The sequence below is a fragment of the Mastigoproctus giganteus genome, chromosome 7 (assembly GCF_048544385.1).
Source record: "Mastigoproctus giganteus isolate SK-2022 chromosome 7, ASM4854438v1, whole genome shotgun sequence".
Taxonomy (NCBI): domain Eukaryota; kingdom Metazoa; phylum Arthropoda; class Arachnida; order Uropygi; family Thelyphonidae; genus Mastigoproctus; species Mastigoproctus giganteus.
The window spans coordinates 217,480,836-217,552,924 of NC_143581.1; the positions used below are offsets into that span (position 1 = coordinate 217,480,836).

Consider the following 72,089-nt stretch of genomic DNA (forward strand, 5'->3'; position numbering starts at 1 on the left):
AAAAAGTCAGTCCATTATGGCATATTTTCAGGGAAAAAAATGTTCCGGGAAGGAGTTAAGTTGCTATTTATAGAAGGGATTAACCATGGAAGCTGCTTTAGCAGTTTCCCCCCTTTTATTTTCAATATTACTGAGCCTTTGCTGAGCCAATTAAAACTTATGTTCCAGGGAAAATAATGGAGTCACTGGTTAAGAAGTAATGCAGGATCATCTAAACAAAGCTGCAATTATACTTCAGACATAGCACGGATTTTTTAAGAGGAAATCTTGTTTGTCCAATTTTATTGGTTACTACAATGCGGTCACAAAGGAACTTGATGCAAAAAAATTATTTCAATATCATATACTTGGATTTCAGATAAACTTTTAATACTGTTACACATAAAAGACTGCTGTACAAATTGGAGTAGTATGGCATTAAGGGCAAGTTGCTGCCCTTAATTCCTTAATGCTGCCCTCTGTCTTCTCCCAACATTAATGTTGGGAGAAGACAGAGAGTGGTAATCAATGTACACTGCTCTTTGTGGAGTAATATTACTAATGGAGTCCCCAGGGTTTGTTGTTGGGCCCATTGTTTTCTAAATTTATGAATGATACTTATGAAAGCATATCAAGCTTAATGTCCAAGTTTGCAGATGATACAAAGGTTGGCATGGTGGTTAATGATAGGAACGAAAGAATGCTACTGCAACAGGATTTAGAAATGTTAGGCAAGTGAGAAATGGCAATTGGAGTTTGACATTGACAACTGAAAAGTACTGCATATGGGTAGCAGTGACCCCCGGAGTAACATTCCAACTGTGTGGTACTACACTCATGGTAGTGGAAAATGAAAAATATCTGGGTGGGGAGGGGGGGGATTGTGCAGTCGGATATGAAGTTCTCTAAGCTATGCAGACAGGCTGCTGGGACAGTTAATGGAGTTTTGTAAATGATATACAGGAATTTTTCTAGCAGGGATAAGATGATTATCCCATTGTGTCAGGCCACATCTTGATTACTGCATAAAGGTCTGGAGGCCTCATTTTAGGAAGGATATAGAGTTTTTTTTTTTTTTTTGGATGGTCCTGTATAAGTTTTCTTTCTTGCGTAATTTGTCGCTACTAATACTAAAAAGATGAAAGACGTAAACATTTTATCACATGCTACAGTAGCTTCAGTGGTTAAACTCTTCTGTATTTAACAACTCACAAGTACAGAAAAACATATTTAATTATATACAGCCAAGGTAAATTGTTATCAATGTATTTTCTCTCTCAATCATAGCTGTTCTAAAGTAATGACAGACCTATGCCACTGAGTCATAAAAATACTGTATGACCAGCTTACATATCTGAAATTTGCAAGAACAGTACATGTCAAATTAGGAACAAACTTAGTGAGTAAGCAATAGTGTTCTTTTAACGTACAACTCATATAGATTAAGTTGCATGACTAACTAATATATTGGCAAGAACAAAAGTTAGTGATTTATTATTTGCAGAAATTGAATTTCTCCACAATATAATTGTTATCTTTCTCATGGTGACTAAATTAATGTGTAAATCAATCACAATTCGCAAACATTTACCACAGCAAAACTAAAAATTTCTTAGTATTTTAAATGAAAGTATACTAAAAATTCTTGCACTATAATAAGTCTCTGACTGAGCATTTTGATTAATTAATATTGACAAGTACATAAAGAATAGGAAAACCTTATATGACAGAACTTACCTCCTCCGTGTTTAAAACAGCTATGATGGAAATTGCTCCATGTTTAAAAGCATACTTGTGAATCAAGAACTCGTATAAGGTTTTCCTATTCTTTATGTCAGTTTACATTCAGAACTCAAGGTTGTCCATGCAAAATTACTTACTGAAAAGTTCTTATCATGTTTGAACCCATTTAAATCAAAATGAAGAACATATTTTGTTTGATCTTTGAATTAATAAGGATATATATATAATACTTTGTAATTGAAAATATCAATTATACATAATCGATATGTAAATCTATTCTCCTTTTTGAAGGTCAAACAGTGTATGGTAGAGTTTTATGGCACCCAGAACAAGATCTAGAGTCAGCCTATAAATTAAAGATTGAGAGACTCTATGCTTGTACAGGTAAAGATGGTTATGTACCCACATTTGATCCCATAGGAGAAGATTATGGTGAAGGTCCACAGTTTGGATGCATTCAACCTAATAAGAATTTGAAACATCGATTTGTTCTCCTGGTAAGTAAAAATTTGTATTACTAAATAGTATTGAATTTGGATATATAGTATGGGGTTGTTGGCTATAGTCAGAATGTAATTTAATTCTAACTTTCTTTTCAAAATCTGATTATAAGTGAGTGAAGATATTATTATCTCACTTATAAATTCAAATTAGTTATAATTAAAGAAAAAATTTGAAAAAGTCAGATTAAAAAATTTGTAACAAGTTAACGAGTTGAGAGTCAGTTTTAAATGTTTGACACTTCTCTGCATAAAGAATAATTGGATTTATATACCTTAGTTTACTGTATGTTGTGATCCCTCCTGGTTATATACTTCAATGGCAAGAACTTAGAATTCCAGAACTAAAATTTGATATAACTCCAAGAAGGGGAAAATAGAGCTGGCTGCATTTCTGAGAGTAATATGCTTGTATATAAATACAAAAAAAAAAGTCAAAGTAAAAAATTTGTAATAAATTTAGAATTAATTTCATATATTTAATGCCTCTTTTTTTACATTTCAGCATGATGCTGTTATTGATAACAAAAGTTTCAATAGAACTCAGAGACAAAGCATCGGAGCACTCAGTGGACTTCAGAATTATCACCAAGGCCCAAAAAGTTCTGTTTACAGAAGTACAGGAAAAAGACTGCTGATTATTTTTTTTGAGAAACAGAATGTGATTCACAAGGAATTTGTACCAGAAGGAAAGTGAGTCAATGCTGTGTCTACATACAATTGCCTCAAAAACTATTGAAGTGCATTTCCCAGGTGAGGCTGCAATTTCAAGAGAAAGAAAGTTGGTTCTTTTTGCATAACAGTGCCACTGCCCATTCTGCACTTATTGTGAAAACATTTCTGATGAAATATGACATTGTACAGAAAACCATCTACCCTACTCTCCCGATATAACACCAGTGAACTTCTTCCTCTTTTCCAAGGTGGAAACTGCCTTCAAAGGAAAGAAATTTCAGGATTTTGAAGACAAAGAAAAATGTAATTGCTAAACTGAAAATCACCTTTTGGGCACCTTTGTGAAGGAAGAAAAGTTTCTGAAACTTTTAGAATGATGTAATGAGTGCATTCAATCAGGTGGTGATTAATTTTAATAAAAATAAGACCATTTTTGAGCCCCTTCACTTTGTGTACTTTTTATTGCCCCTATCGGGGAACTTTATTTCCACATCTCGAACGAGATAGAGAGTGGAGATACTTTGTAAGACATGGGTTGTTAATTAATCTGACTGCCCTCTTTTGAATAGTCTACAAGTCTGAAAGAGGTTTGGATGCACCACCTCAGATGTGGAAACTATGTTCCATGGTAGAGCGGATTTGAGATTTATACAAAGTGTGTAGTTCTTTAGAAGAAAAGAAATGCCCAGTTTTTAGATGCAGAGGAAGCAATATTTGTGATGTGCTTATGCCAAGTGATATTAGAAGTCAAGGTAATCAATCCCTAAGAGAGATATTTGGTCTCATCTAGAGATCTGAGTGTCATCGAAGATAAGCATAGGAGCAGTAGACTTCTTTCTGTTAGATATAAGACAGGACTGAGCTCTAGAAGGATTAAAATTAACTAAGTTTTCTTTGTTCCATTGGTGAATTACCTGGAGATCAGCATTTAAGGAATTGTTGTTGGACATTCGAGATGTTTTTGCAGTAGAAAGTTTCTGAAACTGGAAGGTAAAATGCAATGTGCTATCATCTACAAAACTATTGATAGAATTTCTATCCAGTGGAAGAAGATCATTAATATACAAGAAGAAAATAGTACGAGACAGTACTTGAACCTTGGGGAACACTGGCATTAGTGGAAGAGTTAGAAAACAGAGCCATCTACCATTCCCCATGATGAGCAATCAGAAAAACTTGGAAACCCAATTGCAAAAAAACAGTAGCAATCCATAAGATGGAAGTCTTATGGATTGCCATTTTTTTTTTACCAAACAAAATCAAAGCCTTAGAAGCTGACTGAGCTACTTGGGAGGTGCATTATGGCCACAGAAGCCATGTGTCAACAACTACCAAAAAAAAAAAAAAAAAAAAAAAAAAGTCTTAAAAATAAAAACTTTGGTGATACTCAAGCAACTGCTTCAGTTTCACCAAGCTTTTGCATTAAATTTTTCCATGAATGGATAACATAAGTCAATCACCAGTAGATTGAGTGTGACAGAATCAACATGGGTGATTATTGATCAGATGGAAAGTTTCAAGACAGTTTGGAGTTGTCAGTTAATGGATTTCTCTATTACTTTGGAAAGAATAGAGGTAAGTGCAGTGGAGCAATAATTGGACAGGAGGTATTTGTCCACATTTTAGGAACTTTTTTTTTTTTTTTTTTTATGAAAACCCCAAACACGAGAGGTATTAGAACCTATAGTACTTAATACCATGCTTGGGTTGGGGGTTGAAAAGACGAGAGAAGACATTAGACTTGAACTTCTGCAGACTGTAATTTTCAGGAAAGACATATGAAGGAAGGTTCTTCCAGAAAATATCAATCCAGTGAATAATTGAGGAAGATGAAAAGTTGGTTCTGTGAGTTTGAAGTTGGACAGTAAATGGAGATGTTGGCTGGTGCCGGCACATGTTCGGACTTTTTTGAAAGAGAGAGCGGGAATTATAGAAGCCAATTCAGAAGAACAGTGCCCATGGAAGTATATGTAAAAAAGGCATGCAGCAGAAACAGTATGTCTATGAGACAGAGAGTGGAGAGACTGTTAGAGATGAGTCATCGATTAATCTAACTGCTTTCTTCTGAATGGAATATAGAAGCCTGAGAGAGGTTTTGAGGGCACCGCCCCAGATGTGGGAACAATATTCCATGGTAGGGCAATTTGTACAGAGTGAACAGCTGTTTGTAAGAAAAGTAACATCAAGAGCGAAAGAGAAAACCAAGTTATTTTAGATGCAGAGAAAGCAATATTTGTAATGTGCTTGTGCCAAGAGAGATTAGAAGTCAGGGTAATCCCCAAAGAGATATATCATTTTGCTAGAAATCGGAGAGTCACCAAAGATAATCATAGGAGCAGTAGAATCCTTTTTGATGGCGCCTCTGTAGCCAGGTGGGAAGGAGCAGCAGTGCATAGCACGCGCTTCTTGATTAGACCAGGATTCAAATCCGTCACCACCAAATACGGGGGATGCGGAAAGGTCAGGAAATGACCACCGCATATCCCGGAGCAATATGGCCTTAGTTGCTAATGCTCCTAAAAACCAAATAACAACAACAACAATCCTTTTTGCGAGATATAAGACAAGACTGAGTTTTAGAAAGATTGAAATCAACTAAGTTGTCTTTGTCCCACTGGAGAATTACCTGGAGATTGGCATTTAAGGAATTGGTAGCAGATATTTGAGAAGTTGAAGCTAATTGAACAGGGCAAGGTTTCTCAAAATGAAAGTGTAATGCAATGTGTTATCATCAGCAAAACTATGAATAGGATTTCCAGTCAATGCAAGAAGGTCATTAATATACAAGAGGAAAAGAGTGAGGGAAAGAACTGAACCTTGGAGGACACCAGGATTAGCGGAGAACTTAGAAGACAAAGAGCCATCTACCATCACCCTCATTCGGCAAACCATAAAATGGAAGCTTGTTTAGAAGACCTTTATGCCAAACACGATCGAAAGCTTTGAGATGTCGAGAGCAACTACTTGTGTTTCACCAAACCTTTCCATTGAATTTGTCCATAAATGGGTAACATAAGCCAGAATATCACCAGTGGATCGACACTGACGGAATCCCATACTGGCGATCGTTGATCAGACGGAAGGTTTCTAGGTAGTTTCAGAGTTGGCAGTTAATTGATTTCTCCATTACTTTAGAAAGAGTAGAAGTAATTGCAATGGGACGATAATTGGATGGGAGGGATATGTCACCCTTTTTAAGAACTGGCTGGATATGAGCAAATTTCCAAGCAGAAGGAAAAACACCTTTGGAATATGAAAGTGAAAAAAGGTGGCAAAGAACAGGAGTAAGTTCAGGAGCACAGGTTTTAAGAACAAGTGGAGAAATACCATCGGACCTGGAGCTTTCTTAGCATCAAGATTCATCAAAATCCTTCTGACAACCTTTTGACGGAAGACCACAGGAGGCATTGAATGGAGCGTGTTGGGAATGGTGGGGGGTGTTTTACTAAGATCATTAATACAGAAGTTGGAAGAAAAATGGGATGCTAACAGGTCAGCTTTATCATTGGCCGAAGTGACAACAGAACCATCTGGTTTTGACAGATATGGAAGAAGAGATGGGCAAAAGTTGTGGCCAATAGCTTTGGCAAGAGACCAGAATGGTCGGCTGCCATTAGGGCAAGTAGCAAGTTTTCTACTCTTAGCCTGTTCAAAAGCTAGTTTGGACTGATTAATATCTGCTTTACAATTGTTGCAAACTTTGGTGTAGGCAGGAAATGAAACTGAAGAATTGGAAACAAGCCAGTTATGATATGCACATTTATTGGAAAACCAAGGTTTAGATAAAGGAGGATATTGTAAAGTGAAGTGTGGATAAAGGATTCCATTCCTACATGGATAATTTCACTGACACGATCCGAGCAGACGTTGACATCAGAAGTTTTGAAACAGTAATCCAACCAAAGAAAAGAAATCTCGTGGGTGATTTGTGCAAGGTCATTAGTAATTGCAAAAGCCTCAACATCTCGACCAGCTGGGTCAGTGTGACTAGAAAACGGAAGCCAGCTGGAGTTGTGAACATTAAAATCGCCAAGGAAAATTACCTAACTGTTAGGAAAGTTGGACTGGAGAAAGTCTAGTTGTAAAGAGAGGAAGTCAAAAGCTCCAACGATAGAGACAACAGTTGAATTTGACAGACAGAATGAGGTAGAGAGATTTTAAGCCAGAGAAGATCAAAAAGAGGAGATTCTAAAATTACCAAGTCTCTGACAGGGACATATATCGAACAGACATATTGCACAAGTACCACCTTTGAGGCGAAAGGAATCATACAGTGAATAGTTTGGGCAACTGAGATGAACAGTAGTTGAATCAACTGATAACAGATTCTGTCAGAAAAAGTACATGGTGTTTTGCAGACTGCAATTGGAAATGGACATCGTTGAGATTAGAATTGAGACCACGTATATTTGTGAAATGAACTAGGAAGTGTCTGGGAGGTTTAGATCTTTTCGCAGATAAGCTTGCTCTATTAGTTTGATAATTCATGGTGTATTCAATAGTAAGAAAAAGTGTGTGTGTGGGGGGGGGACATACTGTATGAAGTAATGAAATTTTTGGATATGGCGTACTCATGGTAAGATTAGCATTAGCATTAGCATTAGTAGAGGCATATGATGCAAGAAAGCAAGCTTATACAGCATCAGCCAAAAAAAAAAAAAAAAAAAAAAACACACACCACTCCCATTTCACCCCTCCGTTCTTTCGAAATACCTGTTCAGTTGAGCTTTAAATTTGTTTAGGCTATCAACTTCAACAACAAGTGATGGAAGTCAGTTCCACCAACCAACCAACCACCCGCTGGCCAAAGGCAAATTTCCGCACATCTATCCGACATCCGTCCTTCCTCAATTTGAATTTATGCCCTCTGAGGTGATTATTCTGAGCAAGATGAGGAATCCCATTGGCATTGAGCATGCTCAAACCATTCAAAGCCTTATACACCTCTATCAGATCACCTTGCCAGTGCCTAGTCTCCAGACTCTGTAATTTGCAAAATTAAGCCTTTCTTCGTAAGAGCAACCCTTTGTTCCATTCACTAATCTTGTTGCCCTTCTCTGTACCCGTTCCAGCAGCTCTACATCCTTCTTGAAATGAGGCCTCCAGACCTGTATACAGTACTCAAGATGTGGCCTAACCGTTGCCTTATACAAGGGAATAATCACCTCCTTATCCCTGCTAGAAAAATTCCTGTATATCATTGACAAGACACCATGAGCTACTCTTGCAGCTCGTCTGCACTGCTCAGAGAACTTCATATCTGCCTGCACAATTACCCCCAGGTCCTTTTCATTCTCCACCACTGTCAGTGTAGTACCGCAGAGTTGATACGTTGCTCTGGGGTTACTGTTTCCCATATGTAGTACTTTACATTTGTCAATGTTAAACTTCATTTGCCACCTCTCAGCCCATCTGTTCAACCTTTCCAGATCCTGTTGCAGCAGCATAGCGTCAGTAGTGTCCTTAACAACCCTGCCAACCTTTGTATCATCTGCAAACTTGGACATTAAACTTGATATCCCATCATCAATATCATTCATAAACACCGAAAACAACAACGGACCCAACACTGAACCCTGAGGAACTCCACTAATAACATTAGTCCACGTTGAGCAGTGTCCATTGATTACCACTCTCTGTCTTCTGCCACTCAACCATCCCCTTATCCATAGCAGCAATTTGCCTCCAATGCCACACTGCTCCAATTTGTGCAGCAGTCTTCCATGTGCAACAGTATCAAAAGCTTTTCTGAGATCCAAATATATATATCAAAGTTATTCCTTGCATCCAGTTCTTTTGTGACTACATCATAGTATCCAATCAAATTGGTCAGGCAAGACCTGCCCTTAACAAAACCATGCTGCATCTGAGCTATAACTGAATTCTTGTCTAGATGATCCTGCAGTGCTTCTTTAACCAGTGCCTCCATTAATTTACCTTGAACAGAAGTTAAACTAACAGGTCTATAATTACTTGTGTCAGCCTTTGATCCTCCTTTGTGAATTGGGGTTACATTTGCACATCTCCAGTCTATGGGTACCTCCCCTGAGTCCAAAGAAACTCTCATAATTATGGCTAGGGGTTTGCTTACTTCCTTTGCTGCCTCCTTTAATATAACTGGATAGATCCCATCCACCCCAGGTGCCTTTTTTATGTTTATCCTCAACAATCTCTCCTCCACTTTCCTCTCAGTTATTACAAAATCATCCAGCTCACTGCCAATGTTTACTTTACCTACATCATTCTCCTTCCTTAATAACTCCTCATGCGTGAATGTAGATGCAAAATACTCGTTTAAATTGTTAGCCACCTGAGCAGGATCCTCAAACTGTTGAACCACCAATATCCAGTGGACCAATCTGATTCATCCCTTTCCGTCTTGAGTTTAAATATGTAAAGAACTCTTTTCTGTTTTTCTTTGCATCCTTTGCCAAGGATTTTTCGTAGTCTGCCTTTGCCTGCCTAATCTCCTTTGTGACTTGGTTACAGACCAACTTATATCTATCATAGGCTTCCATGTCACCCATTAATTTGTATATATCCCATGCCTTTTTCTTCTCTGCCACATGTCTCATTAGTTCATCTGACAACCATTTAGGCCTAAACCTTGAACAATATTTCTTAGTTGGTATGTAAAGCCTAGTACCTTCCAAGATTAATTCTTTGAATGCTTCCCATTTTGAATTTGGTGTTGTTAACATCATCAGTTGGTCCCACCATATAGAATTAAATACTGTCTCAGACCTCTGTAGTTGCCTTTATGAAAGCAAAAACCCTTCCCTTTACCCTTGATGGTAGTTACCTCTGAGTAAATCCCACTTCAGCACACTGTGATCACTGCCACCTAGTGGTTCATTTATCTGCAGATTCTTAATGCATGAAGAATCACTACTGATAATCAGATCAAGAGTATTGTTCCCTCTTGTTGCCTCACGAACATGCTGATGTAGAAAACAATCATCCAATAAATCCACAAAAGCCTTGCTAGTATGCAAGTGACCAACCCACAAATTCCAGTCAATATCTGGGAAATTAAAATCCCCCATTATAAGACTCTCTGATTTACTGGCCCACTCTATTTCCCTGTACAGTTCCTTATTATACTCATCAGAGTCATTAGGCCTATAGCATACTCCTACTCTCAATTTTGATTTCCCTATGCTTATGTCACACCAAACTGACTCGACACTGCCCTGTCCATCGATGTCGACTGGCTTCACTTCCTTGGACTTTGTGTTTCTTAACTAATAACATAACCCCTCCTCCCCTCCTGGCCTGTCTATCCTTTCTATACACATTGTATTCCCCAAATTCCAGTTCCGCATTACTTATATCTGTGTGACACCACGTCTCTGATATCCCAACAATATCTGCCTTTGATGTTTTGAGCAATACCTCAAATTCATCAAATTTATTTACCAAACTCCTAGCATTGGTGTACACGCAGGTATACATGCCCTTGTTTCTATTCCTAGCTACCCTAACACAACCCATGTGTTTACTTGTACTGCAATGACTCCCAGCAGTCTCTGAAATATCCTGCATCTTGTTTTTCAGGCTTCTGCTCATTTCAATAGAAGCAGTGCAAGAATCACTTCCACCTCTGCCCATGGCTACTGTTAATCTATTAGTCCTTGTATCCCCCCCAACTAGCAGTTTTCCGACCCACCTAACACTGCCTCGACAGCATCAGCAAAAATTCTTGCACCCTTTCTATTTAAGTGTATCCCATCCCTGTAGAAGTAATCTCTCCTGTTAACAAGTACAGTCCAGGCTGATAAAAATTCCTTGAGCCTTGCACAATCCCTCCAGGGCCAAATTGATCGACAAGGCTCTCATCATATACTCCCTCCTATCGTGTCTGGGCAGAATTGCAGACACTTTCAAATTCAACCCTAAAATTATACCCAGTATAATTTCAAATTATACCCAGATCCTTGACATAACATGGCCTCGACAATGCCCCCCACATACACACTACTCAGACTCCCTCCAGTCACTGTCTGGCAGAGTAGAGGTAGCAAGATTATACACTAGCTGATCCGGAAGCCTCCTAAAGAGTTACCAATAGGTTCAGTCCGGTGTATTAACTAATGGCCAGCCTGCAAAGACCGTTTTAGAGCTGTACCCTCGAATGTAAGGAAGATTGGATTTCGCCATGATGTCCATCATAACCTCAAAAGTCATCAGTCATACTGCATGATGGAAGAGATGGGGTAAGGTTGACTGGAACTTAGCTCTGGAGACTAACCATGGGTTCCACCACTTCAAGCCTCCAATAAGCAAAGTGGTGGTATTGCACCAGCTGATGAGAATCATCTACCCCCTAGTATTGCCTGGTAACACAGAGTGGTGGCATTCCTCCATATGGTGTGGGCACCACACCTCGACCCCTGCTTACATTGGTCACACCTGGGTGGTCACCCACAGTGTGCTTGTGCATGGAGTTATGTCCAGGATTACTAACAGTCTCACCATCGTGAAGGTGCAAGCAGAGGATTTGGCTGTCACAGACCATCCAGACTTCGTCTTAGACTCCCAGCATTTTAGACTCCCAGGTAGCAAGTACAGCTTGTCTGGCATATCTGGGAGAATGTCTGTGACAGCCTCAAGGACCAAACTGGCTGGATATGAGCAAATTTCCAAGCAGAACGGGAAATATCTGTTAAGTAAGAAAGTGAAAAAGGCAACACAGAACAGGAGTAAGCTCAGAAGCACAGGTTTTCAGAATAAGTGAAGAAATATCATCAGGACTTTCCTGGCATCAAGATTGTTCAAAATTCTTCTGACATTCTTTCAATGGAAGATCACAGGAGGCATTGATTAGAATATACTGAAAATAAATATGATCTTTATTGTAAGGTAGGGGCTTGTTTATCATGATCATCAATGCACGAGTTAGATGAAAAGTAAGATGCTAGTAATATCCCATCATCAATATCATTCATAAACACCGAAAACAACAACGGATCCAACACTGAACCTTGAGGAACTCCACTAATAACATTAGTCCACGTTGAGCAGTGTCCATTGATTACCACTCTCAAAAGACAGAGAGTGGTAATCAATGGACACTGCTCAACGTGGACTAATGTTATTAGTGGAGTTCCTCAAGGTTCAGTGTTGGATCCGTTGTTGTTTTCGGTGTTTATGAATGATATTGATGATGGGATATCAAGTTTAATGTCCAAGTTTGCAGATGATACAAAGGTTGGCAGGGTCGTTAAGGACACTACTGACGCTATGCTGCTGCAACAGGATCTGGAAAGGTTGAACAGATGGGCTGAGAGGTGGCAAATGAGGTTTAACATCGACAAATGTAAAGTACTACATATGGGAAACAGTAACCCCAGAGCAACGTATCAACTCTGCGGTACTACACTGACAGTGGTGGAGAATGAAAAGGACCTGGGGGTAATTGTGCAGGCAGATATGAAGTTCTCTGAGCAGTGCAGACGAGCTGCAAGAGTAGCTCATGGTGTCTTGTCAATGATATACAGGAATTTTTCTTGCAGGGATAAGGAGGTGATTATTCCCTTGTATAAGGCAATGGTTAGGCCACATCTTGAGTACTGTATACAGGTCTGGAGGCCTCATTTCAAGAAGGATGTAGAGCTGCTGGAACGGGTACAGAGAAGGGCAACAAGATTAGTGAATGGAACAAAGGGTTGCTCTTACGAAGAAAGGCTTAAGTTTTGCAAATTACAGAGTCTGGAGACTAGGCACCGGCGAGGTGATCTGATAGAGGTGTATAAGTCTTTGAATGGTTTGAGCATGCTCAATGCCAATGGGATTCTTCATCTTGCTCAGAATAATCACCTCAGAGGGCATAAATTCAAATTGAGGAAGGACGGATGTCGGATAGATGTGCGGAAATTTGCCTTTGGCCAGCGGGTGGTTGGTTGGTGGAACCGACTTCCATCACTTGTTGTTGAAGTTGATAGCCTAAACAAATTTAAAGCTCAACTGGACAGGTATTTCGAACGAACGGAGGGGTGAAATGGGAGTGGAGTTTTTGTTTTTTTGTTTTTTTTTGGCTGATGCTGAATAAGCTTGCTTTCTTGCATCATATGCCTCTACTAATGCTAATGCTAATGTAAGTTGGCTTTATGTTTAGCTGAGGGGACAGCGGACCATTTTTAACAGAGGTGGAAGTACAGATGGGCAAAAGTTGCAGCCATTAGCTTCTCAAAGAGGCCAGAATGCTCGACTACCATTTCGACAAGAAGTATGTTTTATGCTCTTTACCTGTTCAAAATCTAGTTTGGATTGATTAATAACTGCTTTACAATTGTTGTTTGCTTAAATGGAGGCAGAAACGAATCTGAAGATTTGGATGCCAGCCAAATGTGATATGCAATGTAAGGTGAAGTGTGGAATAAGGGATTTCTCATCTGTACAAGAATAATTTCACCAATGCTATCTGGGCAAACACTGATATCGGAACATTTCAAGCAGTAATCCAACCAAGAAAGAAGAATAGGAATCTTGCAGCTCATCTCATTTCGCATTCTTGTAATGCCAAACAACACAAGGCTGAGAATGGCCACAAGGTAAAGACTTCATTGGAGAAGAGATCATTACAAAGTTTTGATGTGCTTAGAGGATCACTCACCTCAGCTTTGAAGGGTTGTTCATGAGAAAAAGGTCAAGAGTGTTTGGCATAATTGTAATTGGACATTAGTAATTGCAAAAGCCTCAGCATCTTGACAAGCTGAGCCTGTCTGACTAGAAAACTGAAGCCATCTGTAGTTGTGAATGTTAAATTCACCAAGGATAATTATCTCCCTGTTAGAAAAGTTACACTGAAGAAAATTGAGTTTCAGAGAAAGGAAATTAAAGAGTTCCAAGTGATTGGTGGTGTTAGGAGAACAATAGAGGCAGCAAATGAATTTTTAACTGAATTGGGTAGAAGATGTTAATCCTGAGAAGATCAAAAAGAGGCAATTCCAAATTACTGTCTCTGGCAGAGAATTGTACAGCGAACAATTAGGACAACTCAGATGAGCAGTGGTTGAATCAACCGATAATTAGGATTCTGTCAGAAAAATTAAGCAGTGCTTGGCAGACTGTAAGGGGAAATGGACATTATTAAGATTGGAACTGAGACCACATATATTTGTGTAATGAATGAGGAAGTGTTCAGGAGGTTTAGATCTTTTCTCAGATAAATTTGTTCTATTAGATTGCCTATTCAATCAGTAGATAAAGTAAAAGTGGAGGAGGGACACATATCAAGTTATGAAATTTTTGGATGAGGGTATACACAGTAAGAATATTTGCAGCTCCTTGACACAGCATGGCCTCGACAATGCTCCCTACATACATGCTACTCGGACTCCCTTTAGTCATTATCTGGCAAAATAGAAACAGTGAGATTATACAATAGCTGATCCAGATGCTTTCTAGAAAGTTACCAATAGGTTCCATCCTGTGGACTATCTAGTAGCAGGCCTGCAAACACTGTTTTAGAGCCATTTCTTTTAAATGTTAGGAAGACTGGATCATACCGTGATCATAATCTCAAAAGACATCAATCATACTGCATGATGGAAAAGATGGAGATTGCTAGAGGGGTTTCACTACATTGAGCCCCCAATAAGCAAAGTGATGGTATTGCACTAGTTGATGAGTGTCATCTATCACCTAGTATTTTCTGGTGACACAGGAACAGAGTTCTTCTCTAGTATGCTAGTTGCAGTGTTTCAGAACTTGCACATGGAGGTGGGATGGAGGGGTATCCCCGAAATTATTAGTCCCACCGTCGTGAAGATTCAAGCAGAGGATTTTTAGCCGATGCTGGTTATCACAGAATGACTGGACTTCACTGAAATTTAGTGCACTTGACTTACAAGTATCACCTGAATATCAGTTCCATCAGCATTTTTAGACTCCCAAAGCAAGTCCTGGCCTGAAAGAATGTCTGTGACATGCCTCAAGGACTGGCAACAAGGAGGTAATTGTCCTGTTGTGTAAGGCAGCGATTAGGCTGCATCTTGAGTGCTGCATACAAGTGTGGAAGCCTCATTTCAGGGAGGATGTTGATCTGTTGGAATAGATGCAGAGAATAGCAACAAGATTAGTTAGAGGCATAAAATGGTACTCTTATCAAGAAAGCCTTCAGTTCATCAAATTGCTGCATGTTGAAACTAGGCACTTGTGAGACCTGATTGAGTTGTTTAAGGCTTTGAATGAATTGAGTAAATTAAATGCTGATGACATCCTTACTCTTGCTCAGACAACACACACGTATGAGGGGGCATATATTTAAATTGAGTGTAGATGGCTGCTGGATAGATTGGTGATAATTAGCTTTCACCCAGAAACTAATTGGTTGTTGGAACTAGCTTCCAATTGGTGTTGTGGAAATTTATAGTTAGAATAAAAAGGAAGGATTGGACAAAATATTGGATCGGATGGACAGGTGATGTGGATAGTGTGTTTTTATTTATTTATTTTGGCTTATGCTATATAAGCTTGATTTCTTGCATCATTTGCCACTGCTAATACTAATATGCTAATATGCAAAAATCTAGAATATATCAAGATTCTTAATGACAAGCTTGATAAAATTTTGATATATCTCAATATTTTGATGTATTTATCGCTAGGATACTTATTAAACTTGTTGTGGTCAATAATTCTAGGATCGAATTCATCCAGAGGCAGTTGATTTTGCTTTCCACGATATACCTTTTGATGCAAAATTTGCTAGTGATGAGGAATCTCTGAATAATATTGATCAAATGCCTGGTATTGATGGGTTTCTGTTGAAAGTAGATGCCCTGTATAAGGTTTGTATAATGTATATTTTAATATTATTTTAGAAAAAATTTTATTCAATATTAAAAATGTTTGTTTGTTGAAAAGCAATAAAATAAATTGATGTTAATGCATGTCCATTTTGTTAAAATGTTTGATTTTTGAAAAGAGAAAAACAGTGCAGAAAAAAACTTGCAATTTTTTTCTGTTTAATTTGATGCATACATCATACTGTAATCACAACTAAGTTAATTAGATACATACATCATATTGTAATCATAACTAATTTCATAGATAATGTATGTTGCATAAAACTTTATTACATGCTTTAGTGTTACATTGTAACACTAAATTACATTGAAATAGGTATGGTATGAACAGAATTCATTGTCACATTTGACTCTGCACAGAATCTAATAAAATCTATTTTGTTAACTGTATCCCGAGTACAGGCAGTTCTGCTATAATGTGGTATTTGTGTTCCTAAAACTCTCCACATTATGGTATTTCATGCATTAAAAACAACAGAGCTTATGGGAAAAATAGTGATAAGGGCAGAGCACTCAAAAAAAAAAATGGTCAGTCTGGTAAGTAAAACACTAAAAAAAAGTTAAAACCCAATAAAATTGCTAACACAGGTTTAAACATCTTAAATTTCTAATAAATAAATAAATATTACATTACTGCAGGCAAAGAGCACAAAAAATGTTTACATCTTGTTGTCAGTGTCATAACTGATCATGCTGCTTTACCTAATCATTATTCTGGCACTTCCAACATTTTATTCTGTACGTCATAAGAAGTATTTGTTGTATTTATTTATTTTTGCTAATAGTAAGAGTATACCTAATTCTTACTGTTAGCCTCTAACTAATCTTGTTACTATTACCTATATCCATTCCAAAAGAACAACATCTTCCCTGAAACGAGGCTTCCAGACATGTATGCAGTACAGTCTGATCTGCTATAATGCGTATTTTTGCAAAGTGAATTTTCTCCAACACGACTGATATATTAGGGAACAATGCGAGCACAACATGATTTTTGTGTTCGCTTATGGGCGAATTTGTCTGCGAGGAACACCAGGAAAACGCAAAACCTGGCACCAAGCTGAACGTCGCGACCTGCACAGCAATACATATGAGTTTATGAAGCTTAAAAAATGTCAAATGTGTGAGAACTATATTTTCCATTTACTGTAGTTGTATTGGTCAGAGACTGTATTCACTTGTCATTTGCTGTATTCACAAGACAACAGGTGATATTGTAGGCCGACTCACATTTTCAGGAGCTCACATTTTTCTGTTCGAATAGAAATTTTGTGAGGCGTGAAAGCATTAGCAGAGGAGCACATTTCTAGAGGTCAGTACCATAAAACAATAAAAAAAATTTGCAGTTCCCAGTTTATTGGGCTTTTCTATTAATTCAATTATGGTGAAATATGATTTCCATTCCGGGAAATCTTCAAACATATAAAACACTTAAATAAATTTTCAGAATCTTCTCTTCATTCCTATCTTGTAAGCTTCATAAACTTGTTACTCTGTTTCTCACTTGTGCAATTTATGCATGCCGTATTCATTGTTATTGATTGCCTATTTTTTTTACTGTTTTGAATTTTACAATCCAAAAAAAAGTCAGTAAACAGAAATATCAATTAGTATGCATATATTATAGTATTAATTAAGCTATGTACGTAAGTAAGTGTATATAGTCTCTGACTAATACAAGGTAACTTTTCAAGGTAAAGTGCATAAATATAGCACTTTTTTTTATATACTTACTTCTTTTACTTATTTATATAAAAAAAATTTGAATGGCTTTAGACAGAAAATGTTAAAATAAAACATAATAATGTGAATTGCATTCCTTTATACTGGTTAAAATGCCTGAAATCTTCAAATATTTTTTAATGTATCTGTGTTATTGCAACTCTTTGGTATATAAAATAACATAAGAATATACTCCAGAACTCTATAAATATTAAATATTTAATACTATATTTGCAGGTTGATTCAGGACATCAGTGGTTTCTACAAGTGATGTATACTATCAGTGGTCTTACCGACAATGGCTACCGTGGAAAGCGATCTGTTACAAACAACAAATATAATCAAACACTATATGGCTCATATATGAAGTTGATAGAAAATGGTAAAAATGGCACAAACATACATGCTTTGCAACTCAATTCATCAGTATTTAATGATCCCAGTGCTCAAACTGAAGACATTGCACACTGGCTTATTCCAGTATGTGTATTTTTTATAGGTGTAATTGTGATAGCTGGTGTAATGTGGTATCGCAAATACAAGCCTGTAGAGTCATACCAGTGTGATATTGATAATAAAAACAATATGAAAACTGCTTTAAGGAGGAAATGTGCTCTACAGGATAATAGGACTGCTGATAAACTTCTGACTCCACTCAACAGCCAAGTTTCAACATGTGGAAAAGTTCGAGTAAAAGCAATAAATGTTACAATTCGCAATAACTTAGAGAAATGTTTGCCTGCTGTAACAGGGACGGAAGTGTAATATACTTAAAAGAACTGTGATCTTAGATGATTAGAATAGGAAAAAACTTACTATGACTGCTGCACAACTTGGACTTTTTAAGTGCCTCATTACTCTCCTGGAGGTACACTACAACACTGCCATAATCAGAGATTCAACATCGCTCTTTTTTCCTTTTTTTTTTTTTTTTTTTCTAAGAAACCGTTGTAAATAAAGAGGTGAAATGTAATATTAAAAAAAAAACAAAAAAACATTTTGCGCTGTATGTCTATTCTTAATTTTATGGTTTTCAGTTGCTTTCCCCATCCCTATTGGTACAATAATTATAACAGATTCATAATGTCAAATAAAACTAATAATGTGGAACTAAAAGTGGAAAGTAACAACTTTTAGTTCAATTTTTTTTTTTATTGTTTAGCATTCAAGTTTTCCAAAACAGTTAAGCTTTCTCACAAATTATTCCAAAAAAAATAATATTTCTCAAAGCTTTTTCTTCTGATCTTCTTTTTAGAAATTTCTTTATAACAACATCTGAACAAATCATTTTTAATTGTAAAAAATGTTTTTGTTTTTTTTTTTGGGGAGGGGGGGGAGTTGGGGTTGAAATGAGTGCAATGCACCTTGGCCCCTGATTTAAAAGGGCCTCAACTCAAAATGGGAGGAACCCTCTACCAATACGGAGAAAAAAGTAGCCCCAACATTAATTTTTGCATGTGGGCCCTCTGTATTTTATTAAAAATTATTTTTTTATTGTTAACTTTGATAAGCCTTTTAAAGAGCTTTTCTTATATAGGATTGGGAACAACAGTAGCTCCATGCGGGCAAAGTTTTTATGGCTCCAGCTAATAGAGAAGTTTTTCTTAAATTTTTGCCGTTTTATTGACTTTAATTGGCATATTAATTACGTCACATTTTAGGGCAAAAGCCTCAAGTTGCGTAGTGAATTAACATGCTTAGAAGTTAGTGCAAATGCATCAGATCTGCTTACTATTAAATATTTATAAGATTGGCATCATTATGTATATCTCATATTGTGAATACCTTCACAACGAGTTACCGTGATATTGCACTACCTTGAATAAGTAACTCTTCACCATAGGAGAAGACTATTGTTACTTATTCTCAGTGGATGCTGCCACCCAGATGGTACCGTTTTGGAGCCGATTGGCTCCTCTTCGGTGGGTGGGCAGGCACCCTGGTGTTGCAAAGATGGCAAGGCAGTAGTTAGCTGAGAGCAGATCATATGCATTTGCACTAACTTGTAAGCATGTTGGCATATTAATTTATTTTCTAGAAGTAGCTTTATATTCCTAGTTATGATGCTTAGTTTATTTTGAATATAGATAAAGATTGTGTGGGTTATTACTTAGTATCAGTAAAACTTGTACCGTTTGAAACTTGCTGCCATTGTTGTAGATCGATACGGAATGTGTAACATATATTTCGAACTTGATAGCTTAAGGTATAACGTAAAACTAGATAGCATAATACATAGCACTGTATTAAGAATATGTTAGCTTAGTATAGTATTGGCAATTAATCAATTAAATTTTATTTAAATGAAAATCATGCTCCAGTCTAGAGTAGCAAACCAATGTGCACGAGTAGCAAAAGTGCTGTGGTTACGAGGAGAACCGAAGGGGGCAATTCTCCAACGCATCACAGTCTTAAAAATGTGCAAAATATAACATGTTTCCAGAACCTTTCTCGAACAGAACATGATCTAATCGTGGAGGGTGTGTGCGCGCGCGTGTGCTAGGTGTTCTGATGGGCATCTGTGAGAGCTTGAAGAGTTGGGTAGATGCCCTCAAAGGAATTAAAATGGAGAGCCCATCAAGCTCACACGAGTGAGCTCTGGCATTGAGCTGCCAGAGCTCACTCGTGTGCAGGACAGAATGTGCTGGTCCCACAGGAGCTAGTTATTGTTGGTGACTCAATTGTCAGGGAAACAGGAAATCTATTGTGCAAAAAGGATAGATGAAATAGGACCGGGGTATGTCTGCCAGGGGCAAAATTGATGACGTAGAGCAGATATCATCTTTTGAGGCCATAAAGGGTGATATCGTTGTACACATTGACGCTAATGACATTAAGCATAGGAGATCTGCAAATTTACTTAACAAGTACAGATCAATGTTGGAAAAAAGTCATGAGTTAGGGTTAAATATGAAAGTGTCTGCAATCCTGCCCAAATACAATAGGAGGGAGTATATGATGAGAGCCTTGTCAATCAATTCGGCCATGGAGGGATTGTGCAAGGCTCATGGGGTAGAATCTTTTTCAGCATGGTCTGTGCTTGTTAACAGGAGAGATTGTTTCTACAGGGATGGGATACACTTAAATAGAAAGGGCGCAAGAATATTTGCTGATGCTATTGAGGCAATGTTTCTCGGAAACCAAGGATGAATTTCAGATTAGTTTAGCTCCAGATTTGGTTAGAATAATATTGGTTCGAAAGTGTGTGATTAATTATTTTTCTCAATTTTTAACGGTAAAATGTGAACGAAAAGAAAACAGGTAGTTTTGAATTGCAATGAAAAACAGAAATTATTAATAGAATTAGAAAAGGTGAAAATTTAGGAAATCTCTCCAAAGAGTTTAATGTGGGGACTTCAACAATTTACAACATCAAAAAAGATTCCAATGCTACAACACGATTTGTGTCGATTATGAATAGTGAAGGAGAATGTAGCAGGAAAAAAACAATGCCGAAACCTGAAAATGCTGATTTAGAGAGTGAACTCACTTTATTTTTTTGTTTTCTTCAGAGTGAAGTTTAGGTGAACCAGTGTCTGGCTCAATGTTGTGTGAAAAAGCATTGAATTTTAATCTAAAATTAATGGGTAATGAAGATTTTAAGGCAAGCACAGGTTGACTAAAAAACTTTAAAATGAGACACTGTATAAGTGAACTAGATATTCAAGGCGAGAAACTTTCTGAAGTCGAATCGGCAGTGGTGTCCTTTTGAAAGTATGTTTGCTTCGGTTATAGCAAATCATAAGAAAGAAAATGTTTATAATGTCAATGAGATGGGCTTATTATGGAAAGCATTACTCAGAAAAACTAGCCACTAAAATAGAAATGCCTGCACCAAGTTTTAAGATGAGAAAAGAGAGTTACAATTGCTATGTGTGCAAATGCTACTATGCTCATTATTGGTAAGTCCATTATCCTGAAAATTTGGCTATCCAGAAGAGGTCCGAGATCAATTATTCCAAATAACTGACACTCTACTGTACTGGATTTCAGGAAAGCTTTTGATACTGTTGCACATAGAAGACTGCTGTACAAATTGGAGTGGTATGGCATTAAGGGAAAGTTGCTGCAATAGATAAAGGGATAGTTGGGTGGGAGACGGCAGAGGGTGATAATCAATGGACAATGCTCTTCACGAACTAATGTTATTATTGGTGTCCCGCAGGGTTCAGTGTTGGGTTGATATTGAAGGTACATCAAGCTCAATGTCAAAGTTTGCATGTGATACAAAGGTTGACAGCATTGTTAATAACAGTAATGACAGTATGCTGCTGCAACGGGATCGGGAAAAGTTGGGCATTCATCTCTAACTGTTTCCGATCAATCTGTATGTCCCACATGATGCTTTAAAACGACCATCAGTGACACTCTGCTAAAAAAAACTCCCTTCACACAACACTAGCTCCAAAAATATTGGCATGAGCACAAAGAGTCTGCTCAGTAGAGATCAGAAAGAATGCCTCTAGCGGTAGTTATGGAAAGTTTGCAAAGTAAACATAAAACCTTGAATCGGTCCAGGGATTTAATTATCATCCCTTGTATATTGATCCTTCATAACCTTAGTTGCTTTGGCATTTAGCACACCCTACATTAAAAAAAATCTAATTGGACAGATGGTAACTGCTATGGATTCACAAGGGATAATAAATACAAACTTTTACTCGTGCACTTTTTTTTTTTGTATGGTGACCAGACAAACTTGTACTCATCTGTAATATTTTATATTAAGAGTATTTCTTATAACCAGACAGTTTCGTCAATTGGTCTTAGGTAAAATAACAGCCAGGAGGCTGTTATTTTACCTAAGAGCAGCCCTCGACCTGCAGATCTGATTAGCTGTCAAGAAATGGATACATTTATCCAAGGATGTGGTGACCACCTATTTCTATGTGGATGTTTCTGTTGGGGATTCCATCTCTCTATTGAGTTGGCCCAATCCTTAAGCATAAAAGTCTGCAGAAGCTCCAGTACTCCTCCCCTGATGATGAAAGTAGAGCTGTCAAGAATCTGAAACAAGATAGGAGTGTGCTGATTGAAACTAAGAATAAGTTCAAGGATGGATGATGGTTCCTCCACAGTTCCATTGATGGGCGTAGGCTAAAGGAGTTAGCCAGTCCCTTCCCAGCATCAGTAGGTCAGAGACGAGACCAGCTCCTCTCAGGACATACTTTTGTTGACCTGGTCAGGACCCGTATTAATGCCCTCCTTATCCTCTCCAGAACATCTTGAGGACAATCTTCGGATCAATACTATAGGGTAGGGTGTTTTGCCATCGAGTCTCTGGCTCATCTAGCTCTCCGGTGTCATAAGCCGATAGTATTAGGGTGAAAAGACATGATGCTGTGGTGAACTTGGTCAACAACAGGCTGAGTCAAAAAGATTGGCTGACTCTTCTAGAACCATGATATAGTACTCTAGAAGATCTTAGGAAGCCAGATCTTCTTTGTGTGAAGGGGAATCAGTGTACTTGCTGAATGCTCAGGTTGTCGGGATGGGATATACTTTAGAAACTTCCCGCCATATTAAACGAAGGCATTATGACTCTAATACTAACTTAAAGGATTTAGTTCAGCAAAAGTTTGGTTTATTTCCCACTGTTTCAACAATAACCTTGAACTACAGGGGTGTTAGACATCAGCATCCCCGTTACGTTGATGGGTCTAACAAGATTGGACCTTAGAATTAAATCTCTTCGAGTTTTGCAAGGAACCTTTGGCTGCTGGAAGGTTCATCAGCAAATGACTACCATGAAAACAGTATGAACCTGCCAAGTCAACATAGTCAAGCCGAATTTTATACGGTCACCATGGGAATTAAACATGAGAATTAAATTAAAATATAAAAAGAAGCAGATGAGTAGAAGTTTGTAATATTTTATATTAATTTCACCCCTCATATATTAATCCTTCATAATCTTAGTTGCTTTGGCATTTAACACACCCTACATAAAAAAAAAAAAAAATCTAATTGGACAGATGGTAATCACTTGGGTTCACAAGGAATGATAATTATAAAACAACTTCTACTTGTCCACTTCTTTTACGTTGTTCAAAGTTTTACTCCTCTTGAATCCCATGAGAACTGTGAACGAATGCTGCTGAAAAGTAACGCAACATGGTATTTATGAAAATTCATTTAATTACAGAACAATGGAATGATATATAAATGAAGGCACATTAGCGCTTTACTTTTCAAAATAGTCATCCATCACGTTCAGGCATTTGTCACTGTACTATCATGAATGTAGAGTGCTTCTGTGATAAAATTCAGGGATATTCCCATTCTTTACTTACCTGTCACCAAGATTGATCTGTGCAATATATACAATGTTGTGGTCAGTAGTGCTTGTTGAGGATCTTTCACTCTTGGGTTCATCTACAAAGCTTGTTGGACCTTGTCTTAACTTTTTTAACCAAAACAGTCCTGTTCTATAGACATGACTGTTGGCCATAGATTTCAGATGTTGATGAATTTCTGTGGACCTAGTGCCTTTAGCAGGCAGAAATTATATAACTACACTTTATTTGTCAGCATTTTAGATGTGCAGAAATTAGCCTTTAGCCATCGAGTGGTTGATTGCTGGAACAAACTTCCATTTGTCGTGGAAGTTGATAGTCTAAATAAATTCAAGGAAGAACTGGACAAACTTAGAGCAAACAGATGGGTGAAATAGGAAGAGTTTTTTTTTTTGGCTGATGCTGTATTAGCTTCTTTCTTGCATCATATACCACTACTGCTAATGCTAAGTAGAACAGCTTTCTGGTTTCTTCACATAATGCAGTGGTTACTAAACTATGGGGCATACTCCCAGGGGTGGATGAGAGGTGTCCTCAGGATAGGTGCCAAAAAGTTTATTTAATTTTGTGGGATAACTGATTCTTGAACAAATAGTTCAAAACAAATAAATAAGAAAAAATGTGTACTGAATTTGCAGTTTACGAAAACATGGGTTCAATCCAGTTCGCTGGATTGAACCCATGTTTTGGAGATCAGCACCTTAACCACATTGCCAGAAACGGGATCTTCCTAGATACTGTTTCTGTCAATGTGTCGTGTCATCAGCCTGCACTGTGCACAAGTAATTCGAGGAACACTGTGAAGATATCACCCATCTTGTCTAGCCTCCAAATTCGCCTGACCCCAATCCAGTGGAACACCTGTGGGATTTTTTGGAAGAGAAAGTAAGGTGTATCTGTCATCTATGCAGTGTAAAAAGCCTTGCCATCAGCATGGCTACAGATCCCCACGGACATCTTCAGACATCTAATGAAGTCAATGCTTAAGCGTATAGTGTTGGTTATCTGTGTGAACAGTGGCCCGACAGTGTATTAGGTAGTGGCGATATTTCAGTGAGCCCACAGTGTATATTTTCTGTGTATTATTGTTATCCATATGGTGCAAGGAAGCCTGAGGCTTTTGCTGCACCAGCCAAAAAAAAAAAAAAAAAAAATTCTGAGTTACCCTGAGAGAGAGAGTCCAAAGTAGAAAGGAATCACCAAGGAAGAGAAGAATGATGATATCCAGCTGTGTTGAATAGAGAGCGTTTGCACAGGGTACATGTATATTTTATTATTATTTAATATTTACAACATATTTATATTTATGTATAAATGTAAATTTAAAATATACATGAATATAAATTTATATATATATGCATAAATATAAATATACAGCAGATTATGCATATTTATGAATGTTATAATAAGAGAATATGTCAAAACAAAATTGGAAACAAAAGGAAATATTTATTATTTAACATCCAAATACTAATAGTCACTTCACAAAAACCACAGTACTAACAATAATTGCTTCAGGTCTGGCGGATTAAAATATGTAATAGCGGATTTTTTAGCGGAAAATCACAATTTAATAATATGAAAATCACCGATTAAAATTTGCAAAAAAAAAAAAAAAAAATTATACAAATTATAATTAAACATGCAAGTACTGTATTGTAATAATCTTATTCTTCTTTCTTTGCATGTGTATCAATCACTTCGTTTATTAATTTTTCCGATAAGTTATTCAGGTTCTCTAAGCTTATCTGCATGCAATCTTTCAGTACAGATGCATATATAATAAAAAGGATATAAAATGTATTGTTTATATGGCTGCGACCAAACCTTGCTGTGAAAAAAACGAATAAGGGGAATGTGAAAACCTTAAAGCGAAACTGCCAACGATTGAATTAGTGGCTACAGTAGACTCCAATGACAGCCGCGGAACACTATAATTACAATAGCATCTGTCAGGAAGTGTTGCCAATTTAGCGGTTTTCCTGCTAGTTTTAGCGGAATTGGTTCAGGTTTGGCGGATTAAAATGTGTAATAGCGGATTTTTTAGCGGAAAGAGTATAAATGTAAACATTTTAAATAGTTTAGCATTTTATATATTTTGGCAATGTAACATTTAAATTAATAAATATTTATTTAACAATATAAATATTTCATAATTGAAATGTTTTATTGATATACATCATAAACATAGTAGGTATATCTTATTTCATAGTTTTTTTTTTTTTATAAAGCGAAGAATCGGTTTTAGGGATTCCCCTGAGGGCAACCCCAACAATTTCAATACGCAGCCACACTCGTGTATTTTGAAAGTTTCAATTGAAACTTTCAAAATACAAAAAAAAATTTACCTTTCTAATTTATTTATTTCTAAAATAAGGTGATTAAATAATTTTTCTATAGAAAATTTTCGTCTAAATAGAAACTCATATATACAGGGTGTTTCAGTTAAACGTTTAAGAACTTCTAAGAGGGGTAGGGTACATCCTGACAACTCGAAATCATATAGCAATATGGGGTCGGAAATGCTTTCCTGAAGCGGTGTTGTACACAGAAGCACCATAAAAAGAAAAGAGACCGTAAGTGAGAAATCGTTTTAATAATACATGAAAAGAAGCAAAAGGTACATGGATTAAAGTAAGTGTTCGAAGTTTCTTCAACCTTGTATTGCTTTCGCACAGTGGTACCTTGGAAAATGTGCTACAAATCCCCTTTTTCCTGCTGAAGTGTTGTTTTCCGACGAGGCATCCTTCACAAGGGAAGGAATTTTCAACACGCATAACGACCATATCTGGGCGGTCGAGAACCCGCATGCAATACGACGTCGTGCAGCACAGATTCGATTTTCGGTCAATGTATGGGCCGGTATTATGGGAGATCACCTCATCGGACCTTACCTGTTACCGTGTCGTCTAACCGGACCTATCTACTTGATCTTTCTGCAGCAAGTATTGGAACAACTTTTGAGAGATGAACAGATTTCTGCATCAACGCAACAGACAATGTGGTTCCAACACGATGGAGCCCCTGCCCTTTATAGCGGAGATGTTCGTAACTACCTGGATGTCACATTTGGTCAACAGTGGATCGGACGTGGTGGTCCCGTGCGTTGGCCTGCTCGGTCACCCGACCTATCATGTCTTGATTTTTATTTCTGGGGTCATATGAAATCGCTAGTTTATGACACCCCTGTTGACAATGCTGAGGAGCTGGTTGCAAGAATCGCAGTAGCTGCCGAAGAAATTCGAAATTCGCCTGGAGTATTCCAGAATGTTCGGATGTCCATGCGTCGGAGATGTGAGGCGTGCATTGTAGCCCGTGGAAGAAACTTCGAACACTTACTTTAATCCATGTACCTTTTGCTTCTTTTCATGTATTATTAAAACGTTTCTCACTTACGGTCTCTTTTCTTTTTATGGTGCTTCTGTGTACAACACCGCTTCAGGAAAGCATTTCCGACCCCACATTGCTATATGATTTCGAGTTGTCAGGATGTACCCTACTCCTCTTAGAAGTTCTGAAACATTTAACTGAAACACCCTGTATAACCTTCTAGTAGACTATCGTGTGTTCCAAATTGGTATTTTAATTTTCTTTTGGCATGTAACCAAGTGTTTTCAATATTTTTAATATGAGCACTTGAATCATCTGGAGAAACAAAATTATAGCGATGAATAACCTCATCATAGGTATTATTATTATTATTATTATTATTATCATTATTATTATTATTATTATTATCAGCCATGTGGTGCAAGGAAGCCTGAGGCTTATGCTGCACCAGCCAAAAAAAAAAAAAATTGAGTACCCTGAGAGAGAAAGGTAGTAGGGAATCACCAAAAGAGAGAAGAATGATGATATCCAGCTCAGGACTGAGGATGTGCCAAGCCCCCCCCCCCATACTCACCAGATGTGAGCCCCTTGAGTTATATAATTAATGTCTCGGTAGAGATCTTTATATGCAGGCCATCCATCACTGATGATTCTTGTACCTGGCAATATTCTCTCTCTTATAATTGATAATAGAGTTGTTTTATCTCAATTTTCTACCAGAACTAAAATCGTTTGGTAATTTTATCAAATGCACCAAAAACCCATTGTGTTCCTATCAGTCGTCCTCTATTATACACTGGTGTGCAAAACTTAAGGACAAACACTATTTCTAAAGGTTACAACCACAAAATCTTTACTGATGACAGTAGATTCGGTCTCAGCAGCAATTCTCAACGTCAGCTAATCTGGCGAGAGGTTGGCACACAGTATCACCCCACAAACATCACTGAAAGGGATGGATATGGCGATCGAGGTGTTCTCGTTTGGAGAGACGTTATCTTGGATGGACGTACACAACTCCAGATACTGGAAGGCGGTATTGTACCTGGTGCACGCTACTGTACTGAGGTAATCCTTCCCCCTTGTGCGTCTGTTCCGAGGTGCCATTGGCCCCGAGTTCGTGTTCATGGATGATAACGCCACATCCCATCGGACTGCACTATGATATGGAAAGTGAGGACATTGTTCGTATAGATTAGCCTGCCTGTTCTACCGATCTAAATCCCATTGAACACATATGGGACGCTCTAGGGAGACGACTAGCGTCACGTCCACACCAACCAGAAAATGTTCACCAGCTGAAGATGGTGCTGACAGAGGAATGGACTATGCTACCGCAATAACTTATCAACAACATTGTTCTAAGTATGGATAGGCGGTGCAAAGCATCTACATTATCTCCTACTAAGGACCACCTCTTCCCTTTTTTTCCAACTTTGGTAGTGATGCATCTGTATCATGGCAGCTAGTGCTATGTTGTCATTTTTTAATAAAGTCCCTCTGTACCGCTTTGTTTCCGTTCTTGTGTCGGTGTTGTTTCCTTCATCATTTCTGTACCTCACGAGATTCCTTTTGGTATGCTTTTCCTATATCCAGGCCACTCCTATGAGAAGCTACAGGTGAAAACCTGACTGGTCCTTAAATTTTTCACACCAGTGTATTTTCTTTTGAAAAATGCTGATACATCAATTTCAACTTCGATAGGTTTTACATTTTCTGAAATCCCTCCTCCCCTTGTTAACTATCTGAATCAATTATTGATATCATGCAGATCTCCTTCAGATCTTTGGATTTTTCAAGATGAGGCGAACGAGACTCTTGCCTCACGTGAATAGCTGAAAGGAGCGCCAAAAGAAAGAACTCTTAATTACCAACGTTGCCATCATTAACAGTAGGGCGCAATTTTTCATTCTTACCTCAGTTACTAAAATGGCTCGGCACGGCCCTGGTATATGCTTTAAATTATTACGTTCTGGACAGCACCCACAGTTAATTTCCTTTAAAAGAAATAGGCTGATTTGTAGTTATGACGCTTGAATGGAGTTAACAAATTGGTTAAAGACTTCATTAATTCATTCTTAAAAAATTATTAGTGTTAGATTATTGTTTAATGAACATCGGATAGTAATGACTGACCTTTAGGGTCTACGACCTAGCCATTTTTTAGCTATCATTCATGTAAAAGCGAAACAACTAAAGAGAATTCTTTAACAACAAATATTACGCTAAAAGATTTCTTTATCGTGTAAGATATGACTAATTCTTGCTTTATCTCCATGGAGAAACCAAGTTTGTTTTTGTAAGCATCAAAGTCATTTGCTACCGCACGCAATGTACCGGTCTCATAGTAACAAAATGTTTGTGCACAGAGTTTCTCCTCTGAGAATTATCTTCAGCGAAGGAGAATAAGTTGGACAATATCCGACGACAATTGAAGCTAAAGAATGCCCTCTAAAAAGGAGAAGTCTCTCGGTAATAGAGCGGCTTGGCCTAAAGATGACGATGAATTGATTGGCAACGATCCTTACACTAAAGCCGACGAAACAGATATTGTACCAGAGCCTGAGAGAAGAGGATGCTGGCACAGTTGTATGAGGAGTATTATAGGTAAGTAACATCTGAAATTAATGTTGTTGTTATAAGGTTTTATGAGCTTGAATGACTAAGGCCATACTGCCCCGTGCATACTGTCTGTAAATTGCTGCGTTCTGTGGTGGATTTTCTGTTTGCGGTGAGAAACTCGAGTTTCCGGGAGAAAAAACCATGCTACCCTCGCTTAAGACCAGTGGTGTATTCGGGCCGGAACAACGTTCCGGTACATTTTTCTAAATGTCATAAAAGAAATCATTAAATTTATACACCTAATATTATGAAACAATGGCATAATGAAAGGGGAGGGAGAAATATCTATTTTACCCATTGCTACTAAAAATATATATTAATAGTAATCTTTAAAATTAATAGATTTATTTAAAAACAAAAATATAAATTTCGCAATGAAACTTGAACATTTCTTACTAAAGTACAATATGTTAGAAAAATAGATCCAACGAATGAGATATACTGTGATGCGTGCAAACTGCATTTTGATTCACCCTCAGCTGAACGCTAGAACTGGTTGTTCTATGAACCGTGAGTCTGAAGTCTGATTCAGTTACTGTACAGTCGATGTGGCGTTATCATATAGTCTTCTATACAACGAGCGTTCCGGTACTATTTTTTTTTTTTTTTTGAAAATACACCTCTGCCTGAGACCGACTAACTCAGACACGTTGTGAAAAAAAATCCGATAAAAATTCCTCACGTCATCAACGGGATTCGAACTCGGGTCTTTTACAGTCGGTGTGGGGAGAATGGTAATTCTACCAAATGTGCTTCCCGCAAGGACTGAAATTAATGTGCCAAGCTAAGTTCAAAACTATAGAAATAATCCCATGAAACAGTGAGTCAAATTTTAATGAGAATTCTTTTCTAAATTTTTATTGGCATTAAGTAATACAAACATTGTTATTTCTCCAGATAATTTCCCTCATTATCTAAATATTTTGGGCATCTTTTGCTAAACTAGTCTTGCCATGCCCACTAGCTATATAGCTAATGGTTATCTCTATACCGGGTGAATGTTGCCATAATTGCTTCGTGTCTCTATCTTTCTTAATAAATCTGTAATAAAAGAATTTTCTTTTCAATCGGCAGCATTTTATTTTAATTTTTCATTTGAATACCGTTTGCTAAAAAATATCGACTGGTTTTAAAATATCTGAGTCAGAACCATGTAACCACGGCTCAATTTAAAACAGTGGGTATTACGAGGGGGGAGGGTCAAAAAGATTTGTATTCACTCAGAAGTAGGCGTAATAGAAGGTTGAAACAAACACCATGCATTTATTCTTTATCAACATAGTCACCAGACAAAATGACACATTTCTGCCCCTTCTTCAATCTGTTTAAGTTAATAGCTTAAACAGATTCAAAGCAGAACTAGACGAGCATTTGAGCCAGTGGATGGGTGAAATGAGAAGGGGGGGTTTGGCTGATGCTATATAATCTTGATTTCTTGCATCATGTGCCCTTACTAATGCTAATGCTGAATTCTCAATATACTTCTACAGGCCAGTTTTGTAAAGGTCCTGTGACTGTCCTTCAAACCATGATTGGCAACAGGAATCACCTCATCATCATCAGCAGCAATGTGTTTTCCACGAAGAAAGGACTTCAGGACATGAAAGAGGAAGATATCCCAGGGTGCGTGGTAGGGGAAATAAGTAGGATGTGGAAATATCTCAAACCCACATTTGTGATTACACCTCACTGCAGCATGCTTGGAATATGCAGGGGCATTATTGTGGAGGAGCAGGCGTACACCTTTTGACAGCTTTCCCTCTTCTTTTTTCTTTTATTGCAGCACGTAGCTTTATGAGAAGGTTAGAATAATAAATACTTCGCCGTCATAGTATAGCCCTTTTGAAGGTAATCTGTTAGTAACACACCATGCTGATCCAAAAAAAACTGATAGCATCAGTTGCCAGCACTTGGTTGCACTTTTGCCCTTTTTGTGTGGGGGGGGAGGTATTATGCATGCTTGCGTTATTTTGACATTTGATTAGTTTCGGAATCTTAGTGATGGATCCAAGTTGCATCCATGGTAACTAACCGTGAAAAAACTCCTCTTGCTTTTAGTGGCACATCGGCAACATTTCATGTGCACATTGTGCCTTTGATTCTTCTGGTAAGTGGTCAAAAGTCTGGGAACCTATCTAGCCGACACTTTAGCGATATGCAACTATTGACGGATGATGTTCTCCACAGACCCTACATTAATTTGGAGCTCTTCAACTAGTTCTTTAACGCTAATATGGTGGTCTTCCAGGATTAATTCCTCAAATTTTGCAACACTGTTCTGTTACAGCAGTTGCTAGGCATCTTGGGATTTCTTCATCATGCACTGAGGTTCTTCCACATTTGAATTGTTTATATCAAAGTGCAATAACACTGTAACCTGGGCAGTACTATAGAGATTTCAAGATATCAAACAAACAAAAAAAAATTCATCTTCCTATCATAACTACTTCTGGGAGAATAGAATACAAATCTTATTTTATCTCCCCCACTCCATACATCCAGGCCTCCAGCTGCCAGAAACTGCAAAAGAATAGTTTTACACTGCCGTTTTGATGTAATGAGCGGCAGAATTTTTTATTTCCATCCAGGTGTTGTGATGTCCTGATGCGGTCCTGCCTGCAATCTCAATTTTGCAGTGGTGATACTACAATACTAGTCGGAAAACTAGTCACTACTAGTCACTACAATACGGGTCGGAAAACTGCTAGCTTGGGGGGAGACAAAGACCAATAGATTGACAGTAGCCACTGGCAGAGGTGAAAGAGATTCTTTCACTGCTTCTATTAGAATGAGCAGAAGCCTGGAAAACAAGATGCATGGTATTTCAGAGACTGCTGGGAGCCATTGCGGTACAAGTAAACACATTGGTTGTGTTAGGGTAGCTAAGAATAGAAACAAGTGCAGGTATACTTGCGTGTACACCAATGCTAGGAGTTTAGTAAATAAATTTGATGAATTTGAGGTATTGCTCAAAACATCAAAGGCAGATATTGTTGGGATATCAGAGATGTGGTGTCACACAGATATAAGGGATGCAGAACTGCAATTTGGGGAGTACAACGTCTACAGAAATGATAGACAGGATAGGAAGGGGGGAGGGGTAATGCTATTAGTTAAGAAACACATAAAAACCAAGGAAGTGAAGCCAGTTGACATCGCTGGACAGTGCAGTGTGGAGTCAGTTTGGTGTGACATAAACATTGGGAGATCAAAATTGAGAGTAGGAGTGTGCTATAGGCCTAATGACTCTGATGAGTATAATAAGAAACTGTACAGGGAAATAGAGTGGGCCAGTAAATCAGAGAGTCTTATAATGGGGGATTTTAATTTCCCAGATATTGACTGGAATTTGTGGGTTGGTCACTCACACACTAACAAGGCTTTTGTGGATTTATTGGATGATTGTTTTCTACATCAGCATGTTCGGGAGGCAACTAGAGGGAGTAATACTCTTGATTTGATTATCAGCAGTGATTCTTCATGCATTAAGAATCTGCAGATAAACGAACCACTAGGTGGCAGTGATCACAGTGTGCTGAAGTGGGATTTACTCAAAGAGGTAACTACCATTAGGGGTAAAGGGAAGGGTTATTGCTTCCGTAAAGGCGACTACGATGGACTGGGACAGTATTTAAATTCTATACAGTGGGACCAACTGATGATGTTACCAACAGCAAATTCAAAATGGGAAGCATTCAAAGAACTTATCTTGGAAGCTACTAGGCTTTACATACCAACTAAGAAATATTGTTCAAGGTTTAGGCCAAAATGGATGTCAGATGAACTAATGAGGCATATGGCAGAGAAGAAAAATGCATGGGATTCTTACAAATTAACACATGACACAGAAGCCTATGATAGATACAAGTTGATATGCAACCAAGTTACAAAGGAGGTTAGGCAGGCAAAGGCAGATTACGAGAAATCCTTGGCAAGGGATGCAAAGAAAAACAGCAAAGAGTTCTTTACTTATGTTAACTCTAGAAGGAAGGGGATGAATCAGATTGGTCCACTTAATATTGATGGGTCAACTGTTGATGATCCTGCTCAGGTAGCTAACAAACTAAATGAATATTTTGCATCGACATTCACACATGAGGAGTTATTCAGCAAGGGGAATGCCAGAGGTGTATTCAACTCTAGCAGTAAGCTACAGAATCTTGAAATAACTGGGAGTAAAGTGGAGGAGAAACTGTTGAAGATAAACACAAGAAAGGCACCCGGGGTGGATGGGATCTATCCAGTTATATTAAAGGAGGCAGCAAAGGAAGTAAGCAAACCCTTAGCCATAATTATGAGAGCTTCCTTGGACTCAGGGGAGGTACCCATAGACTGGAAATGTGCAAATGTGACCCCAATTCACAAAGGAGGATCAAAGGCTGACACAAGTAATTATAGACATGTGAGCTTAACTTCTGTTCCAGGAAAATTAATGGAGGCACTGGTTAAAGAAGCACTGCAGGATCATTTAGACAAGACTTCAGTTATAGCTCAGACACAGCATGGTTTTGTTAAGGGGAAGTCTTGCCTGACCAACTTGATTGGATATTATGATGCAGTCACAAAAGAACTGGATGCAGGGAATAACTTTGATATTATATACTTGGATCTTAGAAAGGCTTTTGATACTGTTGCACATGGAAGACTGCTACACAAATTGGAGCAGTGTGACATTGGAGGCAAATTGCTGCTATGGATAAAGGGGTGGTTGAGGGGGAGAAGACAGAGAGTGGTAATCAATGGACACTGCTCATCGTGGACTAATGTTATTAGTGGAGTCCCTCAGGGCTCAGTTTTGGGTTCATTATTGTTTTCTGTATTTATAAATGACATTGATGATGGTATATCAAGCTTAATGTCCAAGTTTGCAGATGATACAAAGATTGGCAGGGTTGTCAAGGACACTACTGACACTATGTTGCTGCAACAGGATCTGGAAAGGTTGAGCAGATGGGCTGAGAGGTGGCAAATGAAGTTTAACATTGACAAATGTAAAGTACTACACATGGGAAACAGCAACCCCAGAGCAACGTATCAACTCTGTGGTACTACACTGACAGTGGTAGAGAATGAAAGGGACTTGGGGGTGGTTGTGCAGGCAGATATGAAGTTCTCTGAGCAGTGCAGACGGGCTGCAAGAGTAGCTCATGGAGTATTGTCAATGATATACAGGAATTTTTCCAGCAGGGATAAGGAGGTGATTATTCCATTGTATACTGCAATGGTCAGGCCACACCTAGAGTACTGTATACAGGTCTGGAGGCCTCATTTCAAGAAGGATGTAGAGCTGCTGGAACGAGTACAGAGAAGGGCAACAAGATTAGTGAATGGAACAAAGGGGTGCTCTTACGAAGAAAGGCTTAAGTTTTGCAAATTACAGTGTCTGGAGACTAGGCACCAGCGAGGTTATCTGATAGAGGTGTATAAAGCCTTGAATGGTTTAAGCATACTCAATGCTGATGGGATTCTTCCTCTAGCTCAGAAAAATCACCTGAGAGGGCATAAATTCAAATTGAGGAAAGACAGATGTAGGATAGACGTGAGGAAATTTGCCTTTAGCCAGCGGGTGGTTGGTTGGTGGAACAGACTTCCATCCCTTGTGGTGGAGGTTGATAGCCTAAATAAGTTTAAGGCTCAGCTGGACAGGTATTTTGAACGAACAGAGGGGTGAAGTGGAAGTGGGTTTTTTTTTTTTTTTTTTTGGCTGATGCTGCATAAGCTTGCTTTCTTGCATCAAATGCCTCTACTAATGCTAATGCTAATGCTAATACCTATCTGAATTTGAGTATCTGAATTTGTAATTTCGCTTCTGCAGTTTTTTCTTTATTTTAAGGAAGCTTTTATACCACCACACCCCCATCAAGGCGATGTTTTTGTTAAATACAACACGATGCTAATAAACAGTGCATGAGAGTGGAATATACAGTTTTTATTCATGTTTTATTACAATTCGACATTTTTAGAATGTAAAATGTAAGCGTGTTGCTATTTATCACAATAATATTAAATTCTTTATTTTCACATTATTCACTATAAAGGTGAATATTAAGATTTCTATTTCTAAATAAATGTATATATTTATTTATTATTTATTTATTTATTGCAGGGGTATGGGCCACAAGGCAATTAGCCCCAGGAGAAAGAAACGAAGAGGAAAGTCGACGTGAATGGGTTGTCAAAACTACACTGAAAGAGTTATTTATATATCTCATTTTCCTTATTGTTCTGAGTATATGTAAGTATTGATATCGAATTTCCTACTGTGTTTAAATAACAATTATTGGTAATAGTGCTGCACTTTGGTGAGGTTATTAGATCATAAATACGTAGTTGATAGGTTGGAAAAGATATGAAAGATACAACGTGGTTAAAACTCCTTCCCTGCTTTTAAAAATTAATAAATGTAATAAATCAGTATATGTGGGAATTTTAGAACAATAAAAATTTGTTAGGAATTTGACCACCAGGGCGCGCGTAAAGTGATTCATTTAAAAAATGTAACACAAAGATAACTTTTTCACAAATCTTTGTCAATCAAGATTTACGTATCCTCCATTATTTTAAAATAAGCAATCAACAGAGCGTTGTGTTCGCAACTGCCTTCAAAGTGATCGATGCAATGTTCACTGCCCTCCAGATCGATTGCCAACTTTAAATCTGAAAGTTTGGTTGGTTGTTGTTGCGCCTCATTAATTCTTTGAATTACTTCTTGTGGTGCTGACGGACAACCGCCTTTAGTCTTCAGAAGACTATATGTGACGGAAGACAGCGTTCTTCAAAACGCCTGAATATTTAATATGTTCTTCGGACTTTCGCATGTACTGATTACAAGGCAAGTAGGCATCGAGAGACAATTCTCTCTCTCTCTCTCTTTCTCTTTGATGCGCTCTGAAGGCTGCCATTGGTTGGATGATTGTTGTAGAGTTTTAGGCACATCAGAAACTTGGACCATATTGTAAGATATCTATAAATAAATAGATATCTTACAATATCTGACGTAAAACCCAAGTTTCCGGGAGGGAAAACCATACTATTCTCTCCTAAGACCGACCAACTCAGCCACATTATGAAAAAAAACCATGAAAAATCCTCCCGCCATTAACGGGATTAGAACTCAGATCTCTTCCGTACAGTGTGGAGAGGACCGTGATTATTCCAACTGTGCTACCCACAAGGGTGGGGGCTGCACTAACGCTATCGTAATTCTTGTGATAAAGTTCGATTAAATTGCTTTATCTTTAGGAAACATTTTAAATCAAATTTGAATGGACTTTATTACTTAAGTGAAACCTTAAGCTTCAAGATAAAAAATAAAGGGAGAATTTATTAAATTTTTTCATTATATATAACTTGATGACGAAGAATAACACCAGGACAAGCAAATACAGTACTCGAAAAGTGGGAAAGGACTTTATAACTACCCTCTATATCTAAGCAGGTGCCTTATCTTTCAGTTAGGTGTGTGCGTTAAGACTCAAAGTAACTGCGGCTCTGAGGTGTCAGTATGTTGTGTTCGTAGTTGCGTGTATTCTTCAGTCAAAAAACCAGAGTTTCCAACCATGAAACCCATCCGAGCAAGAAACCCATGCAACTCTCGCTTAGGACCAACTCACTCAGTCATGTTGTGGAAAATATGCCTATAAAAATTCCCCTTGTCATTGACAGGATTCGAATTCTGGCTTTTCCATTGAATGTAATTATAACCACTGTGAGTCCCGCGAAGGCTCCATTGAGTCAAATGCAATAATTTTTGTTCTTGTTGTGATATAAGGTAAATGGAAAATAGTAAATAAAGCTGCTGGTTTTACTAAAAACTTCTGCTTAATGTTTTCAAAGAGCTCCAGTCCATTATCGGCATAAATATTTTCGAAACAGTTATTTCCACGAACAAGTAATTGACAATTACTACTCCGGCCTTTTTGAATATTGGTATTCTTGACTGCCATACGCTTCCAATCTTAAATTTCTGCAAGTATTTTTTATAGGACCATGGAAGGACAAGTTTTGCTGTCTTATGTAAGTCGTCCATGCTCATTTAAAATGTAAAACTTGAAACACACGTTATCAGAGAATATTGCTACAGATGTCTTCATTGGGACTCATTCATTTAAGTGAAATTATCGACATTGAAGGAGCATATATTGAACAAGTTTTCTGTTCAAGATTTCTAATTTTCTCTGAGGCTAGAAAATCACCCTTCATTTTGGTGAGGATATAAAACGACCCTTCAATTTGGTGTGGCTATAAATACCCTTCATTCTTATTGAAAAAAAATAGATAGTCAATGGAGTTTTTCCTCATAATTCTGAAAACTAAGGAAAGATACGCCTTGCGGACATTCTCAACACATTACTAAAATAAATGATTATTACCTTTTCGCAGACTGCCTGGAAAAGAAAGAATTAAATTATTTTTAAACAAAATTTAAACATTTTAAATTTCATTTAAAATAATTAAAAAGCTAATGTTTTGTGATAATCATTTTGTTATAAATTGTTTTTCTTTCCTTATTTTTAGTGACTTTTGGTATGATGAACTCCAACATGTACTACCTGACTAAAGTACTCAGTGAATTATTCTTAGAATCTCCTTATGAGGATACAAGAAATAATGTTAGAGGTTCCACGCAGATTATTGATTTTTGGAGAGTAAGTAAAGACAACAGATACCATTTTTAAAATAGATAAATAATACTTAGAAATTTTCAGAATATGCGATCTTCTGGAAATATTTTAATAAACAACTTCATTTTTTATTTATTTATTTATATATGATTTGAGGTAAGCATATTACGAGAATATTCGAAAAGTATACCAATACTTTTCGAATACTCTCATAATAAGAACAAAACTAAAACCACCGAAACTAATAATTTTAACAAAAGAAAAGAGCTGTGCATTAGTGAAAGGATCGTTCAGTTAACAAACCCATGGATATGATAGTAATGGATTAGCTGAAGAATAGTTTTATCAGATTAACTGAGGTCTAGATGACCAGTGACTGTGTCAACCACCATCTGTGGTGATTAAAAATCCGGTCATGAAAAACTGATGCTTTTCATGACCTGATTTTTAAATATAGTCGGATTAAGTTAAAATACATAGCAAAGAGTATTAGTCAAATGGTGACCATAGATGAAATTTGTATTCATTACCATGATCCAGATCTCAAACGACAGGCCATGGAGAGGCGTCATGAAGGATCACCTCTCCACAAAAAATTTTGAGGACCATCAACTACCAATGACATCAGTCTTTGAGACAAGAAGGGGATGGTAATCATTTATAACCTTCAAAAGGGTAAATTCATTGCACTGTGGGTGAATGTTCTTCTTTGCCATTAAAATTTCACAAGAAATTAAAGGATTAACATCGTGAGAAACTCTTCAGGGGATCCTCTTCCTGTATACCAACTCTCCTAGACACAAGAAGACAATTAACCATTTAGGTTGGTTAGGAATTTTTGCCACTTTACTTGTTTTTTAATGTAAAAAATCATTTGAAAGCACATGTCCACCGCTTAATATTCATCCACCATGTTTTGTAATTATTTATAATCAACAGAGTGTGAAATGTAGCACTCGTTTCAGACTCTGTGATTTAATAAATTTCAGAGTCTGAAGCATCGTAGTATACATTCAACACTTTCGCGTAATGCAATTTACTTATTTCTTCCTGGATTATAATAAAAAAATTAAATATAACACGTATTTAACGTTTCTGCTGTGATAACGTTTCTACTATAATATGCAAGTAGTAATAATTCATGATTTATGTATTTAGTAAACTGATAACAGAAGACCAAGAAAATGTGAAAACTTTTATGGGCAAACAGAGAACATTTCGTTTCTGCACATCCATTCATTTCTCTAATAAGTGAAAACAATATATCCTGTGCTTCAGAAAAACAAAGAATATCCAGTGCTTCAGCAAAACAAAAAATATCGAGTGCTTCAGCAAAACAAACAGCATCCAGTGCTTCAGTAAAACAAACAAGTTCTAGTGTTTCAGCAAAACGAGCAATATCCAATATACTTGGGGAAGGATGTTACGTGGTGTTTTTCCATAGAAATATTTTAGAAATGACCACTCTTATACCACGTGATATTAAGATAGTTTATTCAGTTAATAACTAAATTCCTATACATTAAGGTGACGTCTAATTAGGGTACCTTGCCAAAAATCATCATCATCATCATGTAATAGTGGTACTATTACATCATCAGTAATAGTGGTACTATTACTATCAGATCATTAACCGTTGTCAGCCCCTGCTTACCGAATGTCTCGATCCCTACTGGGGATCGAGTATTTCATACTAGAATTACTTCTTTAATACTAGAGGAAAGCAGGGAGCTGACAACAGCTAATATATGGTCTGATAATGGGTTCCCGAAATGTCACCTTAATGTATAGGAATTCAGTTATTAAATGAATAAACTATCTTAATATTCACGTGGTATAAGAGTTGCCATTACTAAAAGTATAATTCTAAATATATCCAGTTCTTCGGCTACAATACACAATATATAGATAGCCTATATATTAAAGTCAAGACATCTTTCTAAAAGAGAAATATACAAGATTTCATGAAAGTCCATCTACTAGAAGTCGTGTTATTACATGTGGACGGACAGCAGACGGATATGGTGAGCACAAGATCCAGATTGTGTTTCCTTTCTTCGAAAGGCCAGAAAATTTTCAAATACCTCTAGCATTCTCAAAAACTTCCCCACACCATCAAGACTAAACAATTGTAAACATCCCTCCCAATTGGTGAACACTGAGGTGACAAATGTGGTAATAAATTAAAACAATGTCATAATAAAATGAAATCTTCGACTGTTTGTTTGGCCAATAAAATTTCATAAAACATTCAAAATTAAATTTTTAATTAATTGCAGTTTTAAATAAATAATGCATTTTGTGATCAGCCAATCTGATCACAGAATGGAAACTTTTATTATTATTATTATTATTATTATTAGCCATATGGTGCAAAGAAGCCTGAGGCTTATGCTGCACCAGCCAAAAAAAAAAAAAAAAAAAAATTCCCGAGTTACCCTGAGAGAGAAAGAGAGCAGAAAGGAATCACCATGAAAGAGAATGATGATATCCAGCTCAGGACTCTGGGTTTGCCAAGCCCATACTCATCAGATGTGAGCCACTGGGGTAAACTTACCTAGCATCAAGTTTACATTCAAAGTCAAGGCTACCAACCCTGACAAAGAAAGATCCTACATAATAATATAAATGCTGTACATGAATACAATATCAAGATCAGGCACTTAGTACTGTACTTGACAACGTTTTCTGTTTTTTTTTTTTTTTTATCTATTCTGAGCACGCATGCATTAATCCCCGTGACCTGAATCTTACATATGTATGCTAATTGACTAATTCACTTATAGTTTTGGTGTCGAGAAACAACATACAAGTGTGCTTGCCTCTCCACTTTAACCTTTTTTTTTTTTTTTAACTTCCAATGTGCAGTGTATAAATGTGATTGTAGTTTACCCACTGACAAGATATTTCGTTAGCAACACTTCTCTTCATTTACTTTTTAAGAAAAGACAGCAAGAATGTACAATTCCACTTCGTACCCGATGTTTGTCTATTATCGTTGATATTCATACGCATAAAATAATTAGCATTTTAAATTTTTGTTATTAATTATTTGTATTATTAATAAAGTGTCATTAATTTATTATTATTTATTAATTTGTATTATCAGTATTATTTTTTATTATCAGTATTATTTTTTATTTGTGTTATAATTTGTATCTAAATTGTATCCGAAATGTAATTTGTATTTTAAATGCATTAATATTTATTGGACATAAAATAATTAGTATTTTAAATGATTGTTATTAATTATTTTATGTTATTGATAAAGTATTATTAATACGTGAATTATTAATAAAATATCGTTAATTTATTATTGATTTTTAGTATTCATGCGCGTTGTACAAATTAGTACGTTTGGAGCATCGTTTGGTATACAGTATTTTGCTTGAATGAAAAGCACTCTATGAAAATTGTCCACTGTTTATTTTCGCAATTCAAGCTTTTTTCTTTCTGAAAAGTAAGAGCTAATTAGTCTCATTTTAGAAATAAATATAATATTAATTATGTAATTAAAGGCCTGATGTAATATTCAAAGTGAGACATGTAACTGTTCTTTATTTTATTTTATTTATTTATTATTCTTCTTCTTCTTCTTATTATTTTTTTTTTTTTTAGTTCGAAAAGTATGTAATGCATGACTGTCTCTACTGGGACTCATACTATGACAATGAAACCCCAACGAAATTTGAAGATCGAAATGTTCTTTATGAAAATCGATTACTGGGTTCACCAAGAATTCGTCAAATTAGGGTACGAAATGATTCTTGTGAAGTTCACGAAGATTTCCGGATGTACATTGTAGACTGCTATAGTTCGTATTCTGTTCAAGCTGAAGACACTAGGTCATTTGGATTAATGAATGGAACTGAGTAAGTAGAAAAATTATTAATTAATTACACTAATTTCGAATTTATTTTAATAATAATCAAATAAAAATTAATTAGGTTCAATAATCGAAACAAAATAATAAAAAATAATTACTGGTACTTAGCGATCTTTGCCTCTGTTTAGGTTTTCATCGAAAATATGAAACTTTTTTACCATGAAATTTTTAACTCCACAATAAATTAGATATTATTGAATTTCACATTAACAGAAAAGTGTTTTGGCCCAGTCCCATACACTATTAGTCAAAAGTATGGATACATGGACTCACATGGATTTGGCACACCCAGGATCCTGAGATGGATATCATCATTCTTCTCTTCCTCGGTGATTCTCTCTCTCTCTCTCTCTCTCTCTCTCTCTCTCTCTCTCTCTCTCTCTCTCTCTCAGGGTAACTCAGTAACTCAGTCCAAAGTGGTGCACTTCGAAATCCAAAAGTGGTGCACTTGACCTTGCACCATGCTGCCGGCGCCCATGGCTATATGCATTGTCCAGTCAAAATATTATGATCATCCCCGTGTTTTTACCTCCCCGCCTGGTAGCTCGCGGTGAGAACCTGTAAATATGATATACAGGTACGTGGCATGCGGTCCATTCGAAGTATTTGAATCAGACGGACTTCGGAAAAGGGATGATTGTCGAGTACCAGTTGAAGGGTGTCGATATTACTGAAACTGCGAATGTTGTGGACTGTTTGCGGATTGCTGTAGTTAAGGTATTCCAAGAACGAGCTGGCCAATGGGCAGGCTCCCACGCCTCATCAATGGTTTTGGTGAACACAGGCTGTTGTGCCTTGAGCGAGCCGATAGACGAAAAACGCTGGAACGGTTGCCTATGGAATTTAACCAGGGGTTTTTTGGATTTGTTTTTATCACTTTTGTTTTCACTCTTTTAAAATGTTTTTTTTTTTTTTTTTTAAATATATATATATATAAGAATTTTAAATAGCTTCTTTTCTTCAAATACATCTTAAAAAGGTTTCCCTCTGTATTTTATCTGGTGTCAGAGTAATATAACTTAGATGTTAGTAAATGAAATTTGAAGCTTAGCTCTGCCTTATTTGATCATTATTAGATGGACCTACTATACCGAGGAAGAACCAAGACCAACGAACCCTCCTGCTTATAGACCTTAGTAGTAGGGTTCTGGTCAAGGTATCCATGATTAGGACCATCCATCAGTAAGAACCCCTAAGGTTTGCATCTGAGCGGTGTTATTGGACCATTGACGATTGGAAAAAGGTTGCCCTTTTCCCGATGAATTACGTTCTTGCTCTGTGGGACGGTAGATAAAAGCGTATAGATTAGTGCAAATGCATCAGTTTTATTAGTAGCCATCTACCAAAGTAGTTCAATTGGCATCGTTTTAATTATATCTCATATTGTGAATATTTTCACGAGTTACCATGATATTGCACTACCTCGAATAAGTAACGCTTCACCAATGGAGGAGACTAATGTTAATTATTCTCGGCGGATACCGTCACCCATACGGCACCGTTTCGAGGCTTATTGGCGGCTCTTTGGTGGGTGGGCTGGTAATCTCGTGTTGCCATAGTGACAACCAGTTATGGAGTATAACTCCACAATGTGAGAGATGCCCGATGGTGTACAATAGTAGAGGAGGGGCCAATAAGCCTCGAAACGGTTCCGTCTGGGTGGTGGTATCCGCCGAGAATAAGTAACAGTAGTCTTCTCCATTGGTGAAGGGCTATTTATTCGAGGTAGTGCAATATCATGACAACTCGTTGGGAAAATATTTACAAGTGAATATCTTCAAAGGAATGTTTTCCTGAGAACCTCTTGGCGCCCTCATTCCTCTATACATCATTCTGAATGTTAAAACCTACCTATCCATTGTGGCTGATATGGTACACCCCTTCATGGAGACTGTCTTCCAGGATGGACAGGTGTGTTCCATCCTGATAATGCACTATGCCCCATTGCCTGTATTGTCCGATAGTGGTTGGTTGAACACGAAAGTGACTTCTGGTGCAACCTTGGCCGCTGGATATGAATCCAAAGAACATCCCTAGGATTATGTAGCTCCAGAGATCTCGCTTTGGATTCTTCACCACGGACTATCGCTGATCTACGGAACGCAATCTTGGCGATTTAGTCATACCAACTATTAGGTAGGCGGTCACAAAATTTTGGCTGGACAGTGTATACTTCAAACAACTTTAGTTTCTACCAATCACAGAAGTCGAATGCGAACTCTGATTTGGCCGTTTTAACCATCAGTCATTGATCTTTTCTTTGGATTTCAACTCGTAAATGCAACAGCACACGCATTTTAGTGGACCATGGTTAGTTCAAATTCACGCGACTACTAAATATGGTTAACATTTATATTTATTGTGGAAATGATCAATTGAACTACTCTGAACCAGCGATCTTGTCGGAGGATAAAAAGTTTAAAATTAAAACAATAATAATAATAAAATAAACAAAATTATGTTTCGTAAGTTGTGCTTACTACATGAAATAAATTCATAAACGATCTTTAATAGAAAAATCTGATATTTCAAAGAATCCTTACTTTTGGCCACTCATGTATATAACCCCAAGGACTCACATCTGGCGAGTATGGGCTTGTCACACTCAGGGTCCTGAGCTGGATATCATCATCCTTCTCTTTCTTGGTGAGTCCCTTCTACTTTTGACTCTCTCTCTCTCTCTCTCTCTCTCTCTCAGAGTAATTCAGAAAATTTTTTTTTGGCTGGTGCAGTAAAAGCCTCAGGCTTCCTTGCACCATATGGCTAATAATAATAGGGAAGAAAGTTTATTTGCTTGTCTTGTTCCTTTATTTTTTATGCTTTCGGACTCTCCCCCCCCCCGCCTTAGAGAAGCCAGTGCAAGCAGCTCTGCTGTGTTAAGATGGGAGGTGTCAAATGGCGAAATGAAACAGTGGGACCTCTTCGGATAAGAGTCAAAATTAATAGAGTATTATTGGGGCCTTTTTATGTATTGAGATGGGGCCACATTTTATTATTTGGATCCGGGAGCTTAAAAGTCGATATGGCCTTCGGGTACTTCCCATTGTGGATTTGTTTTTATCACTTTTGTTTTCACTCTTTTAAAATGTTTTTTTTTTTTTTTTTTTTAAATATATATATATATAAGAATTTTAAATAGCTTCTTTTCTTCAAATACATCTTAAAAAGGTTTCCCTCTGTATTTTATCTGGTGTCAGAGTAATATAACTTAGATGTTAGTAAATGAAATTTGAAGCTTAGCTCTGCCTTATTTGATCATTATTAGATGGACCTACTATACCGAGGAAGAACTTGGTGGCCACAGTTACTGGGGTCTTCTCGCAACGTATAGTGGAGCTGGATCATACGCCGATTTAGGTATCACCAAAAATGAATCGTTGGAAAAAATGAAGTATCTAAAGAGTTATCTATGGCTTACAAGAGCTACACGAGCAGCATTCTTGGACTTCACCGTCTATAATGCCAACTTAAATCTATTCTGTATTGTCAAGTAAGCTACAATTTCAGCATTTTTTCTTTCATAAACCAGAAGTGTCAAATCGAAAAGGTCTTAAATGTCCTTACGACTGGCTGTTTATTTATAAGTGAAAAGATGTGAACATCGCTAGCCAGAAATTAAAATTTTAAATATCAATTAATAGTCTGCCTTGCAATATTCGCGAATGCCAAAATTATTGTTGGCGTTATGAGGAACCTTAGAAATCAGTCTTTTGCAGCAAATACACATATTTCAAATATACCGGATGTGCTAATAACTTACGATAGCATATGCAAATTGTAGAACATGCGCATACTATTATAAGAAACGTGGCTATAGACCAATGTTTCTCAACCGGCTAGACCCAAAACAAAGTTTTTAAAAATATTTTTAAATAATAATAATAAATTTAATTTGGCTTCGCACAAGTGGTTTTATATGCAGATAGGGAACCTTCCTTCGACTCATATTAATTAATTTTTTTGAGATAATGCAAATAAAAATTTATTTTTTTGCTTATTTCGCTATTGATTAAAAAAAATACTTTTTTTTTATTGTTCATTTCGCTAAATTTAAGAAAAATTATTATTCGTCTGCCACCACATGGAATTCTGTTTCTTCTTCCTGAAAATAATTACAAAATATCAAACCAAAAGACTGAAGGTATGAAGCATACCTTCAGTCTTTTGGTTTCCTACAAAACAAGTTCATTCAGAAGCACAGGTGAAATTCGAATTAATTATTTAACACCATTTTTGAAGTGGTTTGACCGATTGCTGCCAACACAGACATTACGAATTACTGTTTACTTCCGTTAGACTTGATTTCAAGGCAGCCTATAATTTCGTTGCCTGTACTCACATTCAGTCTTTCAGCAACAGATTTTCAGATATAGTATGATTTGTATTTATATTTATTTATATTTTTGCTTATATGCCGAAAATATATTCTTTTTTAATAGACCGAAAAGTTTAGCGTGTAAAACTTTAGAAATAAATAGAAACTTTTATATGTAAACATAAAAGCTTGGTTATGTTTCAGAATCGTTTTCGAGTTTCCAGCAACTGGTGGAATGATTCCTTCCTGGAACTTTCGAACTGTCAAACTCCTTCGATACGTCACCACAGGCGACTACGTTGTTTTTGGTTGTGAAATTGCATTTTGTGTATTTATATTTTACTATACTATTGAAGAATTGCTTGAGGTAGGTCTTTGCTATTGATCTTATAGTGAACAAAATTAACGTGGGATGTTAATTACATAAAAATACGAGCTTAAAGTGATGTTTTTATGATGTATTCGAATGTAATATATTAAATTACATCAAATTTCATGTAAAAAAATACGCAATTATGTTTCATTATTGATAAAAACGTAGTTTCGAGAGGCATTGAACAAGTTATCTACCTTAACTATAAAAATGCTTGGTATATAAAAACTGCAGTTTTTTCATACTCTCATAATGTCTTGTGTCTTATTTACGTAGGTCCAGCTCAATACAACGAAGTATGGAAGAACAGAAGAGATTTAAAGTAGTCAACCCAAAGGAAAAGTTGAAATCGGAGAAGAGGTTCCGTCACGAAATTATTGATGGAAGAAGGGAGTGGACCAAAAGGACGCATGAAAGCTGTATATGGTGATGCTGCCTCCTTTTGAATACCAGATAAAATTTTGATCGAAAGGGTTTTAAATGGGCTGAATCCGCAGACGATGAACAAATCCCTGCTAGGGACTATCAAAGGAAGTGATCAAAGGAGCTAAAAACTCGAAGACCTGGTTATGTTTTGACATATGAAAGCGCCCATGGATGCCAGAGAATGTGATATTTCTGAGGGCTGGTACTCAGGACCGTGCAAAGAGCCTTGAGGGCCCGGATGCAAATGGCGTTAAGGAGCCTCGTTTATTTATGTTGAGACTTTGATGGCTCACTAGATTGGGTCTCAGACAAGGACAGCGTGGTTTTTTCTCCCGCAATCGGGTTTTTCGTCCAGCACGAAAAACTCAGGACTCAACCATCTGCCAGAAAGACTGTGGCCACCATATTTGGGATATGGAAGGAATTCTTTTTTGACAGATTGTAAACCACAGAAAATAATCTCTGGCAAAGCAAAATTTAAGAGAGACCATAACGGAACAGAAAAGTGGGAAATTGATACAAGGTGGTCTGCGTCTTCACGACAATGCTCTTGCACACAACTTTCGAGACTGGGAATTTCAAGAGTTAAACCAACCGCGCACAGTCAAACCTGGCGCCCTAGATGATCTCCAAACAGCTGCAAATGGCTTTTTCAGTGAATAGAACAGACTTCTTTTTCTTTTTAGATATCTCCTCTTTGTCCATAATAGAGGACATGAGCTCACGAAAATTAAATTGAGAAAAAATAAAAATAAATTAGGTTATGTTGTTTCTTTATTACCAAGGTAGATAAGTCTTTTTTGAGTGCCCCTCGTAACTTAACTTTTGGACACAGATGTACTGAATGAATTTTCTACAATTGTGCAGTTTGACAAAGAAATTAATTACTGCCTTCTTTATTTTTATAGATAAAACGCAACAGGTGCAAATATTTCCAAGATTTCTTCAACTTCCAGGATATTCTTGTGCTGGCAGTAAGTTGACTGTGCTTCTTTTTACATCGGATTTATACATAGCACTGAAGACTATAAATTTTCAGAGAAACTGCTCGAATTTTAAAAGTGACTTCACGCATTATTAATCTGTCGAAATAAATCAGAGAATAAAACCAAATGTTTGCGGAGAGTCATTTCATACCGCCCCCTGTCTTAAAAATACAAAGAAATGAATAAATAAAATAATAAAATAAAGAAGAGTTTAAACTTGTAGCTAAATGACCTTCGGAAACTAAACGAAGTAGTTCAAGCCTGAATAAGTCGAAAGGATGGTTTAAACGTGAATAATTTTATTTTAATAAAATTTTATTCGCACTAAATAGACAGTCTCCTATTGGCTGAATTCCTTTTCTTTCTTTTGTCATTCATGTTTGTATCATCGGGATACATTTTTTTTAAATTATTTTATAATTTTGTGGTTTTTAACTGCTTATTTATTTTTACAGGTATCGTACACGTGTATAGGTTTTAGTATTTATCGGTCCATCGTGCTTGACGGCATCTTGCAAGATTTATTAGATACACCAGAGGGATATCCGAATTTTGAATGGATAGGTTATTGGCAGACCACATATAATAACATAGTGGCAATCACTGTATTCCTTGCTTGGATAAAAATATTCAAATATATAAGTTTCAACAAGACCATGACGCAACTATCATCTACGCTATCAAGGGTGAGTGCGTACTAATGCAATAATAATAATCATTGGGAGTTGAAAAGGAAATTTTTATCCTTTTAGATTTTTAAGAGATTAAATATTCTTTTATTTATTGTTTTAGTGACTCATCAAGTCTTTACGTTCAAGTTAGTTGTTGAAATTGGTTTTTAGGAGCATCGGCAACTAAGGCCATGTTGCTCCGTGTATACTGTCTAAATTTCGTGTGTTCTGTGGTTGATTTTCTATTTGCTGGATGAAAACCAGCAAACCGAACGAAGAAAACATACAATTACAGATGTAATATACCGACGCTTCGTGGCCTTAGTTGCTTTGGCGCTTAACACACTCATCAAACGCTAAATATTAGTCTATGGCTCATATTGAGCGTTCGGTGAGTGTATTAAGAGGTTTCAAATTTTCAAAAGTTTTAAATCAGATTTCAATTTAAATCAATTTTTAGAAATTGAAACTGACAATTGTCCAGGAATGTCAATTTCAACTCGTGTGACATTGTTAGAGGGTGATTGATGGTTTACAGTTCGTCTTCCTAAGGCATCCCATCCACATTCAATGGTATTTAGGTCCGTTGGTAGCACAGTTGGTACGATCGCCGTCCTTTCCAAATCGGGTGTAAAAGACTGAAGTTCGAGTCTCGTCGATAACATGAGGAATTTTTACGGGACTTTTTCACAACGTGGCTGAGTTAGTCGATCTCAGGCGAGGACAGCGTGGTTTTTTATCCCACAAACTTGGGTTTTTCTTCCATCAAACAGAAAATCCACCTCAGAACACGTAATTTACAGACAATATACACGGAGCAATAAAGGCTTAGTCGCTGATGCTCTGTTAAAACCCTGTTACAACAACCTCGGTTGTAAATTATGAAATTTCATTTCCTTTAACGAAATATCAATACCTCATTACAGAAATATCCTTTGAATCTTTAGTATTTGTAGTGTGATTGAAAAGTTCCGAGGCTGAATTTATTGTAGGGAAACGAACACCATATAGATAATACGCATTTAGTCTAAATGCGTATTTACTACCTGAAAATTCACAATCAAAGTTAATTTTCAGATAGTAAATCTGGTTGAACATTTTGCCAAAAGAGCCCCGAAAACTTTTCGATCACGCACCTTGACCTGCAACTATATTATAAGCGAAACAATTTCTTATGTTTTGCATTTTATTTCTCAAATTTTTAGTGTTCCAAGGACATAGCTGGGTTCGGTGTTATGTTCTTCATCGTGTTTTTCGCATTTGCACAGCTGGGATATCTGCTGTTTGGTACCGTAATGAGAGATTATAGCACTTTTTCGAAATCAGTGTAAGTCTTTCTTTTTCTAAACTTAAAATAAAAATACATTAAAGTGAAAAATAATTTGATTAAATACAATAAATGTTTATAAGACTGTTAGCTTTTATGTGTAAAATGAAGTTGTAACATCAGTTATATACAGGGCCGGCGCTAGCTTTTGTGGCGCCTGAGGCAAACCTTCTAATGGCGCCTCATTCATATCGTATTTTGTTAATGGTGCGAAGCCTGGCAAATGCCTCACTTGCGTGCACCTAGCTATGTATGAAGTTATAAACGTACGTCACCTTTAGTTATGAATGCATCTTCAGTTCATTGTATTAAGATATGATAGGAGAAGCATCACAATCCGAGTTATGGCTTAAGAGAAAGAAACACCTGTACTGGTAATTATTTCTGAGATGAAAAGTGAATGCCAGTATAATAACATTTGCTTTTAATAAGCAAATTTCGAAAACTGGTAATTTCAAGGAAAAAATCTTCTACTTACGATGAATATTTGGTTCAACTATCATGGGAACAAAAAGAGAATCTCAGCTTAACTCAGAAGTGAATAGGAGGAGAATGTTGGGCAATCTGATAGTGCTAAAATTGTTTGCCATAGTTTATGAAGCATGGTGTTGAACCTCACTCATATAGGAGAAAACTTCTGTCCACGAAAGAAAGCAACGGACTATCTCTTAAAATAGGCCAAAGAATGCGTAAGGACGATGCTAATAGAAAAGTGTAGTTTGGTATAGTTATTATTATTAAATTAAAATAATCTGTATAAAAAGTATAGGACTTTTCATTAATTTTAACAGCGCTCCGGTTCTATATTTATTTATCTTGAATTATTTTTCGGAATTGAACGAATAGTTGTATAAAAGCTTTTTTATTATTGTTTTTGCAGGTTTACCCTTCTCAGGTTAATATTAGGCGACTTCAACTTTTACCAACTAGAGGCAGCCAATCGTATTTTAGGACCAATATATTTTTTGAGTTACGTGTTTTTTGTGTTTTTCGTCTTAATGGTAAGAAACAGTATTCTCTCATTTTTTCGTAACTGATATATTTTAAATATATAATGTTTAAGACTAAATGCATATGCGCTATTAATTAAAATAAAAGCCATAAAGTTTCATAAATGATAGCAATTCTAATATTTTATTAAATTTAATTTTCCTTACAGAACATGTTCTTGGCTATTATTAACGACACGTATGCAGAAGTAAAGACCGAGTTATCTGAACAAAAGAATGAATTTGAAATTGTTGATTATTTCAAGAAGGTGAGTTTGTGTTATTGAATAATTAAGCAAAAAATCACGTGACAAATGTCACACTCGGGTTGAAATTTACTTTATGGCGCTTACCCATGGATCTTTGCGACAAGGAGTGAAGAGCTGGCCTAGCTCCGCCCACTGATTCGCAGTGATTGGACGATCTATTCCTGTGCGTAGCTTAATTTCTTGATTTTTAAACTAGTACCAAAGGGGAGGAGGGGTGGCTGAAACTGTTTCTCCCCTTTGCCGTTGGTTTAAAATCGTAAAAGATTTTCCCCCTTTTGGCAGTGGTTTAAAATCATGAAACGATTTTCTCCCTTTGTGGCTGGTTTTAAATCAGAATAGATCGTCCAATCAATGTAAAGCAGTGGGTGGAGCTAGGCGAGCCCTTCATAATGTTGCAAAGATCCCTGGGTAAGCACCAAAAACTACATTTCAACCCATAATCGTTTTATTAGTATCCTTTCTCTTTAATTAAATAAGTATTTTTGCTTTTTTGCAGGCACTCAGTAGGAATCTTTTTTTTTTCCTCTGAGTGTGGGATGATTTTATTTATTTATTTTTTATTTTATTATATTTAATTATTTTTATTTTTTATTATTTATTTTTTATTTTTTTATTTTATTCATTTATTTATTCATTTATTTATTATTTTATTTTATTTATTAATTTATTTATTATTTTATTTATTATTTTATTTTATCTTATTTATTTATTTATTATTTTATTTTATCTTATTTATTTATTATTTTATTTTATCTTATTTATTTATTATTTTATTTTATCTTATTTATTTATAATTTTTTATTTTATCTTATTTTATTATTTTTTTTATTTTTTTTTATTTTATTTTATTATATTACTATTTTTTATGATTATTTTTTTGTTTTCTCCCAGGTGTGGGCAGCTTGGGAGCAGAGAGAGCCGGCACCCACCGGTATTGCATTACATCTGGTGGGTGCAGTGATTTGTGCTCAATGCACTGACAGTAAAGTAGACCCAGGCCTGGCTCCTTGTGTCAGGGACGAACACTAGGTGGCGAAATGGCCTGGTTTTTTTTTTTTTTTTTGTTCTTTTTTTTACATTCATACTACACACACTCTTGCACTCACACTGCAGGCCCATTCGTAGAGGTTCTACTTGCATACATAAGACACTGATGGAGATGGACTAACGTCCATCTCCACCAGTGTCCTCTGTATGCAAATGGATACACATATCCATTCTCTTTCAAAAAAGAAATATCACGATTAAAAATCGTAATGTTTCATTTATTTATTAAGGGATACAACAATTTCATGGGAAGACTTGGCAAACGAAACCAGCTACTTGATCTACAAAATGCACTGAAATTAGCGGATACTGATGGAGATTCTGAGCTAAGCTTTGATGAAGTCCGGACGAAATTAAAAAAGTAAGTAGGATTACTATTAGAAATCGAAACTATCAAAGTCATAAAGGAAAGATTTTTATTGGAGATATTCATTTCATGTTAAAATTCTTTGAGTATCGTTATAAATGATAGAAGTAATGACCAAATTAATGTTTCTAAAAATTAAAATAATCAGCTTAATTCATAAAAGAAATTATAAATTAAAAGTTGATTAACAAAAGCTGGAGTACGTGATTTTGACACCCAATCCAATTATTGTTAAGAATTAAATGTTTTTATTATTTTTAATCAACGCTTCATATTATGATTTCTGCATTTCATTGTTTAAATGTTTATCATGACTGAATTAGATAATATCTTTTTATATTTAAATATTGAAGCAAACGCTATAAGAAACAAATTTATTTTAAGTATTAATTTTTCTAACAGTGTTTGTTTCTAAATTTCAGGCAAAATTTTACTGATATGGAAATAGAAATGGTCTTTGCAAAATATGACTTAGATGGTGACAGGATGCTTAACGAACGAGAGACCCAACTGATGTTGGCTGACTTGGAGGGCCAGAAAGTTCGCCTAGATAATCAAATCAACAATCATTCGCATGAAATGGATGAACACACAGGATCAAATTCACATTCCAACTGCATTTCACCAGATGATTTCAATAGGTAAGATAACTTAAATGATATGTTTTCCAGAAACGAGGAGGTGCTCTTTAATAAGAAAGAGTATGCTTCTCAGACTAAATACACTGAGTGATCACTGAATTATGACCACCTACCTAATACCGTGTTGGACCATCGTTCACACGGACAACAGTCGTTATTTGGCTAGGAATTGACTCCACTAGAAGTTTGAAGACGTGTGTTGCGATTTGTAGCCATACTACCTGCAAGGCTTTCCACAGTGTCGGAATAGATGACGGTTGCGTGTCCATACGGTTCACTTCCCATTCCAAAACATCCCAGAGATGTCCAATTGAATTGAGGTCACACGAATTTGAAGGCCAACCAAGATGAGTGATATCATCATTGTGTTCCTCAAACCAATCGCGCACAGTGTGGGCCCAATGACAAAGCGCATTATCGACTTGGAAGATTCCGTTTCTGTCCGGGAAAAAATGCTACATGGCATGATGCACATGATCTCCTAAGAGCTGCCGGTGGACCTCACCAGTGAAACATTGGTCCATACGCACCAGGGGGTTCTAGTTTTGGCCAACCCATACCACCTCCACCGGCCTCGATAATGGCACCAAGCACGATGGAACCATTGACTCATGCTCCTTGCACCACACGCAAAGGCGTCCATCGGCGTGTTGCATCAGCTATTTGGACTCATCCGATAAGCACACTCAGTCCTCCAGTGTGTTGTTGACATCGCAGCATGATCACCAGTAAGGAGAGGATGTCTGTTGGGTCGTCTGCTGTGGGACCCCATATATTGAGTGTGAGGCGCATCGTCATTTGGGATATTGTTCTTGCATTCCTCATATTGTATTGCAATGCCAACTGTCGCACAGTGACCTGCCATTGAAGCCATACAACGCGCTGCACCCTTCGCTTACCACGAAAATCTGCCTTGTGTAATCCTTTACAGTTCTGTCGACGGGAGATAGTTTGATCCGATCGATACCATTCTTTGTACTCCTTAACCACAGTGGGTCGTGATCAACCGATAAGACGTGCTGTTTCCAATATGGAAGCACCCAACGCACGAACTCCCATCATCATACCTCTTTGAAATTCCATGATATCTTTACTACATCCCATAAATGCTACTCTATCACTTTGGATTGCACGACCAGTTGCAAATTACTCCTGTTCTAGCGGACGAGGTTGTTTGGCGTTTTATGCTGCGAGATCTGTGGCATAGTCCATTACTAATGCGGTGGTCATAATTCAGTAATCACTGATGTCTAATAATAACTTAAATAACATCATCTTTTTCTTTTTTTTTTTTTTTTTTCCATTGCAGCAAACGTCTGTGGCTTCCTTGCACTATATAGCTAATCTGGGAATTTGTTGTATAAAATGTGTCCAATCTCATTTCATGTTTGCGACTTTTCCAGTATCAATTATCTGAATTTCTCAGTCGGGTACACAGTTAAAATATTATTAATTTTGATATAGAGCTGCATTGTGAAAAGCAAACCCGATACTCTGGGGAATGTTAAGGAGTCAGATTGCTGTAAAATACGTGATTTAATGATCTCCCAAAAGCGTTTGTTAGAAAAGCTACTGAGGTTAAAGGAAGGCAAGGCTCAGAGAGAAAGATTCACGCAGTATATATTCAGCTATAACCACACAGGTTTCATATGAGTATATCAATCCGTTGGGGCAGCGATTGATAGCGTCATTAGATTATAGGAAGATCTCCGTGGACTGCAGAAGAGCTAATATCTCCCAAATGCACAAAAATGGTGCTAAAGAGGAGACAGATAGCTATAAGCCAGTGTGTTTAACTTCTCTGGCAAGCAAAATAATGGAATCAATGGTTAAGAATGCGATTCGGTACCATTTCGAAAACAATGGTATGAATAGATCTCAGCATGGGTTCATTTAGGGGGTGGTCCTGTCTGATAATTTACTGCGATATACTAATTTGCAGCTAACTATTACGATATTATGTATCTAGACTTGAGGAAACTTTCAATATCGTTCTTTGGGAAGGCTGCTGCATAAACTGGAAGAAGTTCGAGTTAGTGGTAAGATCCTACGCTGGGTTCCAGGTCGAAAAAAAAGGAGACGGGTTGTTATTAATTGTTAGTCTTCAGAGTGGACCAGTGTAACGTGTAGAGTCACTCAGAGCTCGGTGCCCTCGTGGGTAGCGCAGTTGGTAGAATCGCCGTCCTCCCAACACTGGGTGAGAAAGACTTGAGTTCGAGTTCCATCGATGACGTGAGGAATTTTTATTCTCCTCTTTCACAACGTGACTGAGTTAGTCGGTCTCAGGGGAGGGGAGCATGGTTTTTATCCCGGAAACTCGGGTTTTTCATTCAGCAAACAAAAAGTCGACTACAGTACACACGCAGTTTACAGACAGTATATTCAAAGTAATATGGCCCTAGTCGCTGATGCTCCTAAAACCCTACTACAACAGCAACAAAAACAGAGCTCAGTTTTCTGTTCCCTCCTATTTGTAATTCTCATAAATGATAATCACGAGGTATGCAATGGCAGCTGTCAAAGTTTGCTGATGATTTGAAGGTGATTAGATCGTTAACGTTTGGAGCCTGGTCACGATGCTTCAAAATGACCTGGATTGGTTGCATATGTAGTCCGATAAATGGCAACTATCCTAGGGTTAAGTATAAGCTAGGAGAAGAGAAAATAAGCTAAAAGTGATTCTGTTGCCACGTATCATCCGGGAGAGCCTTCGCTCACTTCGAGCATCAGTGAGCCTTTGTCGTCCAACGCCTCGCCGGCGGTTCGTGGGTTTCCCCTCCTCGGACCACTTTCGATAGGTACTAACCACGGCTGACCGTGAGCATCCCACCAGCCGTGCCGTTTCGGATATGCTCTGACCCAGTCGTCTGGCCATTACAATTTGGCCTTTGTCAAACTCGCTTAAGTTCGCTGCCTTTCCTATCTGAAGAACAAGAGTAACACTGATTAACGGAGCTCAGTATCAGGTGTTTTTTATACCGTGTCCTGACTCGCACACGTTTTGCATAACGACTCGCTGGTCATAATGTTTCGGCTCATCGGTGTATATATGTAATGCTATGCTGCTTCATATATGCTCTGACTTTTTTTTTTTTTTTATTACAGCCTTTCTATTCGGGTGGACAAGATGGAAAGCTCAGTCAAATCCATAGTTACGAAAATTGATGCAGTTCTTCACAAAATGGAATCAATGGAAAAGGGCAAAGCAAAAAGGAAAGAAAACATGAATAAAATGCTCGATACAATATCGGAGGTGAGTATGCATATTGTTCTGAACCCTTGAGCAAACGTGAAAGAAATTTTATGAATTAAGTTGCCCATAAAATTTCCTTAGTAACAGTTAAAGTATGCATACTTATTAAAATCAATTGGGTTAATTTAACTGTAGTAATCGTTGGACATTACGTGTGTCCAAATTAAAGCTCACTCACTGCCCTTCAAATAATTGTCCATGGTATTCACCAACGGTACTGTTCGAGATTTTCATGCAAGTCCATCATGATGATAAAATTATAAGTTGGAAGTGAAAATAAGCAGGATTCAGGATCATTGCGTTGTCGGTGTGTGACATATGCAGGGCTGGAAATGGGAATGTACGTAGATGGACACTGGGCCCTAGTTCCCGAGCTGTTTTGACTGCCTATACTGATGTTTTTGGAAGTTGGGTGTACCTTCCTGGAACTACGTAATTAAAGTATCCACATCGTTCTGAAAAGCCATTTATCCTGTACAAATTTTTAAAAGAAGACTGAATATTAGTTTGTTGGAAAGTGCGATGGGAGGACGTGTCCGTTTGTGACATTTTGCACTCAGCTATCATAATATGACATTTTGGTAGCTTACTGCATGTATACACTGAGACGGCTTTGCATTAGCAACACCCTTTGTAGTAGGAACGAACTGGTCCATGACGCTGGTGAAGGCTCAAAGTTGGGAACGGCTGATGTAAGATAGTAGTTTGCACACGTGGCGATCAGTATTTGAGTGCCTGAAGGGAAAAATGGCTAGGTGTCGAGATCTTCCGGACTTTGAACATAGAATGATTGTGGGAAAAAGACGTGCAGGTGCCAGTGCTTCTGTTCTGTGATACCAAGAGTCTACCATTACTGGCTCAACAGCGGTGGAACAACCAACCAAAGGTCACATGTGGGACAGCCGCTTGTTGTTGACACCCGTGGTGAGAATCTTGTGTCTCGTCTCATAACACAGGTGTGACATAGCACAATGGCTCAGCTAACCACCCAGTGCAACGTAGGAACATCAAGATCAATATCCACTTGGACTATGAGCTGCACATTAACTCGTATAGGCTATGGCAGTCAACGGTCGTTATGGGTACCCATGTTCTTGCAAAACAAGAAACTGCACCTTGCGACATGTCAACCCCAACACTGGACTACCGACATATGGAAGTCTATTGCTTGGACTGATGAATCCAGTTTCCAATTCTATCATGCTGATGAGCGTATCCTCATTTAGAGAAAGCGACATGAGGCCATGGCGCTTGAATGAACCGTTGGTATTCGGCAGGCTAGTGGCAGTGGTGTTATGATTTGGGGATTGTTTTCATAGCATGTCCTGGGAGGATCCAGAACATGCTGTGAAATGTGTGACAATGGGTGGACACATTGCTGGACCCATTGTACAAACACTGCCATATGACCCCCTAAAACAGCGTATGGAGTCCTTGCCAAGAGGAGTTCGGCTGTATTCGGGCATTATAATGAGATATTGCAATAAAAGAAGAGGATAATGAAATAAATGCATTTCATGTGATCTTTCTTACGAATTACACAATGAACAGTTACACAAAAAGTTATTCAACACCTCGCTATTTCTTCCTTGGAGCGATGTCATGGACAGTGGGACTTCCAATTTTATGCTTATACGCTGATGGCTCTAATCCTGTCATAAACAAATTACATCATCGATTATAGCCCTAATTGTTCAGTTGCCGAAATAACAATGTATTGTTTATCAATTGGCCAATGTGCACTTTGCTATATATATAAATTATATAAATAAATATATACTTTTAATTTTAATTATTATTTTATTTTATTTTTGTTACCTTTGACATAGAATGACAAGCTAGATGATAAAGCCAAACGTCAGTATATGGAAAAGATGGTGAGAGAAGAAATTCAATATTGGGATTCTGGATCACCAGTCACAATAAAAAAGGTCTAGTAACTTTTTTATATACATACACTCAGTGATCTCTAAAGTATGACCACCTGCCTAATACCGTGTTGGGCCCCAGTTCGAACGGATAACAGCCACTATTTACTTAGGAATTGACTCCACTAGATGTCTGAAGATGTCTAGTTGTCGTAGGGACTTGCAGCCATGCTGCTTGCAAAGCTTTCCACAATGTCGGAATAGATGACGGTTTCGCATCCATACGCCTCACTTCCCGTTCCAAAACATTCCACAGGTGTTCAATTGGATTGAGGTCAGGCAAATTTGGAGGCTGATCAAGATGAGTGATATCCTCACCGTGTTCCACGAACCACTCGTGGACAGTGAGGGGCCCGATGACATGGCGCTTTATTGTCTTGGAAGATCCCATTCTGTCCAGGAGAAAATACAACATGGTAGGGTACACGTGGTTTCCTAAGAGCTGCCGATAGACCTCACCGGTGTCTGTGCGGGTACTACAGTGGTATCGTCACCGTCCTCCCCACACCGGGTGGAAAACGCCTGGATTCGAATCCCGTCGATGACGCGAGGAACTTTAATGGGCTTTTTTCACTCCATGTCTGAGTTAGTCGGTCTCAGGTTAGATAGCAAGGTTTTTCGCCCAACAAAACAGTCAAATCGACCAGAGAACACACGCAATTTACAGACATAATACATATATGTATATATAAGAAATTATGGGTGGTCCTAATTTAACAGTTTTTTCTTTTTTTTTTTTTTTTTTGAGACCTCACCAGTTAGACCAGTGATATCACTGGTGAGGTCTCAATACGAATCAAAATTCCTAATTCTTGCTACCCAAATATGCTCCCATATTAAGCAACTACCAACACCTGACTGGATGGTGGGCATTACGCATGATGGGTCCATGGACTCGTGTTGCTTGAGCCAAACAAATGTGTCCGTTGGCGTGTTGCACCAAGTATTTGGACTCGTCCGATAAGCACACTTGTTTCCAGTTCTCCAGTGGCCAGCTAGCGAGTTATTGATACCACATCATTCGTTATCGATAATGATCATGGGCAAAGAGAGGGTGTCTCTTGAGTCGTCTGCATTGGAACCTCATATACATCAGTGTGCGGTGCATCGTCATTTGGAATATTGGTTTTGCATTCTCCATATTGTATTGTGATGTGAGCTGTCGCACAGTGACCTGCCGTTGAGCCTGAACAACGCGTTGCACCCTTAGCTCACAAACTATTATTTTTAGGCCACTCAAATAATTAAATTCATCTGCCATGCTGTGTCTTATGTCTGTTAACTACGTGTGTTCTATGGTCGATTTGTCTGTTTTGCTGGACGAAAAACCCCAGTTTCTGGGGGGGGAAAAACCTTGCCGTCTACGCCTGAGACCGACTAACTCAGCCACGGAATGAAAAAAGACCATTAAACCCTTAGCTCACACAACAAATATCCACCTTATGTAATCCTTTATAGTCCTGTCAGCAGGAGATTGTTTGATCCGTTCGACACCATTCTTTGTACATCCTAACTACAGCGGGTTGTGAGCAACCGACAAAACGTGCCGTTTCCAAAATGGAAGCACCCGACCCACGAACTCCCACAATCATGGCCTTTTAAAAGTCCGTGATATTTACTACATCCCATAACCTCTGCTTTAACACTTTCACTTGTACGACCGATGCAAATTGTCACTGTTGTAGCATGCGAAGCTGTTTGGCTTTTTACAATTCGAGCTATGCGGCATAATCCGTTATCAATGGAGTGGTCATAATTCAGTGTCACCGAATGTATATATATATATTTTTTTATTTAGCTAAAATTTTCTAACCCTATAGCAGGATTTACTATATTTTCATCATTGAATAATTTTAATGAATAAAATTCATTTTTATTCATTCAAATATGTTTAGCTCTTTTGTAAAAAAAATTAATTTATTTTGTTATTTTATTGCAATTATTTTATTACAATTATTTTATTACTGCTGCGACCCTATGGGACGCTATTAGGCGAAATAAAATTTGTCGCCCTAAATGTTGAATACTGATAAATTCCGCTAGGTGGCGGAGATGATAGCAGTGTAATATTTGTGCTCCGTCTACTTGTCTATTTTCACTTACCTATTAGTCATTTACTAGATATGATTAATACTGATAGAAAGCGTAGGACTCCCTCCATCTGAATATTCCAACAGAAGAAGAAATTAAAGCTCAGGTAAAGTTTTATTAATGATTTTCTGCATGTTTATCACTTGCTATTTCATCTTCGTTCCCCTGCAAGTATCCCTCAAGGTCACACACCCCCTGCTGCGCTAAAGAATTAGGCACTATCGTCCAGAGCTAAAGTCAGAAAGAGCTTTCCTACAACAGCCAACCCTCCCTGGAGGATTAAAGAATTCAGTTGACTAGTACAGACTCATACAATTTACCCTTCAGCATGGAAAAACAACCATCGGATTCAACGGAACTGACGTGCAGCGTTTGTAAGACCGCAAATAAATACACGATCAAATGTTCACGGTGCAGCATCATAATTGGAAGCTGCTGTTCTCAAGTGGATATAGTGCGTTTAAATCAGAAACGACGCAAGAAGTTTATTTGCACAAGTTGTAAGTCCACAAATGAAAATGATAGAACAGAACAACTGAATAAAACAACTGAAGCGCCACAATGTATCATGGACACTAGTGACTCAGAAAATGAAGACCCCTCCCCACAGCCCGCTAGCAACCACACGGTAACGGAGCGTAACGGGAAACTAAATTACTCCTTAGCTCAAATCTTAGGCTGTGACACATGCCCAGAAGAATGTGAACACAAGAAAACAAGTGACGACCCCCAGGATATTTGTAACATTTTAGACCACACTATAGAAGCGAGCTGTATTGCATTTCAGACAGAAGATAAAAACGAAGCGAAGCACAACCAATTAGCCCACGACACACGGAGGCAGGAAGACTTACTAGAAGAACTCCTTCTCCCCATTTTCAAAACTCTCCAGGACATGCAAAAGGAAAATCACGAACTAAGAGAACAAAACATGAAACTAATTGCCAGTCAGAAAGTAATGGATAGGAAACTAGACACCATCCTAACACAGCTACAACATATTAACAGACGACATAATCAGACAGCTGAACACTTACGAGCTGGCCCTGCTACCTATCCTAAAGAAGCAAAGAAAGAGCATGATACTCGTCTCAGGACTACCCTCCCAGGCGAAATAAAAACAGTATTGCACGAAGCTGACCCCCGCAGAGAACAGATACGCCCCGAAATGGTGGAAAGTACTAAAAACTTCCCGAACAGAAGTCCGGACTGCAGGACAGAAAACAGAGCAGAGACAACTGTCGCTAGCACTGCGATACCCGCAAGCCAACCCTGCATAGATAAGAATCACTTCTTCAACATTGAGCTATATGCACCGAAACAACCTACCTACGCACAGATGGTTACTCTCCCATCAAAATCAGCTGACCAAAGTTCTACTAAAAGAGAACGCCACCCGCTACTTACCAATCAGCAACATGATGCAACGCGACCAAACGGCGATCCTATGCATAAAATCCCTGTTTCCTCGCCGAGGTTACCCACAGGATATCGTCCTTGCCTTGCCGAAAAGTACAACATCACTTCGGTTCAAACGAGAGGGAAAATATTTGTGTCGCGAATCAACCCCAATATTACTCCTGGTGTCATCAGAGAAATGTGTGTTGAGGGAATTGGTATCGATGTTGAGGTACGTCAAGTACGAACTAGACACCCTGCCTACTCCTCCTTCACTATCTCCTGCCCCATTAATTGTGAAGCCCAACTACTGAACAGAAATGTATGGCCCAGTGGCACCCTCGTTAAAAGATACAGAGAACAATCGACAAGGCCCACTACTAGTGCAGTGAACACCCTAGCAAAACAATAGCAATCAATGAACACCTCGCCAGTCTTCAAAGAAGATACAAAAGTCTCCATTTTCCTACAAAATGTTCGCAGCATATCCAATAAACTCCACACCTTGCAGAGTCTTCTAATAAATGCAGAACACTCATTTATCTGTCTGACAGAAACGTGGCTTCAAAATAATAAACAGCTGGACGCCCTGGTAGAGAATTTAGGCTACAAGTGCATTGGTAGAGGGAGAGAGATCAAAAGGGGCGGAGGAGTAATGATGATATATAAAACCGACTTCCAGATTGTGAAAGAACAAAGCTCTAATTCAGATAACTTTGAAGCTGTTATCGCCACATTCTCCAGTGAGAACAGCAAGGTACAGCTTTGCCTCATCTACATGCCACCAGAACATACGAGAGAGATCAGAAATGAGTTCTTTACCTGGCTGGTATCAAACTTAGACGTAAATATTGAGACAATCATCTTAGGAGATCTGAATATGCCGTTACCAAGGAATAAAGATGCAAAAGCAGAGCTAGACGCCACAGTAGAAGCACTCGGAATGAAACAATTAACAACACCTGCGACAAGAGGATTACAACGCCTGGATTTAATTTATTTTAACGCGCAAGATGTTAACTTAATAGACAACTCCTTACAGTTTTCCTCCGACCACTCTGCGCTTTCAATGGAGGTTGCTCTTCGAAAACAGACTGCCGATCAGAACTGCGACACACATCAGGGTAATGAATCGAAGTTGATATTTTCCACAAAATATATTAAATCAGAGGTCATCTTGCAATGCTTAGCGCGATACAACTTTCAAAGTCTACATAAGATGTCCACTGAAGAAGCCACAGACGAGATTTCGCGGTTACTCTTGAATATCGCCCGTCTAGGAGCAGCGAAAATATTAAAGATCTCACACAGAGCGAATTCTTGGTTCACTCCAGAAGTTAAAGTTATGTTTAAAAAGAAGCAAAAGCTATACCGAAAGTGGAAAAGAACTGGACACCCGACTGATCGGACAACGTATAAATGCGAAAGGGCAAAGTTCATTCGACTGAAAAGACAAGCATACATTGAGGTTATTAAGGAAAAATTAAATAAAGGAAAGAGAATAATTAGCAAGAAAAAGAACAAAAAAGAAATGACGGACCAGCTGTTTAGAGAGTGGACAGAAGTCACATTCGGAAAACCTTTGAATGAAAAGCAGAAAAATTGTGAGGAAAACATCCGCGAGATGCAGAAAATGATTGAAAAACTGACGGATCCCACTGGCACTAACAAAACTAGAGCTAGAAACATATTACGTGAAATTAATATCAGCAGGGAAAACTTAAAGGAAGCTGTTAACTCGCTCCCCAATAAAGCAACGATCGGGCCGGACCAGTTCCCGCTATTCATGATAAAAATATGTAGTGCTTACATAATCGACCCGCTCCACCACCTCTTCCAAAGAATACTAACTGAGGGGGTTATCCCGAAAACATGGAAGAGATATTACGTAAAACCAGTTCCAAAAATAAACAATCCTAAAACCAGTAAAGATTTCAGGCCCATCGCAATCGGATGCTCTCTGCAAAAAGTTTTTGAGAAAGCAATCCTCAACACCGTCAATCAGCACTGCTTTGGGGACAGGCCAGAATACTTACATTCTGTACTTCCTCGAAGGTCGACTATAACAAATTTAATGGAGACTCTACTCCGAATACAGCTAGCTTTAAACAATAAACAACAGTTGGACATCGTTTTCCTGGATGTAGCAGCAGCCTTCGACAACGTCTCAATTCCAGCTATAACAGTAATCCTCAAGGAGTATTTCCTCATTTCAGGAAGCACTTTAAACATTCTCACTAACACCCTTCAAGAAAGACAAATTATCGCAATAAACGGGAAACAAACAGCAACTTACTGTATCTCCAGGGGAGTACCTCAAGGGGGCGTATTGTCCGCCACCTTCTTCGCAATAGCACTAGCCCCATTTTTAGCTCAAAACTGTGAGCAATTTATTACATATGCTGACGATTTGAAATTTTTTGTAATCTCCAAAGAACAAGAAACTGCACCCCACCTATCAGAGGAAGCAAACAAGGCAATCAGGAAACTAGAAGAATATCTGCACTACATTGGCTTGAAAGTTAATGAAAAGAAAACTGCCCAAATGACCTTCACCAATAAAAAGAAGAAAAATGAAATTACGATTTTCGTGAACAATACCAGAGTCCAAAAATCTCCCGCACATGTTGACCTTGGCCTTAAGTGGGATGAAGGATTAAACTTCATACCCCACTTCGAATACATTAGGAAAAAGACATACGCAGCACTCTGGAGCACCAGACAAGAACTCACCGGTCTCCGAAGCCCTCATCTCATGATCCAATACATCCTTAAATGCGTTACACCGATTCCGTTGTACGCATCGACTATCTGGTCATCGGCCCCCGAAAACAACATCAAGGCCTTCTTAGGAGTAGAATACTGGCTCCTCAGATGGCTAAACAAGATCGCCGGGAAACCGTTTACCATCTCAAGAGCAGTCTTGTCTGCCAATCTGGACATCACACCCTGGAAGTATATCATCACAACCAGAAACATCTTAACTCTGGCAAAGCTACTAACGGAGAGAACAGATGCGCCGAAAGTGGGAAACGTGATCACTCGCCCTCGGATGACACGACCGAGAATAAACAGAGAAGAACCAAGTCTCAAGTGCCAACTGACTCAATTGGACTCTCTGGGGAGATTTTTCCCAGCAAATACTGTGAATTATTTTAATAATTTAAATATAGATGCAGAGAAACTATGTACAGACAATATGTATAGGACAGAAATATTTGGTAATGTGTACCGGCAGGTACAAATATAATAAGAAGACTAATTTAATAATTTATATAATAATATTTAGCATTTAACAACCATTCGCAATTAATCCATTAACACATATTCTGTGTTTTGTCATCTCCAAATATTGTAAATAAGTTCATGTAAATATGCTTGTAAATACTGATATAATGTAACCACACCCTCTAGCCACGTGCTGTCCATGGGTGTCTCGTAAGAGAAATAAACAGATAATAATAATAATAATAATAATAAACGTTAACCAATCAGAAAGCAATGTTAATAAAAAATTTTAGCGCCCTCCTGACCACGTCTACCCACTCGCGGTAGCCTTGCCTAGGAACAAATAGAATAAAAGTAGAAGAAAGGCAGTAAAACTAGCTGGCCTGACTGCAGGTTTAATTATTAGCTGGCCTGACTGCAGGTTTAATTATTAGCTGGCCATTAGAGGGCAGCATTGTAAAGCTATTGTCGTCTGTCTGGTATGAAAGAGCTTTACAGTTATGGAAACTGGTATGCATTTACAATAGGATCGCTCATGAAAAGCACTTATTATTATTATTGTTGTTGCTGTTTTATTATTTCTCCCTGATTGGGGGATTCCACTCCGTGACGGATACTGCTACCAAGTACACGGGGTGGTTGTAATGTCTGGTGTTACTGTTGGTTGAGGAACTCTGACTATTGTACAGGTGTTCAGGATTGCGACTTTCTGGAGTCCCTTGTACGTGTTCGCTCGGAGACCTATTGCTGCTAGACTGTTATGTAAGGTCTTTGGCACCATACCGGTGGTTGACACGATGATCGAGATGGTCGTTAATTCTTGCATATGCCACGTCTCCTTGACATGTCTCAGGTTCATATACTTCCTAATTATTATTATTATTAGCTATATGATGCAAGGAAGCCTAAGGCTGCATCAGCCGGAAAAAAAAAAAAAAAAAAAAAAAAATCCTAAGTTTTCCAGAGAGAGAGAGAGAGAGAGAGGGAGAATCAGAAGTAGAAGAAAATCACCAAGAAAGAGATGAATGATGATGATATCCAGCTCAGGACCATGGGTGTGCCAAGCCCATACTCACTAGATATGAACCCCTGGGTTAAGAGACTGATTTCCTGCATGTTTATGTTTTTATTTATAAAAAGAAACTAAAATAAACCTCGAAGTAACGGATTTTTTTTTGAATATTACAGTATATTCAGAAAACTCTTGATTTTTTAAGGAGTCCTTATGTGCTGTAATGTAATAACTAGATCGTATGTATTCAGAAAACTTAAAATGGATACCAAATCTGTGATCTTCATTATTTATTACTTATTATTTATTACAGTTTTTAATATTAATAAAGCGTGGCATATTACCGAAGAATATCATATTTTCTTTCTTTTTTTTTTTTTTTACTTGTTTTCACATGCAAATAAAAAGGTTTTGTTAATGAATTAGACATGACTGTGCGCATGCTCACTCTGTAAATAATGAAACTGTCTAATATTGTAGATATCCGTATTATCTAAAAACGTTAATACTGAAATTTTCTTGAAAAGAAAACTTCGAAATGAAACTGATTGAAAGCATTTTTGAACTGCTAGAGGCATATGAAAATTGAAATCTGCCTAAAAGAAGGTGGGGAATCAACTTAAGAAATCAGGTAAGCTAGATGCCACTCAAGGAAAAATACGTTCGTCAAAAACGTTTGGTGAATGTCTGATTTATAACAAACCTGCTTTTTTTAAATAATACAATAAAATAATTTGTCAAAGCGAGGCAGTGCTACTTTTTTTTATTAATTTAAGATGTATGTGTGTGTGTGTGTGTGTTTTGTAAATTAGTAATACTGTATATGCTTCTTTATCTTGCAGCAACAAAAATTTTAAGAAATGGAAAACGAGACTATGCAGATAGTGAACTGGGTACCAGAGTCGCAGAGTTCATACAGTAACTGTGATTTCATGAAACGCTTTGTAAATACACCAAATAAAAAGGTTTAGTTTGTGTGCTGGCAGTGATTACACTTTTTCTCAACTAATCAAATAAAATATGTTTATAAACCTCAACGTATAAAAACAGCAATTTATTTAACTTGATCAGTTTTATAGTTCTTTTATGCAATTTCGAGCCATTCACCGACGAAATAAAAAAAAATAATAATAATAATCAAAATATTAAATATACTGGTGTGCAAAATTTAAGGACCAGTCAGGTTTTCACTTGTAGCTTCTCATAGGAGTGGCCTGGATATGGAAAAAGCATACCAAAGGAACCTCGTGAGGTACAGAAATGATGAAGGAAACAACATGGAAACAAAACTGTACAGAGGGACTTTATTAAAAAATGGCAAAATAGCCCTCGCTGCCATGATACAGATGCATTACTGCCAAAGATGGAACAAAGGGAAGAGGTGGTCCTCAGTGGGAGATATGGCCACCTCTAATGTCGATGCAGGCTTTGCACTGCCTGTCCATACTTAGAACAATGTTGTTGATAAGTTCTTGAGGTAACATCGTCCATTCCTCTTCAGCTGGTGAACATTTTCTGGTGGGTGTGGACGTGCCGCTAGGTGTCTCCCCAAAGCGTCCCATATGGGATTTAAATTGACAGAACGGGCAGGCCAATCCATACGAATAATGTCCTCACTTTCCAAAAGTATATCACAGCTGCAGTGCGATGGGGGTGTGGCGTTATCATCCATAAACACGAACTCGGGGCCAATGGCATCTCGGAACAGACGCACATGGGGAAGGATTACCTCAGTACAGCAGCGTGCATCGGTTACAGTACCGCCTTCCAGTATCTGGAGTTCTGTACGTCCATCCAAGATAACGCCTTCCCAGACGAGAATACCTCGAATACCCCTTTCAGTGATGTTTTCGCGGTGATACCGTGTGCCAACCTCTCGCCAGATTAGCTGACGTCCAGAATCGCTGCTGAGACTGAATCTACTCTCATCAGTAAAGAGTACCTTAAGTAAAGATTTTGTAGTTGTAACCTTTAGAAATAGTGTTGGTCCTTAAGATTTGCACACCAGTATAGATTGAAATTTATAGACAAAATACACATGTAGATGAGGTAATCCTCGAGTGACTATAATATGACAATTTTTTATATATTTTTTATATCAGCTGTACAGTGCCAAGAGCTAACACTTGATATTGAGTTCATTCGCTTGTAATGATTTTAAAAGTTAATAATTCATTAAAACACACTAGTTATAATTTGTAAAAGTAGATGTACACTGAATCTACTGAATGAAAGCAGATGTGCCACTTTATTAGCTAACCTATATAATAGCTGGTACTTAGGTTCCACTTTAGTCGTTAGAACCGCCTAGATTTGTCTTCGCATGCACTCAATGACGCATCGAAATGTGCAACAGGGATGTTGGCCCATATTGAGTTCATTGCTTCCTACAGATGTTGCAAATTGGATAGTTGCGGATCTCTAATCTGAAGGACTCGTACCACCTCATCCCACATGATCAATTGGATTGAGATCTGGTAGATGCGAAGCCCACCTGCAGAATTCCATTACATTCTGGAATCAGTTCTGTTCAATCTGGCACATTGTCCTTTTCGAACAATCCATTCGCAGATGGATACACTGCAGCCATGGAAGGAGTCACCCGGTCAGAAACGATTTTCAGATTATCTGTGCATTTCCAAATTTTTCCCCACTGGCATAAAGGGAATCTAATGTGCGCCACGAAAAAGCTTGTTCTCGTCATCTTTTCACCACTATTAGCATCCTGCATTTTGGACATCTGGGTTCATTGACGCATGCTGTTTTCTACTTATTTTGGTCCTCCCATCAGCGTGCAAGAGTAGGAAATCGTCAGGCCGGGAAAGTTATAGTAGTGGTAGTAGTAATAGTAATGGAGGCATGTGATGCAAGAAAGCAAGTGTATGAGCTTATATAGCATCAGCCAAAAAAAAAACAAATTCACACATCCACATCCATTCCCTCTAAAAAGTTTGTCCAGTTCCTCCTTGTATTTATTTAAGCTATAAACTGCCACAACAACAGATGGGAGTTTGTTCCGCAATTTACCACCCGCTGGCTAAAGGAAATTTCCGCACATCTACAACTGTCTTTCCTCAATTTGAATTTATGCCCCTCAGGTTCGTAATCTGAACAAGCAGAAGAATCCCATCAGAATTCAGCGTGCTCAACCCATTCAAGGCCTTATACACCTCAGTCAGATCACCGCGCAGGTGCCTAGTCTCCAGCCACTGCAATTTGCAGAACTTAAGCCTCTCTTGGTAAGAGGATCCCTTCATTCCCCTCACCAATCTTGTTGCCCTTCTCTGTACACGCTCAAGTAAATCTACATCCTTCCTAAAATGAGGCCTCCAGACCTGTACGCAGTACTCAAGGTGTGGCCTGACCATTGCCTTATACAGAGAGATAATCACCTCCTTTTCCCTGCTAGCAAAATTCCTATATATCATTGACAAAACCCCATGACCTGCCCTGGCAGCCTGTCTGCATTGCTCAGAAAACTTCATAACTGACTGCACATTATTCCAATCCTCCTGTAAACGTTGATGTTCCCGACCCCACTGAACGTGCATATTTTTTTTCACTGAAGGAGTGGGATTCAGTTCGGTTGACGGCTGATATCCGTGACAAGATGGGACGAGTTGTAAACTCTGAAGTTACCACTTTGACTAGTCTCTCAAATAACAACCAAATACAGTGTTGTATTTGGTTGTTATTTGAGAGACTAGTTTATCTGTTACCTTGCACAAACCTTGTTAACCTCTGTTGACTTCTCACATAAGAAGCTGTTTCTAAAGACAAGATCACCATTGGCTGGACGTTTTGGACTAATCTCAATACGCTTGAGGCAGTTGCCTGTGATCAGTTTCCGGGGTATTCATAGCAATGCATCTGATATTGGCTACACGCCATACCATGTGTAAATCACTTAATCCTTTCACCTTACTCATTTTCGCACTGAATTACGCACAAACGACACCCCAACCTACCTGACCACCTGTTTAATATCGTGTGGAGTGTAGCGTGATTCGGTGCTCCACAGGGTTGATTTCCGTTGACCCAGGTTTGATATGCCTGACACTATGCGGACAAATACACACCAATTGATGGTGAATAATTTTTCATATTATCAAAGGCTTATGGGTTGCAGCTCTTCCATGAAAATTTATTGAATACTGCTCTCTACTTATCATGGAAACACATCGGGTTTGCCTGCAGCTGCTCATGTCTCAAAACTCAGATCCTCTGGAGTCTAGTGGTAAGCAGCCCTCTCTAGGCATGTCATTTTTTATTAGTCGGTATTTTAACCTATTTAAGCGTTAAAAAGTGGCACCAAACCTTTTTTTTAAGCTTGGTGCTACTTCTGAACTTTCATTTGTACGCTGCGTTGCGAACTGTCTGACTTAGGAATGCACGACGGGCGATCATTTAATACGCGGACTGGTGCAAAATCTTATCTCAATTGTCATCATCTATATCTGTGGATTTCTCCTTCTCAAAATACTCTCCCTTGAACTTTACACACTTTCGTCACCGTCAGCAGAGTCTACCCCAGAACCCCACATTGGTTCTTCCCAGGATTACACACTACATACCTACTAACTGGCCATGGTGCCATAAATGCCAAGCTAAATAATATGAGAATATAATTGTAGACGACTCAAATTGTGGATGCGGAGATTTAGAGACTTGGCAACACATAATGTATGAATGTGAATACTATGAGGATCTCCGAAGCATCCTGATAACCAAGACGACATACCTTCCCCGTAACTGGGACGACCTTTTACTGGACACGGAAGAAGAATACAAAGCGTTCAGTAAGTTTGCGCAGGATCTTTTTCGCAACGAGAAAGACATTGATTGCGCTGCATAGCAACGCAGAAGATTAACAAAATAGACCATGACACCTAAACCTGACGCTACTAAACAGAGAGGGCAATGAACAAAGAGGAGGTTGCCTATGGCGACCCAACACTGATGATGGATATGTCCCAAATCAGCTTCATGTCTGATGGTTCAGAACTGACTACCCACAATGCGCCGAGTAGTAGTACAAGATTCCCCACCAAAACCGAAACTAGCAAATGGAAGAACTGGAAATACAACTGGAGGATGACAAATACTTTTTTTTTTTTTTTTGGTAGTTGTTGGCGCGTAGGCTTCTGTGGCCATATGCACCTCCCAAGGTTTTTGCAGTACTTTGATCCAAGCCCGAGGCGGGAATCGAACCCGCGGCCTTTGGGTTGCCAGGCAAGCACTTTACTCACCCGGCTAGCCCGGTCGGCATGACAGATATCTACTAATGGAATGAGTAGGTTCTAATTATGAACCACATCCTGAATCTGACTTTCTGCCATTTGGCGATCTAAACGGGTGCCCTAACTTAGTTTCTCTAAATCTCCATCTCCTGGCAGGGGGAACGAACGGGTTCCCGTCTCCTCCCCTCCCTTGTCTACCCCCTCTTCTCCTGGTGGGACCCTCCCCACTGATCTTTACGGGGAAGCCTTCCCTATTATCCCCTTATCTCTATCTGTTCTCCCAACCTTCAGTCTCTCCCCCTACTCAAACTTAACTTACCGAGTATGCCCATAAAGTAT

General features: G+C 37.9%; 2 protein-coding genes across 5 annotated transcripts in view; both read left to right on the forward strand.

Moving 5' to 3' along the window:
* Positions 1 to 18,364, forward strand: part of LOC150083681 (extracellular matrix organizing protein FRAS1-like) — an 866,422-nt gene extending 848,058 nt beyond the window's left edge. For 3 of the 4 annotated variants that reach the window (XM_090378121.1, XM_090378123.1, XM_090378122.1), the window contains 3 exons: positions 2,014 to 2,219; positions 15,545 to 15,691; positions 17,669 to 18,364. In XM_090378121.1, the coding sequence (XP_090234247.1) occupies positions 2,014 to 2,219; positions 15,545 to 15,691; positions 17,669 to 18,196 (881 nt within the window). In that variant the 3' untranslated portion in view covers positions 18,197 to 18,364. Of the gene's footprint in view, positions 1 to 2,013; positions 2,220 to 2,727; positions 2,916 to 15,544; positions 15,692 to 17,668 lie in introns of all 4 variants that reach the window. The other variant, XR_016547213.1, reaches the window with a different exon arrangement.
* Positions 18,365 to 29,501: 11,137 nt separating this feature from the next.
* LOC150083682 (polycystin-2-like) lies at positions 29,502 to 58,790 on the forward strand. Its single transcript, XM_090378565.1, has 15 exons — positions 29,502 to 29,664; positions 35,786 to 35,914; positions 38,197 to 38,327; positions 41,922 to 42,175; positions 45,455 to 45,679; positions 46,709 to 46,871; positions 48,212 to 48,277; positions 48,745 to 48,975; positions 50,166 to 50,287; positions 51,168 to 51,288; positions 51,447 to 51,545; positions 52,823 to 52,953; positions 53,382 to 53,600; positions 56,706 to 56,853; positions 58,683 to 58,790. Exons 1-15 carry the CDS (start codon positions 29,502 to 29,504, stop codon positions 58,788 to 58,790), a joined length of 2,310 nt encoding a protein of 769 aa, XP_090234691.1.
* The last annotated feature ends 13,299 nt before the right edge of the window (positions 58,791 to 72,089 follow it).

Bases quoted from the DNA above. Each gene is read 5' to 3' on its own strand.
- LOC150083682 (XM_090378565.1), top strand. From the start codon at position 29,502: ATGCCCTCTAAAAAGGAGAAGTCTCTCGGTAATAGAGCGGCTTGGCCT. The intron at 38,328-41,921 runs GTAAGTAAAGAC...TTTTTTTTTTAG, and splicing joins AGATTATTGATTTTTGGAGA to TTCGAAAAGTATGTAATGCA. The intron at 42,176-45,454 runs GTAAGTAGAAAA...GATCATTATTAG, and splicing joins GGATTAATGAATGGAACTGA to ATGGACCTACTATACCGAGG.